The sequence below is a fragment of the Perognathus longimembris genome, chromosome 11, assembly GCF_023159225.1.
Source record: "Perognathus longimembris pacificus isolate PPM17 chromosome 11, ASM2315922v1, whole genome shotgun sequence".
NCBI classification, from domain to species: domain Eukaryota; kingdom Metazoa; phylum Chordata; class Mammalia; order Rodentia; family Heteromyidae; genus Perognathus; species Perognathus longimembris.
In genome coordinates, this window is record NC_063171.1 from 65,215,999 (window position 1) to 65,288,087 (window position 72,089).

The following is a 72,089-nucleotide window of genomic DNA, read 5'->3' on the forward strand; positions in this document are numbered from 1 at the left end:
CAGCTTTCCCAGGGCAGGATCGACAGCTGAACGCTTTATACATTTAAGGCATATGACCAAAGTGTCTGGGGTGTGTGTGTGTGTGTGTGTGTGTGTGTGTGTGTGTGTGTGCACGAACATGTGTGTGTTGAAAACATTTAAGATCTATTCTTTTATGGTTTTTATTTTGACTGCAGGTTTTTTGGGGTGCCAGTACAGAGGCTTGAAGTCAAGCCCTTGCACTCTTGCTGGGCTTTCTCTCCTTTCGTGACTGGTACTCTACCACCTGAGCCACACCTCTCTACCTCTGAACTTTTTCTGATTAACTGGAGTTAAGGATCTCACAGACTTTTCTCCTTGGGCTGGCTTTGAACTGGAACCCTCAGATCTCAGCCTCTGGAGTAGCTAGGATTGCAGACATGAACCACCAGCGCCAGGCAAGATCTGCACTTTTAGCAGATTTCAAGTATACAATGTAGTATGAATGACTCCAGTAATATACATTATGAAATATGCATTACAGTAATATACATAATATCCAGTAATATACATTACTCCAGTAAGAATACATTATGCCTTCTGAGCTTATTCATCCATCATAATTAAAACTTCATATGCTTTGACCAACGTCTCCTGATTCCTCACCTAGCTTCTGGCAATTATAACCATTCTCCTGTCTTCTATGAGTTCAGTTTTCTCAGATTCCACGTGTGTATGAGATGATTCAGTATTTGTTTTTCTGTGTCTGACTTAATTTGCTTAGTCTGCAAGGCTCACCCAAGTGTTCATAAATGATATTTCCTACTTTATGGAGACTAAATAATATCCCATCATATGCATTACATAACATACCTATGTTATAAATGCTCTATTTCCCTCATCCATTCAACCATAAAAGACACTTAGGTTAGGTTTCCTCTGGGCTACTGTGAATAACGCGAGTGCAGGCAGGTATACTGTGCAAGCTGAGCTCTGGCCGTGCCGCCATCTTCTCAAGAGGCCAGTCTCGCTGCCTTTAGATTTGTACACTCAGTGGGATTCCTGGGCCACGTGGCCCTTCTGTTCTTAGGGTCAGAGGAGCTCCCATTGTGTTTTCTGTGCCACCCATGCCAGCATGCATTTCGCCCAGCCGTGATGGGGGCTGCCTTTCTGTTACCACTTTCCCTGCAGTCGCACCGGGCATCAGTCCACCTAATCGCACAGGAACTAGCAAGAGGGGGCAAAATAATGCTTAGGTTATGTAGTTTCAATGTTACCTTTTTAAAATGTAGCTTGCTTAGTTATACATGTCTTATGGACTTCTAATACGGCCTATGCTCACCGCCTAGCTCACAGAATTCTTGGCAATTTAGCAGTCACCTCCTACCGGCTGCCACGGGCCATTATTTTCACTTCTGAGTTTGCAATTTCAAAAAAAAAAAAAAAAAGACAATTGTGAGTTCTTCTTGGTTTTCTTTTATGAAAAGCAGATTTAAAAAAGAAATCTCCCTCCCCCGTCTCTCCCGCCAGGCCCACGAGCACACACAGAACACAGCGAGCGGAGCAGACACCCCCGGGGGCAGAGCACTACCCCCAGAGCCCCAGCAAACGGCCGCCCAGGAGAAAGCGCACAATGCAGCCGTGGGCTCGCCAGGCCCATGACCCTCGCTATTCAGGAGGCTGAACTCTGAGGATGGCAGTCTGAAGCCAACCCAGGCAGGAAAGAAACTCCTATCTCCAATAAGCAAGCAAAAGACTGGAGGGGAAGACAAGGTTCAAGTGGCAGAGTTCCAGTCTTGAGTGAAAAAGCCAAGGGAGAGCACAGGCCCCGAGGTCCAGCCCCAGGACAGCCTTTAACACACACACACACACACACACACACACACACACACACACACACGGTTGAACAATGTTTATATGAGTTGAATAAAAGGCATCATTTATTGTTATTGTTATTATTATTACTGTTATTATCACAGTTATCTAACAGGATCTCATGATATATCCCAGGCTGGTCTCAAACTCAAGATCCTCCTTCCTCAACCTCAACCTCCTGACTGCTGGGATTACAGCCATGTGCCACCATGATAGCACAAAGACCACTGCATTCCCATTTTGCTCAGAGTGCTATGTACCAACCTGCAAATTGGTATGTGAACTTCTTGTAAGGGTAGATAAGAAGGTCTTGAAACTTTTGTGCACTCAGTGCATAACATAATGCACTAGACCTCATAAATACTCAATAAATATTTATTAAAATAAAAGATTGAATGAATGCTTGAGTGGATGGATATTGCTATAAAAGTTCCTATTCAGCAACTATTGAAATTTGCACAATCTATTAACAACAGAATGAAGCACATTTCCTCAGAAACTGTTAATGAATATTTTACCCTGAACCAAAGAAGATTTTAAACAACTTCAGAAGTAAATAATTTTAATGATTTCTAAGAATTCTACATGCTTCAAATATTTATACATTGAATTTCCTAGGTGAAACCAAAATCAACCAACCTCATCTAATATAAAGAAGACTTTATATAGTCCTAAACATACCTACCATATACTAACTTCAACAAAATCTTAGTAATAGAAAAACCCTTTACTTACTTAAGAACTATTTTTGTGTCATCTCATTACTTGAGACGATCTATAGTCATTAAATACTAGTCAGAGAAAAGAAAAAAATAAAGATGTAAACTGACAAAGTTCCAGGCTCTATTGTGTTGTCTAAAAATAATGCTCAATGAACTTTGTTAGCCTATAGTCACAGTTTCAGAATCTAAATTGTGTTCATAAGTGTGTGTGTATATGTGTGTGTTCACACAAGTTTCCTTTTTGTCATAAAGTAATTTGGTTTGTGAAGTAGAGACTCAGCATTTTAGATAGACTCATTTTTTTCTTTTAAAAATCATGGGACTGAAATATTAAAAATAGATAACAACATCAATTATCTGGATTTTCGTAAGTCACTTGATGTTGTATCTTTCAAAATATCACTAAGTTATTCTGTCTAGTCAACTGTCTAATCTTTATGGAACCACAAATGGAAATTTCCATGTCAAGCCTAAAAACTGAAGACCACAATGTCAAGCTAGAGAACTCAGAGCATTTGATTAAAAATCTCTGTTATCACTATGCCATTCTTCAATGCAGGTTCATTGATCTTTACAGCTATTTTCCCTGTGTATTTATTCTAGTAAATGAAAGGAACCCACTTAAAGTTGGTGCATTTCCAGCTTATGAAAACAGTACTGTATTTTCCAGATTAGGGTGGTTGTTTGCAAACATCTCTTTGTAAAATGTTACTTTAAAAACTGTTCTTAGAATATGCATGCCCAAATGATCACAAACCATACAAGAATTATCACAAAGTGAATAAATCTTACAGAAATTACTTATTTGTTGTGACATACAACCAGCCAGGTCAAAAAGTTGACTGGACCAAAGGTTTTCTTTATTCCCTTGGTTAATTCATATTGTATATTCCTGGATTTATAAATTTCTAACAAATAAACTATAAAACATGCACACACATGCACACGCGGACACACACACACACACACACACACACACACACACACACACACACACAGAGTAGAAAGCTGTGGCAATTAACCAGGCAACCGTAATCCTTAAATGGTTGAGATGCAAAATCAGTGTAAATCTGACTGTAAGGCTTTGCCTTAAAATGTAGTCACCAAGACCCCAAAATAAAGTCTACAGGTTTCTCATATCCTAAAGTACTGATTTCAAATTGCATCAAAATTTTCTAGAACTATCTCTTTAATTCCTACAATTCAAGTGAACTTTCTTTTAGTTACATGTGTCACTTGGAATAAACGTCCTGAACTTTCAGTTTCTACATATGCTGTTTTAAATAAAAATTGTGCCCTTCCCTGAAGGTGCTCTCTGCTTAAAGTAATAAGAATCATTCTTAAATCTACTTCTATAAGAATTCTTTTGAAGTATATTCATAGTACAATTGATGGCTGGAATAGCAAGTGGAAGATTATGGTAGATAAAAATGCTCATATACTTTATTCTTCATAAATTCTAACTACAAAGAGTGTCTGGGAGGAACTGCTACCATTAACAGACTTGGAAGAAATTCTTAATTCAGGATTTATATATCAGAGTCTCAACATTCCATTTATAATCCCTGGCAGCAAGTGATTTTTTATGGACCTATGTCCAGTGTTTGGGTTCCTATGGTCAAAACAAACATACACGTGCACATTCAGGGAAACCAAAACACCATAAAAGTATTTCCTAGTTTCTATATTCAATAACAGCTCAATGGCCATCTTTAGAAACACGTGGCTTGAAAAGGTGTCCTATGCAATATGACTCTTGGTGTATTATCTAACACCCCTCTGTAACTGCCACAATATCTATTCACTTTCTAAGAAATAACACGTATTTCCTAGAAGACAGCACAAGAATAAGATAGAAAAAGTCACATGTATGCAGGTGGCAAAACATGAGAATTTTCAAAACTTTGATGCAAAGTCTCCAGTGGATATGCTGAAATGACAGACCAAGGGTTTTCAAGAACTACTCGAGACAAGTACCAGCACTCAGCGACAGGCTCTGGTGAAATCACACGGCGCCGTTCAAACCTGAGTCCTTCTATTCGTATGATGAGAAAGGCTTCACGGTGCCACCAGTTACAGTGCCCTTGTTCACCTGTGGTGGAGAACAAGTATAATGCAGTCTTTGCAATGCCCTGCATTATAATATGGACAGGATTAGACATGACAGAAAATTGATCATGTTGCAGATAGTTTAGGCCAGTCACAGAGTAATCAATCAGACTGCTGTACAATTGATGACACCGAGGTCAGAAGTCTATGAAACCCAGTTCTTTTTCTCCACGCTATGGTTCACCTAGGTAATTCAGTCATTATGACAGCCGAAAATTGGTGACTGATGAGGTGACTTTTCAGTTCAGTTGGCACAGAGCCTACATCAGCCCCACTGCTTCCCATTTGCTATAACACTCTTCTACCTGAAACAAATCTACTTTCAAATAATAATTTTATAACCTTACTAGTGACTCGGTGCAAATACTATTTGAAGAGTAATCAATCCAGGTTAATTTCAGGTCTGCTTTAAACCATGTCTTCATGAGCTCAGCCCTCAAAAACAACTTAGTAATAAAAGAGTCAGACAGAAGAACTCTATCCGTGCAATTGATCTTCCCATCAATGGGCCATGGTCGAAAGGGAACTATACTTACATTGGTCTGTGAGAAGCAAAAGCTAGGTTGATGATCAAATGGACAAAGTCTTCCAAAATCTTTTTAATTAGAATTGAGAGCTATCGGAACTGAATTCGAATTCAACTCAAATAGAATGCGAATGGAGAATAGGAAGATTCCCTTGTGAAGGATTTTAAAAGATCTTTATGTTAGCAGGAGGAAATGCAATGGAGTTTATTCTCTGAAGACACAGCGTTGGAGCATGCAGATCCAGCTCAGGCAGGCTGGGAAGCCTGGCCAGGGTGCTCGCCAAAGGCTTTCCTACTCAACTACCAGGGTCAAGGTGGCTCGCGCAAAGTCGCATGAAGTCATGGAGTAAACCAAGCGCAGAGACACAGCAGCGCATGTCTTCTCTCATATGAAGAAGCTAGATCTAAAACAGACAGGGACATGATAAATCATACAGGTCTTCAGGCATTCACACACACAGTGAGGCTGAAGGAAAACAGGCGCAATGGTTACGTGCATCTGAGCATAGGAAATAATACTCATCAAAATGAACCCCAGGAAATAGAAAGAGGCTTCTTTTTTTCATCGCTGTGTTCGTTTTCTCTTATGTTTGTCTTGTTTGTCCATGGGTCTGTCTTGGGAAGGCCAAGGCGGGCACAGAAACGGAGGGACAAAGGGTGGACAAATACAGCAGTGGTCCTCACTGGACACGACGTTGAAAATGAACGGTACAACTGGTGGGTGGGGATGGGAAGGGGAAACTGGGAGAGGGCGAGAGAAGAGATGACACTGTGCAAAAAGAAATGTGCTCTTTACCTGCCTTATAAAACCGTTACCCCTTTCTACACTTTACAATAACAATAAGAAAAAATTTAAGTAGGTCATTCAATTGTGCTGGTGATGGACTTTAAGCTAGGAAGAGATGTGTTCAGAACTGAAGTTTTAAAATACTATTCTAGACACTGCACTGGAGATTGATTGAACGGAGGCATATTTGCATGAGAGGACCTATAGGGATGTATTTACAATCCAAAGACCTATGCGCGGCTCTGGAGCGACATTGTTTGGACTAAGGCAATGACTGACCTGGCTAGAAAGGTTCCGAGAAGGACTGCCGAAAAAAAGTTGAAGAGTTGTAACCACCAAGTGAATTCAGACAAAATAAAGACGACCTCCATTCTGGAGTGAAGTCTACATCCCTGCCTCCCCGTGACATGCGTGTTCGGTGGAGACTTAAACGATGTAAGTGGCAGGCTCACAGCAAGCCAGTGCCCGGGCGGCAGCTGAGATGTGGGGTGGTGAAGGGAGCCCAGAGGTGGAACCAACCGTGACAGGAGCTGTCAGACGCCATGGTCGCACAAGGCAGAGAAGTGGCTCCTGTCCACTCAGGACACCCAGAAGGAGAACAGTCAGTCAGAAGGCTGGAGAGCACAGCGAAGGCCAGGGGACTTCCAAACGGGGCTGGAAGAGGCGGCGAGGGATTTGTCTGGCTGGATGAGCCTTTCCACAACAGGGCTGTGAGGAAGTGGCCATGTGGCAGACAAACCTCTCTGTTCGTGGAGAAGGGTGGCCCAGCAATGTAACCCACCGGTGAGGGGTGGAAGAGAAACTTGCAAGCTGGGAAGTACAAAGTCAGTGGCACCTAGATGTAGATTGTTACTGAGATGGGAAAATGACCATCAGGTATGTCGGTTGTGAGGTTCTTCGGAATTCAGTAGCAGTAAACCGACTCATAATAGAGAGACATTCTTGTTACCAGATAAACTGGGGAATACCCGAAAGATAGATCAACACCCTAACCCTCAGTCCTGCAGAATGGGGCCCCACTTGGATATTGTGCTGCTTGCTCAAAGGAGGCCATAGTGGATGGCGTTGGGCCCTTACTCCAATCAGTGTCCTTGTAAGAAGATGGCCAAGTGACGACCCAAAGACACCACTGCTGTACACTACCACGAGAGAGAGGGGCTAGGAGCCACCGCTGCTGTCCAAGGCCCACTGCACGGATGACCGCCTCCTAATCCAAGACGAGGCCAAGACGAATTCCACCTGCCACCTCAGAGGCTGACGGGCCTGCTTAGCCTTCCTCGCTCCACGACGGTGAGGGGATCGATTTCTACTGCCTTCTACGCTTCCTGCTTTGTGGTCATAGCAGCCATAGGGCCCGAAGCCTGCCCGGTGGGGCTGAGGGTTCGGCCCCGCCCCACCAGCCACCCACAGCAGCTGGTGCTCCTGGCCCTGGAGGACATTAGGTGAATCTCAGCCCAAGGCCCCATTTCAGGACAGTTAAATTAAGGATCTTTTGTTGTTGTTGTTTCTATTTTTACCAACATGATGCTAATAAACAGATGAAACAAATTCAATGTATTTTTTTTTAAATACGTTCTTTGGAATTGGTGTCTTGCTTAAACATTGTTGCACATTCAAGGTTAACTGGATAATTAAAGTCATTTCCCTGAAGATTTAGGTCAGAAAAATAATTAACCTGAATCATCTAGGTGATGAATTAAAAAAAAAAAGTGGGGAGGAACATGGTATTTTCTCCTGACCTGTTTATTAAAAGGCTTTGGTTTTCATGTGACTTCTGATACATATATAGACTCCATTTAGGAACATGCAAGAATCAATGGTATATATAAAAATATACATTTGCAAATTCTATTTGCAATATTCTATTTTTCCTTTGAATATATCCATTAAGCCTTCAGATTTTCACATATTACTTTTTTCATCATCCCTTATATGTTCTAGCCTTGAGGAGTACGCTAATAATTTTTAGTTAGAAAACGATACCTCAATGTTCCTGAAATAACCTATATGTTTTATGCTTTCATTTTTATATATTTCAAGACACTAGCACCTGAAGCAAAATGCAAGGGGAGAGAACATGCCAACAAAATCTAACTTGCACAATAAATCTGTTCTGTCAGATCCTTGACACACATGTTTATGTTGACCTCTTTCTATCTGGAGAGAGAAGGGGAAACAAAAAAAAACCTGGTGTTGATCTAAGGTTATAGCAGAATAAAAATAGAGATACAAAATAGCTACCCAGAATTCCTCCCCACCCCCAGCAGTCAGAATTCTAGGTTGCTATTCTTGTTTCCGTTATGCTTATAAAAGTAAACTCCACTGAATTCCCCTTTATAGTTTCTCAAGAGTGAGAACAATCTTCATTACAAAGTTGGTGAAAGATAGGAACACTAATACTATAAATGTTGTGATGCGTGATTATGAGAATGTCTTCAAAATGTGAAATATTTCAGATGGATCAATAAGACCCTTAACTTCCTGGGCACTTCTGTTTCTCACAACAGATAAACAGGCCTGCGCCACACCTGCCCGCTCACCCATCCAGTCTTGGAGAGATCATTTGGAAGACCGTCGTATCTGATGAACATACCTTCCCCAGGTCATCTTACAACCACCAGGACAGGGGCCCGCCCCCTGCTGTGTTTCAGGGTGCATGGATGAAGCAAAGCACAGCACTGGAACACTTGGCTTTGTAATGAACTAGTTGGAGTCTGTGACCTCTCCCTCCTGAGGTGTTTGTTTTTCTTTAATGTAGTATATATAACCATGTGGATTTCACAAAACAATCTGTGAAAAATCTATAAATACCTAGGACACAATGGGTGGTTTTATAAGACAAAGGCCAGGAGAGAAGGAATAAGGAGAGAAGTCTTGAAGTGAAAATCGCTTTGTGTGGGCTGGGAATATGGCCTAGTGGCAAGAGTGCTTGCCTCCTACACATGAAGCTCTGGGTTCGATTCCCCAGCACCACATATATGGAAAACGACCAGAAGGGGCGCTGTGGCTCAGGTGGCAGAGTGCTAGCCTTGAGCGGGAAGAAGCCAGGGACAGTGCTCAGGCCCTGAGTCCAAGGCCCAGGGCTGGCCAAAAGGAAAAAAAAGAAAAAGAAAATGGCTTTGTGTGTCTGACATTTTAAATATTCTTTCCAAAAGGACTACTTTTTAGCCATGCTGCAGGGAGGGGAGGAAAAGCAATGGCAAGGCATAAAATATGAAAAAAAAAAAAAAAGATAATAGAGATAGGTAGATTAAAATTTTGGGTTTCATCATAAAAATCAGTGCTGCTGCCTGAGGACTGAGTATGTTTCTGAACTATGTTCAGAATTTGGGGTGCTAGCCATGTAAGAATGGCACCTTCAGGGTTGGAATCCTGTCCTGCATGGTGACAGGATTTCCAGATTTCAGCGAGGAGTTCACCTAGAATAGCAAGGAGTGTCCTTGTGGAAAAGGCACTGGACTGCGGGGTGATCCAGAGACTGGGGGAGACCAAGCAAAATGCCAAGCACCCATTCGCTTTGAAAGGCGTACATGCATGCATGCATGATAGATACATAGACCCAGCTAGATACATACATACATACGTACACACATATATTCATGCATACATAAGATACATAGACCCAGATAGATACATGCATGCATACATACATACATACATGTATTCATACATACATGATAAGATACATAGACCCAGATAGATAGATAGATAGATAGATAGATAGATAGAGAGAGAGAGAGAGAGAGAGAGAGAGAGATAGACAGACAGACACAGATTGACAGACAGGTAGACAGATGATAGATGGATGACAGATAGATAGAGACAATGGGAGAAGATTGCTTCCTTGAGCAAGTTGGGAGATCAAGAAACTCTAACGGGAAGTGGTAACATTTGAACTGACACTGAAGAGTCTGCAAGGCCTCAGGATGGATGGACAGACAGACAGATAGATAGATAGATAGATAGATAGATAGATAGATAGATAGATAGATAGATAGAACGAGAGATGCTTCTGGGGCTGAGGCCTTCTATAAAAAGGGGGATTGTGGGAACCTCCACTTCACAATGATTGAGGATCAAATAAGATTCTTTGTATAAAACCAGCATTCCAAAATCTGACTTGATAAGGGATAGCATCTCACCGTACCACATAGGGTTGGACCGTGTTCCCTTCACAATCCGTGTTTCGATTTAATGCCCACTCTGGTGGCATTCAGAAGCAGGACCCTCGGGGACAGGACCCAGATACCAGGGCCCCCCTCACAAATGCACCCATGCCTGGAAGTGGCCGGCAGGAGCCAGCCGCCCCTGCGACACGGCTGACCTGGCTCGGGCCGTGTGCAGATGCAGCCCGGAAGCCTCACTGGGAAGCGGAGGCCGGGCCCGAGTCGGGCTCGGAGCCGTTCAGTGCCCGGAGCGCCCACTACGCAGACTCCACTGCTGTGAGGAACAAATGGCTATTGTGGAGGAGTTTCAGGTGTGCTGATATAAACCACTTTTCAGAGCTTGAGAAAACAGCACTAAACTGTAATATCCTTGAAATGAATTTATTGTTTTAATAGAATTCCAATCGATGTTTGGTGTGGTTTTTTTTTTTTTTAGAAATGGACAAAAATCTGAAATGAATGTGAAAAAAATAAAAGAACAATATTGTTTTAACTTCTGGGAATAATTATCTTAAATATAAGCTAAGTAAACCACGCTTGGTAAATCTAAAATGTCAGGCAGTGTGAGAAGGAAAAGGTATTTATCAGTCATTTTCTGTTACATCAATAAGATTCCTACCAGGTATGCCTTCTTTAGCATGGAGTCACATTTGTGGCTCGTAGCTGGACAAAACAAAACCTACTTACTAATGCCTTGTCAGAAACACAGGGCCTTGGTTACAGAATAGCAAAAGTTACCGACTCGCTCTCAGAATTCAGGCCACCAGCACCCAGACAACAGGGCTGCAGATAAAAGTAGGTGGAGAGGAAATAGATTTGATATATAATATATAGATTTTATTTATACACACACAGGCACACTTCGAAGGTGCAGCTACCACTGAAAGCATCATTGGTAGACAAAATTCCACCCATAGTTTGTGTATCAGGGATCATGTGACCAGCCCTTGGATAAAGCCGACTGGCACTCACTAGGTGATGGAAAGCACTTTCTTTCACCCGTTCCCAGCCTGTGCGTTCCCTAAAGAACACAAACCTTCCCTACCTGCCATGGTCTCCAACCCCCAGAGAACCCAATACCCACATGTGCTGAAGAAAGATGTGAATTGCACCTGGAGCCTTACACCATTGCTAATGACCATGTGCTAGGTTTTTCCCTGAGCCCTAACAACTCTTGATTCTTGCAACCTGTTAAGCAGGTTGGGGTTTTATTTCTGCATAATTCCCAGGAAATACAGTGAAGATAGATTTGCAGGATTGGCTGATGCAGATAAACCATCAAGATTTGTAATTCAAGCCAGGAAATAAACAACTCCCTGAATGAAAGCCTACATCTTCATTACCTAGGCAAATATCAGAGGTCCTGGCCAATTGATACAGGTGGTTAAGTGGAGCTCTGTTTTCGGTCTTTGTTCAGCTATGTGAAAGGAGCATGCCTTGCTCTTGTGTGTACGTGTGTATGTGTGCACATGCACATGGATGTGTACATGAAGGACAATGTTTATATATTATTTTCTTTCCCTAAATTCCACAGTGGTTTGAAAACCTGAGCCATCTCAAATTATACCTATGAAATGATATTTATAATTAAATATTTTGAAAGAGAAGTATATGTTCTCTCTAATCGAAACAGAAGTCTCAAAGAACCAAAAGACACAAGTTCGTTTTGTCATATTTGGTTCCCATTATGTACCCAAAAGATAGGATTTTTTTTTAATGCAGGTCCTTTGTAAAAAGAACAGATTTCAAAACATCCATTTCCCTCTGAAGCAGTACAGAAAACTCGCAATATTTAGCAATGGCCGTGGAACACCTTTACCTCACCAGGCAACTTCAGCAACCCCCGACTTTCCCTTCACTGTGATCCAGAACTGCCTCTCATGATACTTGATTTATTCAGCATATCAAAGCCCTATTATAATTCTTTCTCCTCTGGAGTTCTGAGAGGAGAGTAGCAACATTCCACTTCAAAGAGCCACTGCTACAAAAGCGCAGGGCCACCACAGAACAAAGCTTTTGGGGGTGACTGCCTGAATCCCTTTTGTGACACTATAACAGAATGCCTGGGACGGGGTAATTTATACAGGGCAGGGAGTCATTTCGTATCGCGCTGAAGAAAGAAATGCCATGGTCAAGGATCCTTGCTGGTGAGGGTCTCCCCGTTACATCATCCCATGCACCAACCGGACCACCGCCTGCAACAGCATCCACCTGTTCACAAGGAAAGGCTCCCCGTGCCCCGCTCCCCGCCAATGCACGCCGGCTCTCAACGCACGTGCATTGGGGATGAAGTTTCCAGCAAGGCACTTTGGGGCGCCTTCCCCCCGCCCCCCCCCCCCCCCGCAGCAGTGGGTGGGTCGCCAGGCCTGTGACACCCCTCGCTGTGAAGAGTGGATCTTTCCCCGTAAGCCTATTCTGCTTACTCCTCAAAACAACCTGGTCTTTGCCAGTTCTGTCTTCCAGCTGGGGAAGGGTGGGGGGAGGAGAGCTTGGCCATAGAATGGATAACTGGCCCTGAGAGGACTCCTGCTGTGATCCGGAGCTGGTGTTGTAAATACGGCCTCCCAGGAGGACGGTCCATCAACAGGCCTTCCAAGACAAAATAAAAAGATGATTTTCCTCCATCCTTCCCCAAATGTATACATATTTGGATCCAGGAATGGAGGCATTACTATATTTAGATGGTAGTGGCAGAAGCCTAGCTCCCCTGTCAAAATGATATCCCCCCCCCCCCCACACACACACACGGTTTGTATCGGAGAGTCTTACTAACAGTAAACTTTCCTCAGGTAAGTGTGAGCTTTCACGAAAATGGCTGGTACCCATGAAAGGTCGCCTCTAATTGGCTCAAGTCACAGCAGGTGCACCGATGCTCAAAGTGTCTCATGACAACCCAAGGGTCTTCTCCTGGGCCAGGGATTTCTCTCTCCATCTGCTCTTGTTCAAGACCACAAGTGATTGATTTCCATATTAAGTCCTAGGCTGGCACAACTGCTCATTCCTCTGTCATTTCCTTTCACAAACTGCAAACCGGGCTCCTTCTAAGAGCCCTTTACCACAGCTCACTCAGCTAGTACTTAATGTTTAAAAGACAGTGCTGCCAAGCCCAGTGGCTCATACCTGTAACCCTAACTGGGATCTGAAGATCACAGTTCCAAGCCCGCCTAAGCATATACGTCCAAGAAACATTCATCGCCAACAAGCCAGCAAAAGGCCTGAACTGGAGCTGTGGTTCACGTGGTACAGTGACAGCTTTGAGTGAAAAAGACAAACAAGAGCACAAGGCCCTGAGTTCAAACCCCAGTATCAGTATGTATACATGCACACACAAACACACATACACATTTAAAAAAAAAAAAAAGACTGAGTAAAGAAAAGAGTCTGATACCCTCCAATCTTATGGGGAAATTTTTTTCTTACTAAGGACAACAATATATACTCTCTATAGAATACCTGTACATATTATACATATGTATTATATGTAAACTGATCAAATGGATGCTACGTATTCTCCATGTAGTTTGATTTTATGGTATGAAACTGAAGTAGCCAACTTGTAGGGTGCTTCGTATCAGATACTTTTTCCATGCTCATTGTTCTGCCTCTGTATTTATTGAAGGCCTACTAAGCATCAGATTTTAGACATAATCACAGAGGATGCAGAAAGAAACAAAGCCCCTTTGCCTGTTGAAATTCAGAATCCAGAGGAGCAGACAGAAAACAAACCAATGAACAAGTACGCCAGCAGGGCAATTCCACACCCTGATAAAGCCTCTGAGCGAAAGGAAGTGTAAGAGTGACAGAGGTCAAGACGGGTGGGGAATGGCCCCACTGATAGACAGGTGGGGAACAGCCCCACTGGTAGACGGGTGGGGAATGGCCCCGCTGGTAGGCTGTCTTGGAGATCAGAGAACCGGGGAGCAGAGGGCCCACAGTCGCTCATTTATTCCTTCCTCAGAGCCAGTGAAATGGGCCTTTTCACAGTTAGGAACACAGAGCCTGCAATGCATGAGGTTTTACCCCAGGACATCCAACCCATGCATCATGAAAGACGAGACAAAACCGTGGCTCCTGAGAGCAAAGCCTGTGTTCCTTCTCGTAGTAACTCTCAGCTGTAAACATGGCTGCCATGAGACTCCTAGGACTTACCTAGGGATGTTCTTTCCAGAAGACTAAGAAATAATCATCTTGCCCCTTGCCTGACTATTCCAAACATCAAACCACCTTACACAATAGGTTATAGGGACTTAACTTGAACAACCAAGAATATTAAACAGCCATTTATAGTAAAATATAACTCATGGTTTCTGGATATCATGTTTCTGAAATCTGACTCTTTACTATTTAGCTCTTTATTAATTACTATAAAATGGCAACCGTGGAATAAGGAACAATGTGTGTCTTAAACACTTACTAATGTGATTGTCATCCATCACATGTGTGGGAAACATTTCCAGGGAGCTATTTAAATGCATAAGAGCAGTATGTATAAACACATGATTTTTCTTTTATAAATGGCTCCATTTATGTGATTTATAGGAAGAAAGCCAAGATAATAAATTTCTCGTACTCTAGGTAGGCCCACTTCCAATATACTGGTAAAATAACTACTTGCTTCTGGGAACCCTCAAATTAACATGTTCAAGTATTTTAACATCTAGAACACAGATTTTTCAAAATTTGCAAACTACTATTGATCCTCCACCTACCGCCCCCTACATACATAAAACATACATAAGTATTAACACCTTCTTGCACTCGAAAGCATTTTGCTACCTCCAAGAAAAAGACAACAGTAAGAGAAGACAGGGCTAGCCTGATTCCCGTGCTGCCGGAACCACGAAAACTATAGAAATTATCCTAGGCAAAGTGCGCAACCCATAATCTAACAGTGACTGGCTTGGGATTTCTTTGTGCCTGGGAGAGAGAAGGAAGAGGAAGCGCAGAGACCATATTGAGGACAAAGAGCCCTTGACACCTTGACACCCAGAAAGGCCCTTGGGTCCCCAGAAAACCACTCACCTCCCCCCCCCCCCAGCTCCCTGAGTGGAGACTTGGGCAGAATACCCTGCTGGAGTCGTATTATTTTCCAAGTACTCACAATTCATTCTCTTCTCCATCCTCTTGATCATAAGGACTTTAACATTTCATATTTTGAAAACTGCCGTTTTCGTGACTTTGAGGGAATAAAAGGAACAGGATTGAGTGTGTAGACAGAATTGAAAGCATTTCTATAATGCTAGACTTGCTTTTTCTCAACCCAACATCACCCTCAGGAGAGCCATTGAGATAAATGTGAACACCCACGCCCAGATTTCTTGAGATAAGAACCAGCCCCAGATCCAGGCTACAGAGGCTAACTTTCTAACATGTAGATAGTGGGTATTGAGGCCAAAGTGTTCAAGGTTTGAGGGGAAATCTCCTTGACATTTGCGCAGTGTAGACTGGTGTTGAGAGAGATCAGTATTCATATCTTGATCGCAACATTGTCTCTAAATACATGGAGGGGGGGAGAATAAATGTTTACTTTGAAGTTTAAATTTCCTCACTTGTAAAGCTTGAATAATACATTCTCTTGCCAGGCTACTTAGATGATGAAATGAAATGATAACATATATTCAGTCTTTTTTTCTTTAACATCAGAAACATCCAGCTTGATAATTCTCAGCATAATGTGTGTCTTGGAGAGAGAAGAGTTAACACACCTGGTTTGAGATGGATTCATTATGCTTACTACAGAAGCCCCAGAGGAGAGAAAAGAAAACAGATGACTGATCTAATCGCTTTGCGGAGAGGACAATTGGACCTTGGAGCAAATACAGGAATGCTATCTGCTACAAGGAAATCTTATCTACTCAGGGCCGGGAACAGAAGGCCCATGGTCAGGACTGCTTAGAAACAAGCCTGGCACCAGAGAATCTGCCAGCAGTGGCTCCCTGGAAGAAAGTACGCGCTCTAGGGCCCTGAATTCTTTTCCTTCTCACAGGATCCACAATACGGCCTACCCCACTGCCTACCCTGGAGCCTTCGAGAACTGCGGCATCCGAGGGCACAGCCATCATCAGGAAGGACAGAAAAGTAGAAGGGATTTTAGTTAAGTGGGATGTAGTCTATGTTTATCACTAGATCACTAAGTACTATATGTGTCTCCCAGTCTAGTTCATTATTTTGTATATTTATACATATTTCTAAATTAGCACTTATGAAGTTCTCAAAAATGTCTTTATAGAAAAGGGGCCAGAAACTAATTTCTCCTTTGTTATTTTTGTTTTGTTGGTCATGGGGCTTGAACTCTAGGCCCGGGCACTGTCCCTGAGTTCTTCAGCTCAAGGCCACTGCTCTACCACCTCTACCACTTGAGCCACAGCACCACTTCTGGTTTTCTGGTGGTGAATTGGAGATGAGTCTCACGGACTTTCTAGCCTGGGCTGGCTTTGAACTGTGATCCTCAGATCTCATCCTCCTGAGTAGCTAGGATGACAGCTGTGAGCCACCAATGCCCGGCTACATTTTTAAAATATTTTTTATTATTATAACTTATCTAATTTCTGAACAGGACGATTTTTGCAGATGTCATCGGACTAGAAAGATCCATGGATTTCTGTTCATGACTTCTGATACTTCCTAATAGCCTCAAGTCCTAAAATTTGTGAAACAATGAAAAAAAAAACCAAAAAACTCTTCCCTTAGTCTTCATCTTCCAGATGAAACAAAAAGACAAAAACTTCTGCCCTTCTTTCTAATTTCCTGAAGTTGTGTTGGTGTCATGATGACAGATGACTACAATTATTTTAACATGTCACTGAGCACCAGCAAATTACAATCAAAAACTTCATGTAAGCTACAGAATGAAATTATTGAAATCACAAAAAGCAATGGGCTCCTTTCTAAAAATTTTCTTATATATTATTGAATCCTCCAAAGAAGCCAGGAATAGGTATTCTTAATTTCATTTTTGCATATGAGCAAGGGAACGCTCAGTGAGATCACTAGATAATTCCAAATTCCAAATAAAAGAATGTAAGGAAGACGGTGCACAATAAAACAATAGAGCTGAATAACAGAAGAGCTAAACAGAGGTTTGGGGGATCGTGTATCCACACAAAACTGTGAAAAGTTAGAGATTTCACCCTGCTCAAAAGCTCATGTTGGGGGCTGGGGATATAGCCTAGTGGCAAGAGTGCCTGCCTCGGATACACGAGGCCCTAGGTTCGATTCCCCAGCACCACATATACAGAAAACGGCCAGAAGCGGCGCTGTGGCTCAAGTGGCAGAGTGCTAGCCTTGAGCGGGAAGAAGCCAGGGACAGTGCTCAGGCCCTGAGTCCAAGGCCCAGGACTGGCCAAAAAAAAAAAAAAAAAAGCTCATGTTGGCCTGGTATAGTTTCATGGATGCTGGTAGAAAATGATACGCCTACCCCAGATACTGTATAGACGTGTATTGGAACTAGGGGAGGGAAAGGGAATACCAAAGTCAAGAGACAAAGGATAAAAAGACAAACCATTGCAATAGCGATACTTACAAAACCAATTGGTGTAAACCAACCGTACAACTCCCGGGGAGGGGACCTGGGGAGGGGGAAGACGGGGGAAAAGTGAGGGAGGAGGTAACAAGTTGGATAAGTAATGTACTTGCCTTACATATGAAACTGTAACCCCTCTGTACTTCACTTTGACGATAAAGAAGAAAAGAAAATGACAATGGTAGGCCTGGCCACAGGCTGAGGTCAGTGTACAACAGCGGCTGCAGTAGCCGGGTGTCAGCATTAGCACAAACTCCCCCAGCTCTGATTGCCAGAGACTCGGGAAAGAGGGGCAGTCTCTCTCTCTCTCTCTCTCTTACACACACACACACACACACACACACGCACGCACACACACACACACACACACACGGTTGTATTACAGGGAAATATTGAGGTCATCCCAACTCGTCTCTGATGGGCAATAAAAGTGTCTGCCCTTCGCTCCCAAGGAAGCCGCTCCACCACACTGGCCAGCGGGCACGCCTGCCCTCACTGCAGCGTGAGATGCCATCTTCCAACGCCATTCACGATGAAAACACCCAGCAGACACCCAGAGCCCACACGGGCCCAGCCTCCCCGCACACAAGCCACTTGCGAGAATTCCCTCCCAGCTTCCTAACCTTCTATTCGCTGGCGGTCAGCCAAGTCCACCGATGAGCCAGTAACGGGAGAAGCAGACATGGGCCTGGCCTGCAAGGCCTTCGGCCGCTTCTCCATTGCCAGGAAACGAGGAGAAAACTGGAGACCTTAGTGAGAATATTTATGCAAACGGACTGAACAATACAGATGATGCTAGCTGTGAAATATCCACTTCCAGAAGGCCATAAAATTCACATTTACTCATGTTCCTTATTGCATACTTCTTTAATACCATAAATTAGAACCGTTTTATTTTAACTTTATGTTTTGGTCCTGGGGTTTGAACTCGGGGCCTGAGCACTGTCCCTGAGCAATTTTGCTCAAGGCTAGCGTTCTATGACTTTGAGCCACAGCTCTGCATCCAGTTTTCTCATGGTTAATTACAGCTTAATACTCAAATCTCAGTCTCATGAGTAGCTAGGATTATAGGTGTGAGCCACCAGTGACTAGCTAAAATAAAAATTTTAATGATAGAATTTTCCACCTAAACAACTGTGGCTTCTCTCTACTAGTTTGACATGTGTGTGTTTGTGCACGTGTGTGCGTGTGTGTGTGTCTGTGTGTGCGTGTGCCAGTAGCAGGGCTTGAGTATGGGCCTCTTGCTCTCTCGTAGCATGATTGTTCCGCGCTCTTGCCCAGGCTGGTGCTCTACTACTTCAGCCACACCTCCAGCCCGCACTTTAGTGGTAAATTGGAGATGAAGTATGCAGACTTTTCTGCCTGGACAGGCTTCGAACCTTAGTCTTTCTGATCTAAGCCACTAGAATAGCTCGGATTACAGACACGAGTCACTCGATCCTAGTTAGTCCGACCATTTCTAAAGCACCACACAGATACACCAAATGTTTTGGCATAATCAATTCTTCTTCTTTCTGGTAGTACCGGGGTTTGAACTCAGGGCCTTGCACGTATTAGGCAGATGCTCTACTACTGCACCCTCTCTCGGTCCTTTACCTGTGCGTAGTTTATCTTCAAGGCAGTGGTTACCTGGTAACCAGGCCAGCCCGAGCTGCACCTGTGCTTCTCTTTGTCACTGGGATGATAGGCGTGCGCCATTGCACCCAACCACTGGTCGAGAGGAGTCGCATCAACTCTTTTATACCTCGGCTGACCTTGAACCACTATGCCCGATCACAAGCCAAATAGCTAGGATTCCAGGCCTCGGCGCAGCTTGCGGACGGGGATCTGGTTGACTACAATTCTAAATGAGCTGTTGATACAAAACAATCCAGTCGCAGATAGGAGACCTATTTATTATCCGTGAAAGCTGTCATCACTTTAGTTCTCAGTGTCAAGCGACAAAATGAGTGGGTGACGCCTACCAGCTGATGCCACGTGAAATGGCTACGGCTTTTAAATGTAATTTATTCTCCTAGTTAAACTGTTTTACAGAAGTAACTAACTCGGGAAACGACATGATTTTAAAGTTCTACTCGGTTCCATCGATAGTCTATGAATGTGAACAAAACCTTACATCCAACTTGCCTTCTTGCCTCAGGGAGCGGAGTTTCACAGGCAGGGCCAGGGAAGGCTCGACCTCGGGGCTGTCCGCGCTCCGGCCCTCCCCTCTCTTCTTGCAGGTGCTATGGTGCTCACACTTCCATCCGGTGCTCATTTCCCAGAACTCCGGACTTTGGTATCTGAAGGTCTCGTGAAGGGCACCTTCACTCAGGAGGGTCAACAGCCCCTCTCCTCTTCCCACGGAATTGCTGGGTGCGATGAGAAATGTCCACGGGGAAGAAAAGACTAGAGCCCACCATCAGGGTCCACTGATTCCAATAAAAACTCTCAGCTGCGGGGTCTCACCGCCTCAGGCATAAAGCAACCAGGAAGCTGAGCAGGCAGAGGAACAATGGCAAGGGCACCCATGGGTGCCTGCCCGGTGGGGGTTCCAGCCATGTGGTTTGCCAGGAGACGAAAGTCACAACACACGAAGCTTTGGGGTGACCTGCTTGTGCATGAGCAGGTGTCCTGCCAAGATCAGGGGGCGCTGGGAATTCTTGTCAGCGGCCCGTGTGGTCTACATAGCTGCTTTATCTGCAAGTTCTATGCGTAGCACGTCGGATTATTAGTAAAATAATAACAAACAGTATGTTCGCATGAAGCTGGCGCCAGACTGACTGAAGGACTGTCAACACGTCACCTCATGTACGCCTACACCATCCTCAGTAGGGGGAACGAATCCCACTCCCGCTGCTCTCCTCTCGCAGTAAAGAAAACGAAGACCCAGGATGGCTAGCAACTGTCATAAAGTCATACAACTTACATGTTATGGACTAAGTTTGAACTGCAACCCATCTGATTGTAAAGGCCAGGATTTAATAATCCCCGGGTATGTGTTCTACCTAAAGGGTATTTAGACCTAAGAACAAACTATGTGTGAGTTGTTTGTGAAGATGATTTCTGGGCACAGGATTACAAGAGTTTGGGACACTACCACCCGATAGAATTAAGAATGGATTCCAGCCACCAACACTTCACCCCCTTCTCACGTCAGAATTTATCCCATCAGGAAGCCTACAAAGTCAGATTGCACAACATCAAAATTCCCTCAAGACTGGGAAGCTCTCAAACACAAAGAGGAATTATGGCTTCACCTAGGGGGTCTATAACAACAAAAATAGATGAGACAACTCGTGTGCTTTATTAGCATGGTCATTTACACGCTGCATGTAAATGTATTTCATTCATGCCTTTCCAGATAGAAAAAGGAAGCTATGGGGGTTTTGTTGTTTTTGCTGCTGTCGAAGAGTGACAGATGGAATCCGTGTGTGCCCACAAACTCAAGCAAATCTTGCTTCCAATATGTAAATATCAAGTATTTTTCTGTACCAACTTTTTAATACACCAAGGACATATTGCTGTTCCCAAGACTGTACATAGGAACATCCTGCACCTGGCACGCTGGAATAATGTCAACTGTGTTTACTTCAATAATTACCTTCACACAAACACATGTAGAGATTGTATCTGAATGTCAGCTCCCGCAAGTCCATTCCCGCATCTGGCTAAGGCCCTGCGGAAGGAGATGACAGATCAAATCCCGAGAAACACTAATCCAGCCCTTGGAACATTAAGGAGTGCCAGAACTTCTAAGATTTCCCTGGAGGCATTACTCTTCTTCTTTCCAAATAACACTCATAATAAATAATGTTTAAAAATCTGTTAAACCACTAAAAGGTAAGCTGGCCGATCAAAAGGCTATCCTATTGGACGTCCCCAAAGCCAGGAGAAAGTTGTTACTGAGATAGAACTAAAATAGTTATAACTTTTTAAGCACACCAAAGATGAAGACACATGTGTTATGGAATACCCAATTTCTTCTCTCTAGAAGCATGGTTCTCAACTTTGACTATAGCCTGTCAACCTCATCATCGTTACCATATTAAGATGGCTGGGACCTCTCAGAGATTTCATTGTTTCTCAATGTGTCTTGTGTGGTGTCTCTGTGGATTTAAGGGTCATTCACTACTATTCTTGGGAGTCAGAAGTAATTTATCTGGTTAAAAAAATAATAATGGCAGTGATGATGACTAGTGAGGATTAATTAGCTTGAAGTTCTTACTTGAGTTCTTCTTATAAGTGGTGAGTTGATCTCCTTACAAATATCAGCATATATAGTCCAACCACATAAGCCATAGGAGTTGTATCACTTTATGACTCCCTGGGCATGGCGCACGTGCTAGTCAGTGCAAGCAAGTGAGCATTCCCTTCGCATGCATGCCACTAACTGGCTCTAGGCCCTGCACGGGGCTCCCTAATGGCTAGCGCTCTGAGTGTTAGTTCATATTGACCAGTGTCTATCTTGATCATCGTAGTGAACTGGCTTTGTGTTTGTTAGCTAGGATAGATCCAAAAACCAGACACTGCAGGCCTAAGAAGGGTTAGTGGACAGGGGACCCCGGCTGATAACAAGACTCCAGCAAACCCTAACCTTGCCACCCGGACCAGGCCTCCTTCCCCTTCCAGGAGACAGAGATGGGTCCGGGCATGTGCAGGGATTACAGGCGTGAGCCCCCAAGCTCCGCCTCAGAACCTTACTCTAGAGGACTCATTCAGTCCGGCGAGGCTTGGCTGGGTCATTATAAATTTCTCCACATTTTTACCTGATAACTTAAAATATATACTCTATTGTGGGTAATGTTTGTTACTAGAACGTAGGAGGCCCACTTGTCTTATTGTCATTCTATACTAAGGGCTTTGAAAGTAATCCACGGCATAGTTTTCATGATTCCTTTTTGCTTTGCTTACCACGTTGGTTTACTTCTAATAGCAAAACAAAACAAAGTAGTCAGAAAGTAAAAACGGTATTTCTAGAATATGTCCACAGAACAGGAATCTATATGTAATGCATGTCTGCAGTTTCCAATGAGGCAATGAAAATAAAGGAGGGAGTTTTAATGCACAAAAGCATCTGAACATGAAAAAAAAAGGAAAATCCTACTTTTCCAAGTGCTGCTGTCACTGTTAAATGTGGTCCACCTACTCTGCTTCCTGTAACAAGGGTGTAATTTTATTCTACCAATCCCTTAAATATCTTTTTATTTTCAAAATTCCTAATATTAAAAACATCCCTTGGAATGTAATTGCAGATACTGATCTTTCGAAGTACTGAGGCTTAGTGTAATGAAAATGTGTGTCGTGTATAGAGCTCCAGATAAATATACTGATGATAACAGGAAGAGAAATTATTCAGAGCTTCATCATGCTCCTCAAGATTATTGTAAGGAAACTCAGATTATTCAATCAAGTGTCATGCTCTGTTTGGGCCCCAGGGGGCACAAGTGAGCATCTCTAGAGAATTTTAATCCTGGGCTACCTCTTGAGATCTACCTTCAAGACGCTAAACCACAAATTCTTCCACGATTAAATCGAAACCCAATTAGGCTTTTCATTTGAGTAGAAGAAACAATATCTTCTTTCAATTTAATGCTTGCTTTGTGCACACATACCACTTTGGCACTGCTTGCTAGTCTATGCAAGACGTGTCCGATTTCAAGAGCCTCTTGTCCTAGCTAAAGCCTGGCTCTTGTCTCCAGCTTTCTCTCTCTAATGGTAACTGTTTGTTCTCACATCTCATTCTTCTCAAGATTTCACATCAAAGATGATATTCTTATTCTCCATCTCTCTCTACCTCTGGAAAATACATACAATATATTCTCCTTCCTCTCATTAGTTTAATCATGATCCTCTCAAACTTTCCTTTGAATCATAAAGAACGGCTCCTTACAGTCTCCTTTATTATAATTATCTTAAAAACATCAGTATGCATGCTAGGAACCAATCCAGCAGATCCACTAGAAAAATATGCATTTAGTTCCTCCTGCCAAGTTAGAATGGAGGGTAGTTCACTGAAGCAGCCCTGTGAATAAACCTTGTTCTCTATCATCCAGGGAAATACAAAGCCCAAGCTAAAACACAAGAATATGGTCCCTTAAAATCCTTAGCCATTGACCCTGCAATGAGTTATTCTCATTAATTTTAATTAGGTAGTGAATGAATAGTCTAAAACCCTCTCGTGTGCTCCAGCTAAACAGAACAGAAATACTCACGCTCTTGGAGCTTACCCTGTAATAGAACTTGGTCCTGTATGTGTGTTAAGAAGATCGCTCTGAGAATACTGACGGCAGAAGAAAACTAGAGGAGAAACCTTTGCAGTAAACCCAGTAAGTTGAGGGAGAAGCGAGGAATGAGTGGGAACAAGAGGTCAAATTCTGAACACACTTTGAAGTTCAAGTCACAAGATCATGGGACTACCAGTTCAGGAAGCCTGAGAGACAGACAGATGTCTGGGGTGATCCAGGCTTTTGCATGGGAGCACATGAAAGACACCTGCTGTCCCCGAGATTGCTGGAAGCCGGGCAGCCCGGGCCTGGGAGACGGGGACTGAGCATGGCGCAACGTCCTTCGAACTGGAGATGCAGAACTGTGAACGGAATACTAGAAAGCTGTCCCGGATTCCTCAATGATAGCATATCTGAGTCTCACTTTTAGCTGACATTACCATATAATGCCACATAGGCTGATTCATCCTATGCTTCATATAATTTGTAATATATTTCTTGCCCATAGCCATCATTTAACAATACAAATATTGAACATTACACATATCTAAATACAATTAGTCTAATTGCTTTACTCAACCGTTTTTGAAACAGCAAATCAACACATTTTCTACCAGAAACAGTAAAAAAAAAAATTTTAATCTCTTAAATTTATCTCAGTTAAACTTCCCTACAGATCTCTTATCAAGGACAAAAACTGGGGGGATATCAGAATACAAGTGGCTGTGATTTCATGGAGTTGGTCGGTTCAGACATTTACATAAAATACACATCTGGGTCAATTTTTAAGAGCCAGAAGATTCGATCTGGCCAGGCACCTGCATAAGATCAACTATTTTCTGTTAGCTATCCTGTTAGCATAATCAATGCAGACTCTCAAGGCAAGGAACTCTAGCCCAAATGTACCTGGATTTGAAGAATATGTATTGCCTTTTGAATTTCAAGTGCCTTTATCATTTGTTATGGTGTATCACAATGCATTATCCCCATGGCTGGTTTAATTATACTAAAATAAAATATAGAACAAAAGCTCTAATGCTGGTGAAAATTACTTTAGACTGTTCTCTTATTTAAAAAAAAAGTAGGACAGAAAGAGAAAAAATCTTAAATCACTCTCAAATGCAGAATAGGATTGATTCTCAATAAAAAAAGAAAGAAAGGGGACATGGAAATATTTTCCTTTGATATAGTACACTCATTATACAGTAATTCAATGAAATAGAAACTAGTATTATTATCTGACAGGAAAAATAATGTAACTATATTTTGACAACCTCAAAACACTACCTGATTCCTTGAAGAAGTAGAGCTATTCAACAAAATATCAGACCTGCTCTCCAAAGGCCACTGATGTTCTGAGGAAACATTTTAAAAGTAAAGATTGATAAACAACAGAAATAGACGTTGCAAATGGCAGATTCGGATCTAGAGGTCTTGTACTTTTCCCTGGCTACAGTTCGGAACAGAATGTGAAATGAAAACATTACTATATTAGAAAATTTTTTTTGTATTTGCCAGTGGTTCAAAGTAATGAGAAGGCTAAACCTGGCCATCTGACAGATCTTGCTTTTATGAGAGTCTTCTGGTTTGGTAAATTGGAATTTGTGGCAGTCTATCTTCAATGCAATAATACCAGGTTCTATGAGAAAATAATAAAAAGTGCTATTTCTCCTGTTCTGTGAGCAATTTACTTTTGAGGGCTGAATAACTCGCTTTCCATGAATTATGCAGTTCCTATTGTCTTATTGGAATAATGGAAAAAGGCAATCCCCACACAGGATTTACCGATTCCACAAACTAAAGGCAAACTATTATTTCCTTGGAGATTTAGAAAAGGACACGGCAGATTTTAGCCATATTGATTTCACGCAGCCTAAAATGCATGCCATTTAATTATTGTGAAAAAAACCAACAAAAAAAAACAAAAGTTGTTGCAGGAGATATAATGTCTCAAAGCACAGATTCAGGTGTGCAACACTCTATCACTTTGCTAACTTAATTTTCCTTCAGCCTTCCATTTCCCTCGAGGACAGGAGAACTCTGTCTGGTCCGTTCTGCCCTGGCATGGCCTCGAGTGGAGAGGTTTCTCCCTTCTGTTCTCCCTGGCGTGGGGTGAGGGGAACAGGATCTCCGTGGCCGTGTATCTGCCCAGGTCCGCCATCGCCGAGGCCAGCACCGTGGGGTTTGCCTGCCCCATGCCTGGGACCTCCGCAGCCCCCACTGCTCCTCCTTCCTCCACCATGCGTCTCTGCTCCCCACGGGGAAAGCATTCCAGGGCTCCCTGCTGCACACAGGCCCTGGCCCCGGGCAGCGCTCAGGCCCATCTGTCCAGTCAGCCCCACTCCATCCGCTCCACCTGCTGGGATCCAGGTCTCCTCCTGCCAGACGGTTTCCTAGGCAACCGTGGCAGACCGATGATGCGGCCGCTCTTCTGTTCTCCATCTCATGACTCAAAGACATCAATCAGCTTCTCCCGAGGATTTGGAGAAGAACGAGGAGTGAGTCATGCGAGTACTCTACTGTGCTGCTCAGTGGCCAAACTCTCCTCCCTTTATCATTAATTCAGAGGCCTGCCTCTCATCTCACTCAGCCAATCTTTTCTTCTTCCCATGTCTTCCCTTTGGTTCTAAGCAACAGAAGTGACTGGATGATAGTACAGTTCCTCCAACAGTACAACGAAGATCTGAAAAATCTCTAGGCTTCTGTTGGGCAAATGATGTAAGAAGGCAGGCTTTAAGAAAAGGAAAATATTGAGCCCCTCCACGCATCACGCTGTAAGGCCCGTGTTCTCCCTGCCCATGGGTGTGACGGATGGGAACTTTGGAAGCACATAAAATTATTTCCAGTCCTCCCAAGTCACTCACTGAGCAAACAGAGTATTATACTGCCACTGGGTGTCAAGAAATCTGCTTGGCAAGGGGGATGATGATAAAATTGGGACTTTTCTTTGTGGCTCTTAGAGTAGACAAAAAAAAGGTCACAAAATCAGAGGCCTGGGAGGAAGGGGGAGAATAACGGAAGGCATGGTTCTGATCGGGATCTGCAGCCAGCAGACACGGAGACGGTACACTGAAACCCTTTGTACAATTATTAGGAAATAAGACATTAAAGAAAAAAAACCCGTAGGTAATGCTGTGAAATAAAAGTAGACAGTGCTAAGCCGGGCACCATGGCTCACGCCTGTCATCCCAGCTACTCAGGAGACGGAGATCTGGGGATCATGGTTCAAAGCCAGCCCAGGCAGGAAAGTCCGTGGGACTCTCATTCCCAATGAACTACCAAAAAGCTAAAGCAGAGCTGCGGCTCAAGTGGAAGAGCACTAGCGTTGAGCAGAAAAGCTCAGGGAGGGTGCCCAGGCCTGAGTTCAAGCCCCAGGACTGGCACGCGCACACACACACACACACACACACACACACACACACACACAGAGTTGATGGTCCAATCACTGGCCAGGTGGGGAAGGGAATGTTACAAGGAGAGACCCTGGGGAGGAGGAGAAGGTGTGGAGTGCTGGTGGGGAGCGGGGGGGGGGGGGGTAGTGGGGAAGATCTTGAGCCCCAGAACAAGACTAAGAGCGGTGCAGCGCAGACTACAGGGACTCCACGGCCAGAGGCGCTGAGTGCCAAGAGGGCCGGGGACACCAGGCCTTGCGGAAGGGGAAGCCTCTGAACTGCTTCACTCACACCTTCATTCTGAATTTCTAAAAGAATCTCTGGCTACAAGACGGAGAAGAGAAGGGAAACTACGCTCCTTAAAACTGCTTCTTCGGGGCCGGGGATATGGCCTAGTGGCAAGAGTGCTTGCCTCAGATACACGAGGCCCTGGGTTCAATTCCCCAGCACCACATATATAGAAAACGGTCAGAAGTGGCTCAAGTGGCAGAGTGCCAGCCTTGAGCAAAAAGAAGCCAGGGACAGTGCTCAGGCCCTGAGTCCAAGGCCCAGGACTTGGCAAAAAAAAACAAAACAAAAACAAACAAACTGCTTCTTCATCTCCAAATTAAGGAAGATAGGAAGTATCTGTTACGACAGGTCAGTAAAGCCGCATGTGTTGAGGACTCGGCCTAGTGCCTAACCTGGGGTAAATGCCCAATAAACACTGTTTCCATTGCCATGATCCATGCAGAATTTTGTTAAGTGAAAAGTCAAGATTGCCACAGCTCAGTAAGAAGAAAGATAAATTTCATAGCCAAATATACATATTTATAATAATATTCTTTATGTGTTGGCCCTGAGTCTCATGATCACCTCTGAAGCTCCATTCTCTTGTGCAGAAATAAGAACGATTCCACACGTATTAGAGGATTGTTGTCAAGAAGTACATTAATGTCATATGCAAAAGTGCCTGGTAAAGGATTGACGGTGGTTAGTAATTCGCTTTCTTCAGCTCTCTCTTGCTAAACGAAATAACTCTTCGGGAGCTGTGTGCTATATTTATGAGGTTGTGTCATGTGTAATTCTCATTATATTGCTGTTTAATTACATTTATTGAGCGATAATTGGTCTGAGAAGCATTAACTCTACTTTCCAAAGCTCCTAACTTAGGTCTGGCTAGACAACAAAGGAAAGAGAGAAATAGAGTCTCGCCTTTCTTAAGCAGAATGAGATGAGGGAAGATTTAGAAACAGCTGAGCGCTTTGCCCTGGTAGCAGATAACTTGGTCTCAAAGGGAGAGGCAGATGGCCAAACGCAGTGCGGCCTTTCACGAGCATTCCTTTGCCTAATGGTTTTCAAGAAACGCGTGTTTGGGGGCAACGTGCCGATTCTCTGGGAGCATTAAGCAGTCTCGTTCCCCCATCTTGATGGGCACCGAGCGTCTCTTCCAGCAAAGAGGGTGAATACTCAAAATCCTCACCAGCAAACGGACTTGGCTGGAAGAAGCAGAACCAGGGGGAGAGCATGGTCACCCATGGCCGTGGGCTCGGGCCCGTCCTCCGTGGGAGACACGAGAGTCGCAGATGCACTGGAGCTGTTCCACGGCTTTGCTAAACGCTGACCTGCCGGGCGCCAGCCGTACCGCCGGGCAAACGGGATGGGTAGGCCTGTGGCCAGCACGGAGCCTAATTTAGAAGGACAAAGCCACTCACCTCACCACGCAGCCCTTCGCCCCTGAGGATGGGGAGCTGCTGAAATTCTAGGAATGGAGTCAGGGCCAGTTTTCACAGTTGTAAAACTGGGAGGAGAAATGGGAGCCATCATTCAGCCCAACCTCGCCTTTCCATCATGGAACCCACGGAAGTGTTAGCCAGAGAACTGCTTCCAACTTGAGAGAAATTCAGCACTTCATCAGAGAGGAGAGCCTTCCACAAAGCCAGTCACCCAGGCCGAGGAAGATGGTTCACAATGCAGTGCTCCTTCGACTCTGAGCCATACTGGCGGATCTTTACAAAGAAACCTCAGCACTAACCACTACATTAATTCCTCCTCAGATCTAGGACTGTCCGCGTCCATCTGTCCTTCCCTGCCCAGCAGTCCCAAGCTCTGCCCATGTGCGCTGGTCCTATTAAGATACAACTATTTAGCTGGGCACTGGTGGCTCACACCTGTCATCCTACCTACTCAGGAGGCTGAGATCTGAGGATCATGGTTCAAAGCCATGCAGGGCAGGAAAGTCCATGAGGCTCTTACCTCCAATTAATCACCAGAAAAAATGAAAGTAGCATTGTGGTTCAAGTGTACATAGAGTGCCTTGAGCTGAAGAGCTCAGGGACAGCGCCCAGGCCCAGAGTCAGGTCACACAACTGACAAAAAAAAAAAAAAAATATATATATATATATATATATATATATATATATATATATATAACTATTTCATGTGCTGCCTACTCAACCTCTGTTTTCAATGCCCCAATCTAGCAAAAATGTTGGCCATGCTATGGAGTTGACAGCAAAATAGCTCCAATCTTTTTCTCCTCCCAGGCCTTCTCATGCTCCTCCAAATAATGTCCACTTATTTTAAGAAGGATGGGCATGGTGTCTCAGGCCTGTAATCCCAGCTACTCGAGAGGGAGCGATGGGGCAGGGGGTGGGGACAGGAACCTCAGTTCACAAGGTCAGCATACACAAAAAAGAAGTCTGTGAGACGCCCATCTCAACCAAGGCCGGGTGCCCGGTCGCACACCCTTGTCACCCCTAGATAAATGAGAAAGCCCCAGTGGGAGGGTGACGGTCCAGACGTGCCCAGGCATAAAGCGAACCCCTACCCTGAAAATGCAGAAGGGGGTGGAGCTATGTCTCCAGTGGCAGAGCACCTACCTAGCAAGTGTCAGGCTCTGAGTTCAATCCCTAGTACTTTTCTCCCCCCCCCCCGCCCCCATTGTACATAATAACATATTTACTTCCTTGCAATTTAACGATGATACTATTTTAAGACACATTAGCGTTAAAAGCAGACGCACACAAGCTGCTGGTTAATTGCCTACTGGAAGGTCAGGAGGAAATCCTAAGCCAGCCTTAAGTGACACTCCACAACCAAGCCAACTGTGAGTCAGCTCTAAAAGATAAAGCGCGTTGCCGGTATCTCCCACTCAACCACAGCTCTGCTCCACTTCTTTTATGATCTGGCTCTAATGCAATTATACATACGCCAAATGAAGACATTTTAGTGTCTGCTTTGATGGTATAAGAAAAAGAAAAAATTCCCGACTCTCAGTGGCTCTTCATAACAAGCATCACTTGCTTGTCTCTCGCACACAATGGAAGCTATTTAGCAGAGGTGGCGGCCGCTCCAACCCACCACACTGGGCTCCACTTGGCTCCCGGTTCCAGGACCCAGGTTGCAGGCCAGCTCTGTTTGGGACATGCTGTTCTCATGGCACAGAGAAAGGAGCCAGAGCCAAAACCTCAATAGCTCTTTAAGCTGCTGCCAGAAGGTGGGATAATTTGCATCTCGCTGGCCGAAGCAAGCAGAGCCTCACTCACTTTCTGTGGAGAGAGGCGGCTCCCGCTGTGGGCTCCAAGTCCAGATTACATGGGATGAGGGAAAGAAAGTGCGGAATAGGTGGAAGGAAATCTAGCCCACCAGAGAAGGTACGCTCGCCTTGGTTTCCTGATTACTTAGCTTAATTCCAGGTCACAAATTAATTGTTTGTCCTCTGAATCATTTCCCTTTTTCTGGATGGCACAGGTGGCTTGTTTTCCCAGCCTCAGACTTCCATTGAAGCAAGAGACTGAGTTTAGTGAATGAAATGTGTAAGCCACGGCCTGCAATGCCTCTCGCGTGCAATTCTCGGTTTTCCTTCTCCTGTATGCTGCTGGGAGTTCAGGACCACAGACAGGAGGCTCCAGGCGCCCGATGGCTGCTTAGACCAGGCTGTGTGTGCAAAGGCCACAGCAATCTGTATGAATGAAGTCACTGAAGTTTTCATGTTTTGTCCAGGGTTAATTTGGTGCCCCATTTAGAACTCTTTGACTTGCATATCTATCTTAAGGACCTAATATTTGGGCTTTTAAAAGGTATCCTAAATTATATTGTTGGGGTTTTTTCACCCTCTCTGCGTTCATTGTATCCAACAGAGTACTCAAAGAAGGTATTTCCAGATTGAGAGAGCATATTGGCCACACAGCTAGACAACAACAAAGATCTAACACATGTATGTGATACCATGATTCCATCCAGAAAAACATGAATCTTCTCCCCTAGGATTCAATGGAAACACATTAATCATCTCCAGGCCTGTAATCCCAGTTACTCAAGAGGCAGAGATTAGAAGGACTGTGGTTTGAGGCCAATGTAGGTGAAAGTTAACAAATCATCATCTCTACAAACGAGATGGGCTAGCAGTGCACGCCTGTAACATTAGCTATGTGGAGGCAAAGGTAAGAAGATTATTGTCTGACGTCTGCTCAGGCAATAAAAAAAAAAATGTAAGGTCCTATCTGAAAAAATAAAATGCTCATGTCTATGCCAGCTACTCAGGAGACTAAGATCTGAGGATCACAGTTCAAAGCCCACCCAGACAGGTAAGTCCCCCATGAGACTCTTGTCTCCAATTAACCACTCAAAAACCAGAGTGGTGCTGTGGCTCAAGTAGTAGACTCAGGGAGAGCACCCGGGCTCTGAGTTCAAACCCTCAATCACCAAGAAGAAAAAAAAAAAGCAAAATGAGCTGGGGACATGGATCAAGTATTAAAATACTTGCCTGGTAAGTGAAGGCCCTGAACACAAGCTTTTTAACCACGAAAAAGACACTCAACCCTTCTCACAACTACTCTGTGATCCTGAAAGAAGCTAGATTCCAGGGCCAGGGTTTATAGCAACAATGACTTCTCATTTCATAAGAAAGCAGCAGCAGTCCCAGACACTTATTGCTTAAGCAAGAGATGAAGAGCAGAAAGGTTGGGTTATTACTCCACCTCCACAAAACCTTCACAGGTGTGAGGGAGACAGAGAGAGCGAAAGAGAGCGCCTCTTTGCTCTTCACTCCTATAGTTCTCTTCTGGGGAATTTCTACTTTGCCTCTAGGCTCCTAAGCATGTCACGATGAGAAGGTATATAATCCATTCCTTTTAATGTAATGCTTTTCTCCACCAAGCGTTTTCCTGGGAGACTAATACATTTCTTAGTGGGAATGGAGGCTCGGCTTGAGGCTGCTCGGCTTTCCGGGTTGGGAAACCACACCATGGAAGGGCGTCATGGAACAGAGCTCAGGGAATCCTGGAGACGGGCCCTGCCCAGAGGAAACGGGGCACTGACCCCAGTGAGAAGGGAGAGGGAGGGCGCCCTTCTCTTTCCGAATCTCTAAGGAACTGTATTGGAAAAGGATCTTTTTGGGTGGGGAAAGGTGGGAGAAAAACGAGGGAGGAGGTAGCAAGTTTAAGAAAATGTACTCACTGCCTTATGTACGAAACTGTAACCCCTCTGTACATCACTCTGACAATAAATAGATGCAAAAAAAAAAAGGATCTTTGCACCCAAAGAATGGAGGGCGATCCCTCCTCGGCCAATCTCTCCTCTGCCACTGATCGCTTTATCCACAAACTTCCTCCGGAGTTAGAATTACAGTCCGTGGAGAGCCCGCGTTTTCTCCCTGCCACTTACACACAGTCTCTCGTGGATGTATTTCTCTGCCCCTCAGCAGCTTGGCCTCTCGCGTGAGCATTACGTCTTCCTTCACCCCCACCCAATGTCTTGACCGGCTCTCTCTATGGAGCAGACCAGAGAGAAACACAAAAAACACCACAGAAAGCTCCAACCAAGGATTCAAATATGTGGAAGAATCAGTGAACTGGGAGATCATTTGAAATTAACCAATCAGTGTGACAATTTGTTTAGAACGGGAAGAATGCAGACAGCACAAAGACCCTCAGGATACCATCAAGGACAAAAATAAATGAAACTACAAGACTTTTATTGGGTTGTTTTTTTTTATTTCTTTCGACTTTCCTAACTTTGGGGCAATGTTTTAGAAGATTCGTGGTAATGTTTTGCAATACTGCTATTAAATTGGTTCTGAAGTATTTTACTTCTTTGACAAAATTATAAAAGAGTTACCTTAATTTTATTTTCTAATTGTTTGATTCTAGAAACACAACTGATGATATTTATTGTCCTAACATCCACCAACCTTATTTTTATTAATGACTATCAATTGTACTAAATGATTTCACTAGGATACTTCCCACATATATATCATAAACCAGATACGCAAAGCCCAACAGACCCAGACAAGTGCAGCCCGAAGAGTAGCTCCAAGTGCCTCACAACATAATGGTGTGTAAATCATATTTCCTCTAAGAGTTAAAGACAAATACCCACTGCTAGAATAATTTGTTGTTAAATACACAATATAATAAAACATAAAATATGACTTAATGGCATCAAATTTGAGAAAGGAAGTAAATGTGGACAGGTTTTATGCATAAAGTTACATTACCTTCCAGCAGAACAAATAATAAGACATTTTATGTCAGCTCCATAATAACTTGGAAGCAAACAAAATTTAAGTAGATACCTAAAAAAAGAAAGTGGAAAAGATAAAAGCATATCACTGCAGGAAATTATCCAAAGGAGACAAAAGGAAAAGGGGCCTACAAAACAATCAGAAATGGAAGTGGTCAAAATGTCAATATTAACTTCTTGCCTCTCGGTAGTTACTTTGAATGTCATTTTGACGATTGCATTGTACTGGTTGTATTGCATTTTGAATGTAACTGGCAGGAGTTCTCTGGTCAGGCCACAGAGTGATTGGATGAATTCCTACCCAAGATGCACTTGACATTTAAGAGACTGAGAGGGGAGAAATGAAAGAAAGATGATATTCCATTCAAATGGCGAGCAGAAGACAGCTGCGTAGCTTTGCTTACATGAAAGAAAGGACATCTTCTCTGTCCAGATCTGTCACTGGAGATGAAGGAAGCTACTGTGTAATAATTAACACAAATAGGGAAATAATACTTTCACCAGCCTCCACACGGATTTCCACATGTGGGAGAATAAAATCAGGCCTGTCCTCATACCACACACCAACATGAACCAGAAACTACAGTTATAAAATTCCAAAAATATTGGTTTTGACCATGACTATTTGAATCTGACACTGGAAGCACAAGTAACCAAAGCAAACAATAAATGAACGGGACTGTCTCTAACAACAGCTTCCTCATTGCAAACACAGTACATCTGCAAGATGAAAAGGCCTCCTACAGACTGGGAGGAAATGTTTAGGAATCCCACGTTTGACAAGGAGAAACCTCCCAAAATTACAGTCAAGAAAATTCAGATACCACTCAGGCGCAAGTAAATTAATAATCTAATTTTCTAAATGGGCAGACAGCTTCGCTAAATGTCCCCAAATTCACTTGTTGAAACTTGAATGCCAATGTGAAATGACCATTAGAGGTGGGGTCACTAGGAGATGAGCGAGTCACTGGGTAGAAAGCCTTAGTGAATGGGACTAAGGCCTTGGCCAGGCGTGGTGGCCCATGCCTATAATCCCAGCCACATGGGGAACCTAGGTAAGAGAATCACAGTCTGAGTCTGGCTACGGGAAGGCATATAGGATCCTATCTGAAAAATGACAATAGCAAAAAGGGACAGAGGCATGGCCCAACTGGTAGAGCACCATCTAGTAACCAGGAAGTCCTGACTTCCAACCCTGATGCCACTAAAAAGATAGTAAGGTAGGCATCATACAGTATTTGACTTCATTCTCTTCTGCTCCTCTGCCTGGGGACATAGTGCTCATCGTCTTGCCTTTGACCCTCATCTCTACAGTAGCACCCAGAAAGAAGGGCTCAGCAGACACCAAACACCAGCACCTGATGCAGAGCTTCCTGGCCCCAGCATCGCTAGACATGGGTCTGTTGGCTTCACAACTTACTTAGCCTGGTGTTTTGGTGCAACAGCACCAGTAGACAAGACCTGAGTAGACATTTTCACAGGGAAGATAGCGGAAATGACAAGCTACACGGAAGCGTTCAACATCACAAACACCAGTGATAACTGCAACTCGACACACTCATCCTCAGGACGACGCTCAGCCGACAGATGGGAGACGGTAGGCGTCGAGGTGGATAAATGGAACCCTCGGGCGCTGCGAATGGAAATGAACACCGCCACCACCGGTGAGGAGAACAGGATGGAGGCTTCCCAACAGGTTACAGACAACTCCCATCTGACCCAGCCAGCCCACTCAATATATGGACAGGGGAAACCAGCCGCCTGAAGAACTATCGGCGCTCTCTTATTCATGGCAGCATCGTTCACAATGTTTGAGCGAAGGAAGCAATGTGGCACCCGTCAACGAGTTAGCACGTTAAACAAATTCATATACATATATAAGTTATATATGTTATATATATTATATAGATATACAAGGAACTATTATTACCCAGCCCTTCAAAAGAAGGAATCACTGCCCTTGGCCTCTGCATGGATAAATCTGGAGACTCCAATCTCCCAGAATGCCAAGCACAGAAAGATCAGCACCATACTGTCTCAGAGAGAGCTCAAGGGGAAAACCCCCAGTGTGCTGATGGGCGCCCACGCTGGGGCTGGGGCAGAGTCTGGGGGAGGGGAGATGCTGACCGGAAGACCACAAACCTTCAGCTATTTGAGGAACAAGGTCTCAGGATCTATTGGACAGCATGGGACATCTACTTAATCACACTGAGGAGGAGCCGGCGCCGGTGGCTCGCGCCTGCAAGTATAGCAACTCAGGAGGCGGAGATCTGAGAATCACAGTTTGAAGCCAGCCCAGGAAGGAAAGTCTGTGAGGCTCTCATCTCCAATTAAGCACCAAGAAAGCCAGGAGGGGAGCTGTGGTTCAAGTGGTAGAGAGTCAGCTTTGAGCACAAAGGTCAGGAACAGAGCACAGGCCCTGAATTCAAGCCCCAGGAATGGCACAAAGAATAATAATAAATAATGACACCGAACCAGGTTTTTTGAGTTGTTTGGATTTTTTTTTTAAGACACTGAGGTTTGAACTCAGGACTTTCTACTTGCTAGACAAATGCTGTACAACTTGAGCCACATCTCCAGATCTTGTTGCTTAGCAATTTTTCAGATAGGATCTTGGCTCTGGGCCCAGACCAGCCTCAGATTTTTGTCCTTTCCTCTATGCTTCCTTCGTAGCTTCGATTGCAGGTAGGAGCTATCAGGCGCTGTTTGTTCATTGAGAAAGGGCCTCACTTTTTTGACCCAACTAGCTTTGAACCACTTCCTATCTCCACTTCCCAAGTAGCTGGGATTCCAGGCACAAAGCTACAAAAGCAAATTATAAGTGCCTTCAACCTTTCTCCTACCCTGTCCTCTCCCCCACACCAACTGGTAGCCAGATATGACAAAGGACATGCTGGTCCACTTTATTGTGGTGATCATAACATGCCATACCCATGTATCAAATGATCTTATTCATTGTCCACCTCGAATACACACAATAATAAGAAAACCCGAGGAGAAAAAAGAGAGATTATGGGTCTTGTGGCCAGACAATTGGAAGGAAGGAGAGAAAGGATGGAAAGAAAGGAAAACATCAAGTTTTCCTCACCATAGACAACAAAAGAATGGAATGTGGTATTCTCACTTATCACACAAATATTAACAGAACATTTTAGAATGCATCTGGCCAATGAGATGTCATATTTCTTAGAATGCTTAAAATGTTAATGGCATGCCATTTCAACCTCAGAATGACAAATAGCAAAACCTCCTGGAAATGATTACTAAGCTAGCATGCATCCTGGGAATTTGAAGAGCTGACCTTTAAAGTCTAGAAATCAAGAAGCAATTGGGTATAATCTAACATTTGCCCACTTTTCTATTAATGTGCAACATCTTTCTAAAACTGTCAACACTCGTGTTTCTGTGGAGTGGGGCTTCTCGTGCTTTTAATAAGTCTTCTCTTTCTGCTGAAAGAGAAAGAAAACAATGAAGTCAGACTCCTATTTAAATACTTGGTCGGTAATTTTGCCTTGTTTCCTATTGTTTTGCACATCCAAGATAATCAATAAAAAGAATACAATAAAAAAATCTTAGAAGAGAGCAAGAAATATAACCTTTCCTGAGAACATCTGGGCCGCGTCTGATTGGCTTCCTGGAATCGAGGTCCTCGGTGGCAATTCTGGTTGTGCCCTGGTCCTTATTGGAGGTTTTATGTCTGTTCTGGTAATGAGCTTCCCAGCCTCAGTCCTGGGCCTCTTGCCCTGGGCCATGTCATCATCTTTTTCTTCTTTCTTTCTTTCTTTCTTTATTTTTGTTCTCTCAGTCTATGATTTGCTACAGCTTGTTCTTTTAAGCCTCTCTGTAGTTATCTGACACTGGAAGCCCCTTCTCGAGGTATTTTTCTCTCCACAATTTCACTTTCTTTCTAGCCCCAGAAAATGTCACCTGAATGTGTGGGCAGTTCTCCAATCTGGCAAGTACAATCAGATACACTGAACAGATTATTTTTTAACTCTCCTCTTAAAAAAGAAAATTATGAAATGTTCTTTATCTTCATGTTCTCCAAATCAATTGAAAGCCCTTTGTACAACTGCTAAAAAAAAATACAGAGACCACTTCATTTCTAAAAATAATGGAGTTCCTCCCCATTTGTCCTCAGTGATAGGGGACAGGGTCATTTCTTTTCTGATAATCTGCTTCAGTGATAATTATCACAACAGCTGAGTGGTTGAAATTTTTATAAGGTTGTATGTCAAAACAACAACAACACAAAACAACATCAAAATAGGCTTGAACAGAAATTAATCCATCTTGTGATCTAGAAGTCACATAAGCTTCCTGAGTTCTTCCAGTAATTTCTATGGACAATACACCATGTGTTATTTTCTCTGGTAGTTTCTGCTTTCTGAGATTTGAACAAGTGGAAATGAACTGTTTGAAACCAAGAACTGACCAAATAGCTGTCTTGCTGTACAAGTGGGGACCCACACAATCTATATACCAAAATTTACATTTGAACAAGCACTTTATACTATAAACACTTTATGTACCGAATAGCACAGATTTGGAATAAAGTGTATTAAGTAAGTACAACTGTATTCTGTGTATCTATGAAACGGTTTATTGCAAGAGAAGCTATGTATCCAAACTGGTTTCGATTCTTCATTCAATGTTATTCCCCGTAAGTGGGATATAATATAATATGATATAATGACTATGACAACTCATAAGACTGGTTGGTACAGTTAATTAACACTGGCTAAAAGCTTTGAAATTCGTAAAGATGTTTCATATTTCCCAGATTTATTATATTCTATAGAGTGGTCTTGTTTGTCTGCTTGCACTGCAAAACAAAAGAACAGCAGTGCACATAAAAGACATTAAAAATGTGCCTTCACATTTTAGAGTATTTGTTCCAATACAGATTTCGAAGGCATACTTAAAACAAAAACAATTTCTGAGTTACAGAGCAACTTCCTTGAATTAAAGCTCAGAGGCTAGCACAAAAGTCAATGGTTTTTCCCATGAAGATTCTTTTAAACTACAGGCGTAAAGAAGATTCCTCTCACTGGCTTCATTTAATGGTTAATTTAATCTTAAATACACTCATCAGTACAGTGCTTTTATTAAAATAGAATCACTTCCACGGAACCTGACTCGCACCTTCCAAAGACATGAATCTTTTTTAATGTAATACCAGAAAATCTATAAATTTCCTGATAACTTAAGTTAATCATATATATATATGTATGTAACATATAGCTAAAGATATGTCTGTACACATATATTCATGAATGCCTTGATTAAAAATCAAGATATAAATAACATGAGAATTTATAACAATGATACTAATATGAATACAGAGGAAAAATAATTGTATGTAATATAAATAGTTCTCCCTTGGTCCAAGACAACTGCAATATAATGTCTCATTTTCTAAATCTAGAAAAAAATGGAGACATTATTGCAAATATAATTGCAACACCTGACATCTATAGAGAAGCATATTCATGCAATATCTGTTCTCCTAGTGCCTTCTTGGTCTAAGGTAAGTTTTGGAGGTATACATTGTCAGATTGCTTTATTCAAGCTAGATAAATTAGAGCAAAATGAATCTTCACAATGACAGTGTCCATTGAGAAAGAAATTTAGTCAAAAGAAAACCCATTTATGTTTCATAGGTTTCACCAGTGATCCCATGAATCAGAAATGATCCTTTTAGTTCGGTCCTTTTCGTTGTTATGTCTCTAGGAAACATGGATCTGAAAACTATTCTAATGAAGCTTATAAATGTAATGTTAGCTTGTTGCCAGAGACATTATTTAATATATGATACTCTGTTTTAAAGGTCCAATTGCATTTTATAAATGCCACTAGCAACAGCTGCCCCAATCCTAGGCCTGGCCCAGCTCAATGTCGGCTTTCCACATGCCACCCTTGGGTGCTCATTCCAGTCCATCTGAGGAATGGCTTTGGTTTGGGTTTGGTTATTGTGCCAGTATAAGGACTTGAACTCAGGGCAGCTGCTGTCTTTTAATTTTTTCACTCAGGGATGGTGCTGTACCACTTGAGCTACACCTTCACTTCTGGCTTTGGGGTGGTTGATTACAGATAAAAGTCTCACAGACCAGACCAGCTTTGAACCTCAATCCTCAGATCTCAGCTTCCGGCGCAGCTAGGATTACAGGTGTCAGTGTCGCGCTCCTGGCTTGAGGGCCGGTCATTAGGAAGGGCAGTGGCATTGAGCAGAGATGTAAGCACCTGGGCCCCAAGCCTCGCTCTAGCTCCTGGTTCCAGCCACAGGACTGCCCTGGGCTGGTGGTGTTCAGTGCCCTGATTTCTGTGAACAGAAGAACAAAGCAGGGACACGGAGCCCCTTTCTTCCTGAGCACCTAATGGCCAACTCCAATGCTTTTCTGACCTAGATTCTATTTCCTCCTCCTAACAAGCTCTTCCCAGATCTCTGTCTTTTTAAGATGCAACGGCTAGAATGTTGCTAGCTGTTACCCATATAAGTCTTCAAGAAGCATTACCAGCAGCCTTCTGTGGCCATTAGAGGAAAGAGGATTCTCTAATCCAGTCTCTTTGACTAAAGACTATAAAGACATTTTCTTGGGATGGTAATTTCCCCAGGGCTAGATGGAAGGGACACACACACACACACACACACACACACACACACACACACACACACACACACACGAAAACTTCCTTTGCTGTAGGAATTCTCGGAGCTTCTAATGCGCTCACGTGCAGTGCGGTTTCGTAAGAAGTGGGGAGAAGATAAGTAGCATTTTAAAGTTTGGTTGTAGAAATAAAGCTCTCATTTCCCAGGGAGTCTCCTAGGAATCGTGAGAGGTGCTTAGGGAATTGCTGGGTTTTTTTTTTGTTTTGTTTTTAGCAATTATTCTAAAACCAAATACACTGTATGTGTGCACCCTGCTGCTACACTTGTCTTCTCCACTCGGCTGGAAGACATAATCACAGAAGCAGAGTTAGCTCTCCCTTAGCTCTAGATAGTGACCGAGTTAAGATAAGTTAATATCCTCTCCTTGCTCCTCCTCCCATTCCCTGGCACTCTGTCTGACCCAGGTCATTGGGCCCCCACACAACCACCTAGCTCCAGGAGTGATCGCTGCCATGCTGTCTTGCACCCAGGTGCCATGAACATTTCTTTCCAAGTCTACCCTTCGGCAAGAAGCAAACTCTGAAGGCAGCTCTGAGCTGGAGCCTGACCTGCTGTCCACCGCCCAGTCTCGGGGCAAGGGCTCTGCCCCTGTGGCATACGCCCGCTACTGACGCACATCTGCACCATAGCCTGGTCCTGTGAGCCTCCCCAAGCCAGTGTGTCCGGCTCCTCCGCTCCCGCAGTGCGTGTGCTTGATTCAGATGCTCACTGCAGAGGCCTGGCCTCGGGCCCGGCCCCCAGCTGGGGGACTGCTCCCTAGCTGTCCTACATCCTTTGGAACTCGAAGCCACTTTCCTAGCCCTAAAATGAGAGGTTCGACAGAGAAAACCGGCAATCCAAAACAGAAAAAGAAGACACGATTTCTCATTTTACTTATTCTAGTCAATTGAATGAGTTCACCTAAAAACTTTACACGAAGGGGACAAAAACCCAGTCACAAAACCTAGGGGAAAGAGGAAGTATGCTGTATCGACGATGACCATGGAATGTTGATTAAAAACTCTCCCAACAGGCTGGGGATATGGCCTAGTGGCAAGAGAGCCTGCCTCGTATACATGAGGCCCTGGGTTCGATTCCCCAGCACCACATATACAGAAAACGGCCAGAAGTGGCGCTGTGGCTCAAGTGGCAGAGTGCTAGCCTTGAGCAAAAGGAAGCCAGGGACAGTGCTCAGGCCCTGAGTCCAAGGCCCAGGACTGGCCAAAAAAAAAAAAAAAACTCTCCCAACAATGGAAACCATGTGCAAATTCTTACTGGAAATGAAGCCTACTAGTCTGGGACTTCCACACATGGTCATTCTGGGAATGTAGCATGAAAGCTCTCGGGAGGTCTCTCGCAAATTCCCTCACGACGATGGGGTCTCCACACCCCCGGCCTTGGCCAGCCTCCCCATGCCCCCTCCTCACACCCCCCCCTCTGCCCTCCCCCCCCCACCCTCCCACAGCCCCTCGCTGAAGGTGGACCGGCTTCTATGAGCCCGCTCATAACATAGCAGCCAGGCGCTCAGCTGCAGGTGCTGAAAGCTGCAGATTACCCATTAGCCTCGCTCAAGCTCCGAGGGTCCAGAATTTCGTGTAAGGTATATTTAGTCACCTCGTATGGCCCTGTGACCCTGCCAGGTAAACGAGTAGCTGATCGCATGGCTATCCACCAAAGCACACATCTTGATCTGCCCATCATAAGCTTCCTGCTTCTATCTCCTGGCCTACATCTCTTATTTCTGGGTTCTTTCCCTTAAGAAGTTAGAATGGTGTCTCACCACCCAGCCACCAGATCCCAAAGGAGATGACAAGCACAGATTCTACCCGAGCTGGAAGAAAAGGAAACTATTTACTTCTAAATAATAGGATATCATTGGCAAAACTCTCTTGTATTTAGGTCTAGGATTTTTTTTTTTCTTTTTGGTCTCTCGTGGGGCTTGAACTTGGCCTGAGTGCTGTCCCTGAGCTCTTGTGGCTCACTCTACCACGGTGAGCCACAGCTCCACTTCTGGTTTTCTGGTGGCTGATTGGAGATAAGAGCCTCACAGGCTTTCTTGACTAGGCTGGCTTCGAAATGTGACCCTCAGATCTCAGCCTCCTGAACGATCAGGAATGCAGGCATGAGCCACCGGCACCCAGCTTTTAAAAAAAATTAATATTAAAATAATCTGGGTGGAGAGCATTTCCACAGAGAAAATAACATCTGGCCACTGGCTAATAAATAATTCTAATTTTCCTGGGCAGAGTACAGTTACTATCATTCATGTTCAGAGCCATAGAGATGTATGTGAGACAGTGTAGAATTCAGTGGGGGGGGAATCCTGTAAAAGGGGACAGATATTGTTAAATACACCAGTGCGCCTAATTATGGCTGACTCAGCAGGCTTCACACCTACTCTTCCTGATTTCCTTCTTCAACATAATTGGGAGGATGTCATATTTTTAAACCTCTTATGTTACCGGTTTCATTCCTGATTTGAATAAATGCAGGCAAATACACATTGTATGCCCAGTGTGTCCCTTATTAAGGGAACTCTTAAACGACAGATATCAAAGCACATTTTAATAACAATGACCTAAAAATCAATTATGGAAATAAATGAAACTTCAATGCGCCTTTTCCATGCGTATTATTGTTGAGAAGCATGAAGAACCAGAAATGGAGAAGTAGTTTCCATTCCATGAAAGATGTGGGACTGAAATATTAATACCTGATCCTAAATTATTTGTGAACCTTTTTCCTTCTTATTTCTTCTAACACGAATAAGAGTGATATCTTACTGTGCCTTTTTGTTTTAAAAATTCAAACCTCCAGTTGCTAAAGCAGTTGAGGCAGGAGATTTCTGAGACTAAGGAGACCCTTTTATAAGTTTTCTACAGAAAGTAAAAGAAATCCAGAAAGAGTATTTGTAGAAAAGAATAAAATGGTATCTATGTAACTGAAACTCCAAAATATATCCAGCTCCTAATTTAGTTTTAGCTGATAACACCTCACCTAATCACTGGCTTCTCAAAGCACTGTGCTTGCACATGCGCGCACACACGCACACACACGCACACACACGCACACACACACACACACCCTCTGTCCCATCTTTCAGCTGCTGTATGAAGACTCCAAAACCCTGCAGTCCTACAGGGAGTTAGCATGGAAGGAACCTGGAATCCTGAGTGACCAGTGAAGCAGAATCCCCATCCCTATCTTGACATATACATTGCTGTGCATTGAATGAAATTATATACACATATGTAGAAAGGTATTATATAGGTATGTAGCCACTATTGTTATATATGTATATAATATTATATGTATTAAGTGGTATCAACTATATACATATATTCATGTATAAATGTATTAAATATGTATTTCTGCATATAATATTATCATATGTATATATTTATATAAATACACTTATATATACATATGATAATATCATATGGTATTAAATGGTATTAAATATATATACATATTATATATACATACAGACAAAATAAGGTATTGTATACCCATATATGTATATGTGTGTATATATACATATATGTATATGTGTGTATAATACATATGCATGTATATATAAATGTTTATGTAGGTGTACATATGTATATTACATCTATAATATATCTATATATGTATATCTATATTTATATATGTATATTTACATATATATAATACCTTGTTTGGGGAAGGCTATTATTATTTTATATACGCATATTTATATAATACTTTATTTTGTGAAAGTTACTATTATTTTCCCAACACAAAATGTTTTCCACATTTTAAATTGTGACATGTTAAAATTAAATTGCCCTCCAGGGAGACTGAACCTATCTACACATTTAGCAAGAATACCCTGGAGAGCTTCTTTAACAACTCCTTATAGGACTTGGATAATTTGGATCATGTTTGGGGTGAAATGCTTTATCATTGTGTGTGTCTAAGAGCTATACTGACTTATCATTTTTATTTTTCACTTCTGGCATGTACCTGTTTTCTACAGTGTTATTAGGTTTTTTTATTCGTTTTTCTCCATGTGCCTTAATAAAATAACTAAATACTATGTTGCGTGCAAAGCAAACATTTTTCCTAGTTTATCCTTTCATATTTTGCTGTATGCTACTCTTTCCAATAGAAATGGTTATCATGTTTACTACGTTGATCAATCTTCTAAATCTTATGCACAAACACTCACATTTATAAATAATCAAAATAACCTGTATTTTCACCCGGATCTTAAGTTCCAGTTATCAGATGCTACATAGCAAATTCCCCCAAAGCACAGTGATTTCATTACCATCATTCATTCTTGTCACTCATGATCCAGAAATCGGCCCGATGTGGGGGTGGGAGTGGGGGGGTTCTCACTTAGATCTCTTCAAACCATGGAAATTCATTCCAGGAACTTGAGTTACCCCCCCCCCCCCCAAGTTTCTACCCTTGCCTCTGCCGGTGGATTCTATGCTTTGGGCTGAGATTGTCCCACATAGTTCAGGTCAGTACCTGGGCTCCCCAAGGCAAATGCCGAGAGAGAGAGAGAGAGAGAGAGAGAGAGAGGAGAGAGGAGAGAGAGAGAGAGAGAGAGAGAGAGAGAGAGAGAGAGAGAGAGAGAGAGAGACATTGTTGGCAAGCTTGAAAGCTGACATATGTTAGGAGGAGGCTTTATTCATGGAATAAACCCATTGTGGCATGAATACCATGAAGTCCCTCCATTTCAGCATCAGGCTGGGGTTACAATTTGGAGTTTGATGGAGAGCTACCGTTGGGTAGTCACTGCGACCCAGATGCAGATCGTCTCTGTTCCTGTTCCGCGCGCCCTCGGGCCTGGGCGCTCCTTCTCTCATCGCTGCCTTCACACCACCACCTCTGTGTCACCGCTGTGCCTGAGGATCTAGATTTCCGCATACATGGAGTCCCAGCAGCACGCCTGGGTTAGTGAAGGTGGCTTAGTGCGTGGAGATTTGCCCGTGTTGTGGTGTGTTCTGTAGTATTTAATATATGACTATACTAAAGCATTTAAAGTATAACTACAGCACGGCTAAGTTGTCCACGTACCTGCTTCGCTTCAAGCAATCCTACTGTCTAGTCAATAACTCTGCTAGAAAGCAGACGTTGTAACTTGTAAGACATTTCAATCGTGAGCCCATGATCACACCTTTGTTTGTTTTTCTTGTGAGCTTAGAGAATTTACCCAGTTGGTTTGCAGAGGGCCACACTTCTGGACAGCAAACAAGACCCTGAGCTCAAGCCTTAGCACGGCACAACAAAAGCCAAGCCGAGAGGGGAGCTGGTGCCGCCACTAATGCACGACTCGTGGCAGGACTTGCCTAAAATACTCACAGACAAAAAACAAAGACCAAGAAATCAATAATAATGCCGTCCTCTGAATAAGCTCCCGTCTGACAGATCGCTGTCCTTTCCTCTATAAGGATGCCCAACCTCCCCCCATGAGCAAGCTGCCTGCTGGTCCTCCCAGCCTCTGACATCCCTGCCCCCCCCGTCCTCCAGCCCCCCCCCCCGCCCCCCTGGTCCTCCCAGCCCCTGACATCCCTGCCCCCCCCCGTCCTCCAGCCCACCCCCACCCCCGTCCTCCCAACCCCTGACATCCCTGCCCCCCCCGCCCCCCCAGACCCCCCCACCCCCCTGGTCCTCCCAGCCCCTGACATCCCTGCCCCCCCCCCCGTCCTCCAGCCCACCCCCACCCCCGTCCTCCCAGCCCCTGACATCCCTGACCCCCCCGCCCCCCAGCCCCCCCCCCCGCCCCCCGGTCCTCCCAGCCCCTGACATCCCTGCCCCCCCTCCTCCAGCCCACCCCCACCCCCATCCTCCCAGCCCCTGACATCCCTGCCCCCCCCGCCCCCCAGCCCCCCCGCCCCCCTGGTCCTCCCAGCCCCTGACATCCCTGCGCCCCCCGTCCTCCAGCCCACCCCCACCCCCGTCCTCCCAGCCCCTGATATCCTGGCTCCCCACTGGTTGACACCCTCACTCTGTGTCTTCTAAAGAGGCCTTTACTTTTATCACAAATATACACCAAAAATAAATTTTTAGCTTTTGATTTTATGTCTTCTTCACCCCAGCGAGGTCACAGTCTCTGGGGAAAGGCCTGGCTCTTCTTTCAGGCAGAGCTATCAGAAATTCTGGGTTTCTTTTTCTTGATGATATACTACATGATCCTTAGCTGAGACCCACCCCCCCCCCCACCACCGTTTGGGGGTGCGGTGGGAATTCACGTGCAGCCCTAACTGGAAGAAGGAGGTTACTAGGGTATGCTTCCAGAGGTCTCTCTTGTCCCTGGCCTGCTCTCTCTGCCCTCCCCTCCCCTCCCCTTCCCTTCCTCTCTCTCTCTCCTCTCTCCCTTCTCTTTCTTTCCTGGCCACCATAAAGTAAACATCTCCGCTCCCCCAAGCCTTCGCCTCCATGCTCTATGTCACCTCCCACCCACAGCAGAGGGGCAAAGACTCACGGGCTGACACCTCAGAAACAAATCAGCCCAAACCCGCCTTCCCAGCTTCTCATGCTTCTCCCAGGAGCTTGTCAGGAGGGAGGGAGGGAGGGAGGGAGGGAGGGAGGGAGGGAGGGAGGGAGGGAGGGAGGGAGGGAGGGAGGGAGGGAGGGAGGGAGGGAGGGAGGAAGGAAAGAAGGAATGGAGGAAGGAAAGAAGGGAGGGAGGGAAGAAGGGAGGAAGGGAGGGAGGGAGGGAGGGACAGAGGGAGGGAGGGAGGGAGGGAGGGAGGGAGGGAGGGAGGGAGGGAGGGAGGGAGGGAGGGAGGGAGGGAGGGAGGGAAGGAAGGACCCTAATATGGGTATATAATTTCACATAAAGGCCCTGGACAAAAACACATTATTATTAATGAGCTCACCAATCACTACAAAGAAGAAAGGAAATACACTCTGAATCCTCACCCTGATCTCCCCTACCAACTTTCTGCCGTTCAGCAATCGATGAGAAGATTCTGGAGTGCTGGAGCAGCTGCCCACTGCCTGCCCTGATGCCAAGCGCCCTGCAGTCCATCTCCACACCAGATTCCAGGCCCCCTCTCCAGAATCCTCAGAGAAAATTCTAGAGCTTTGGTAGTGACCTATAAAGACAGGCATGGCTGATCAGGGTGCCTGGGATCGTTCCTGGAATCTCACTGGCTTTTTCTGTTACTTATATTTTATTGTTGACAAACTTAGTAATATTTGATTTTATTAACTTTGGCAGTTAATCTGTTAAAAAAAACAAATACAGATTAATATATGATGAAAGAAGGCCTTTAACTTAGCAATCTAGTAACAGCATGTTCCTGGAGTAGTGGTTATAAAAAATAATTATTTTAGTAATATTTTTATAGTAGAAATGTTAAAGGAATTATTCAAAATAGATTTGTAAATTTAATGATAAAACACATAAACTTCTAAGTACAGTATTCACATGTATTAGTTCCTCATTATTATTACTATTTGTTTCTTGTCCAGTCCTTATTATACCTATTTCGCTCTATGAAGGACAAAGATGTACTTATGTAAATGTAAGCTAAAGAGATAGAATACCATTTTCCAAATCCACTTGACAGCCAGGAAAGGAAAAAAAAGCTAAAAAGAGATCATTCACTTACAAAACCTTTTGCATAACTAATCACCTGGAAGTCTTCATGTGAGCAGTCTTTGTTACCTGGAGGGGTCATTTGTACAAATGTGACACCAAGATGAAATCTTTCGGTATCACCTGCTGCTCCCAATGCTCAGAAAATCAGAACCAATGTTAGGCATTCTAGACAGCTGTGGTTAGTTAACTTGTTTGAAAAATTAATGACTACCGTTTAGGAGATGGGTATCACATGTGTCAGATCTCAGTGCAATGCTTGATACAGTACTTCCTCCAACCTTAATTTAAAAATCCATCCAAGCCTGCTTTGATAGGCTGGTTCCTACAAGGACTGAGAGCTGCCAGAGGAGCACAAACAACAGGGCAGGAGTGATGAACTACCACCTGTCACACCGTGGGAGAAGTGTCTGCCAGGCCCAGAGATCAGTGTTCAGCCCGTTCTCCGCGTTTTATTAATGACCAGCAAAAGAATATAAACAGCCTTTTCATTACACTTGCATAGCCTGCAGAGAATAATACAAGCCAATGAGCAGCATGCAAAAAAAAAAAAAATATGGAGCGACCGAATTAAGATAGCTTTGGAGATGCAACTATGGAATAATACAAGTTAATCTCTCTCTCCCATTATGTTATTCAATGAGATGAACATAAAAATAGGGAAAAGATATTTAAGTGGACCTCATTAAAAAGATAATTCCTATTTCAAGACAGAAGTAACTGTGCCATGAACAAGAAAACATCTGAAAGCAAGAGGTCTCGTGGTAGAAGCTCTGTCACTGACGGTGGGGGAGGTAGGAAGTCGGGAACAAAAACCTCATGATCCCCTCATCAGAGACCAAATAATTTGCTATAATTATATAACAGACAAGGAAAAATTTCATCATTGTACTTTTAAATTACAGCAAAGTGCTCACTTTGTTGAATGCTCATAGAAGAAATATACTGTAGCAAAACTCCTTGTCATTTGTTCATTTTTGTATGCTCCGGAGAAATCTCAGGATTTGTCCATGCTGTTTCTTCACAGTCAAACTCCAAATCGCTGGGCAAAAAACCATCTGCATTGCTAGATTCAAATTAAAATCCCTCCTATAAATCCACTCTTCTCATTCTCTGACAACCATTGTTGTATTTTATTGCTAAATACATTAAACAATTGCAAATAGGTTTTCTCCATACTATGGAAATTGCTGTATCTATTGCTCAGATATTGCCACTACACATACGAAGATTTACTTAATATTTAGAACCTACTTAACAGCCAGCTATTTGTCTTTGAATGACCTTCCTAAATATGGGCTATTTCCATGTGTTTCACACACTGAAAAGGAGCACCAACTCCCACCAAGGCCAGCGCGAAAACAAATCCCAGCCATTGGACTGGAAAGCAGAGTTAGCCTGAGATTACACTTCAGTTTTCAAACATGGCACCGGAGCTCCGATACTTCAAACAAGAGCAACCAAGAAGCACCGCCCTAACGGCATAACCCAAGTGACAGCTCCAGTTCCTGTTCTGACATCATATCTATCCTCCTGATGGGACACAAAAACAAAAGAATTTTTAAAGCAGAGAGAGAGAGAGAGAGAGAGAGAGAGATCTTTCCCTCGCCTCTGATTCCTATAGTCCCTTTCCTAGCTACAACACCCCCATCTTGTTCACTAATTTTGTTCCTACCCACAGAAGACAAGCCTGGGAGGCTCGAAGACACTGCACTGTGGAAACTTCCCACTGTGGTTTTCCAGGACATTCACTGTGGGAACCAGCTCAGTTGCTTAAGACAAAGACGATGACACTGATGGACTCCCGTAGACAATGGACCTAGGATTTTTTTTTTTTTACTGTATACTCATGCTAGTCTACCCTCAGTCTCCGGCCAAAATGACCCTTGAAGTGCTTCTGGCAGTTTAGCTTCCGGTTCAGCAAAACAAACCTCACTTGAGACTCTGCATTCACCTGTCTGTCACTGTGCCAGCTCCTGGCGCTGAATCACCCAAGAAAGCGCTCCAGTGTCCAGTGCGGCCCACTCTGCCCTCCGTGCGGCCGGGACGAGGACTTCCTCCAGGCGCTTCACGTCATGGCTGAACCTAGCAAGGTGTTCATTTTCACCTACACTCACTTGAGCTCTTGAAATAGGACAGCTAAAATAAGATGCATAATTAACTGCCTTTTTTCCTAGCTAGAAAGCAAAGTAAGCAGGAACTCACAATGTGAATTAAAGAGTGTGAGCTTTGAAGACAGATTGTCTGGTTTCAACACCTAACTGCTACAAGTTCCAGAGGCCTTGTCAGGAAAACAAAGATAAAATGCCTACCTCATGGATTCTGCCACAAGGAAGCATAGCACCCAGCACACGGCTCAATAAATTGTCCCAGGCATCCTTAAGAACAGCCTGTATACTTGTCCAATTACTAATTTTACATTACAACAATCATCCTATCAGTTCATGAGTTCATGGACCCAAGTTAAACCTGGGATGGAACAACCAAAGATATTAACAGAGATTAGAAGTCTCTGACATATGTGTTTTTATAGTCTGTATCTAGCTTAAGGTAAAAAGGAGAGGAAAAGAGAGAGAAAGAGCAAAGGAAGGGTGACACTGTCAAAAAACACTTCTGCTCATCACCGACTTATGAAATGATAAACCCTCTGTACAACATCTCAATAATAACAATACAACTATATTTTAAAGTTTTTAAAAGAAGGAATATAATCCCTCTACCACATATATAAATATTCCACCTCAACTCTAAGTGATTATTGAACTAATCTGATAATTTCTTTTTAAAAAAATCTTAGGACCCATCACAAATACAATTAAAAGTAAATAGGAACCATTCAGCCAATTTTCATTGGTAAAACATCTCCAATTAGAGCACTAGGTTTAGATAAATATATTAACACCTCCCACAAAAATCAGGTTCTGGAAACCTAGGACTCTGCCTAACATTATTGAGGAAAAGAGACCAGATGATAATATATCTCAAGTATGTATGACACTTCCACCTGCTAAGGAACATCATATCAGGAATTTGACATTTGAGAGACATTAGGAGACACTCAGAAAAGAGTCTAGATTATTACCAATTTCTTGCAGTTTGTAGGTAATCACACCTGTAATTCTAGCTATTCAGGAGGCTGAGATGCGAGGACTGTAATTTGAAGCCAGAAACTGGATCCAATAGTCAAAGATACATGGAGACTGAAAAGATGGAAAACAGCATTCCAAGAAAATGCAAAAACCTAAACCAAGCAGGGGTAGCTACTCTTATATCTGACATAACGGAGTTTAGAATAAAAACAGTAAAAAGAGACAAAAAGAAACCCTGAACTTACTAAGTATTACATTAAGTTCAACATAACATGGACTAGACGCCACAAACCCTCATCTGGCATCAGATTGAATGGGGAAAAGCAGAAGAATTTCCTCTAATATTAGGGAGAAGACAAGGGCTCCAATCTCATATCTGATTTGGTATAGTGCTAGACACTGCAGAACAACCAACTGAGCAAGATATTTAAAAAGTCACACAAGTAGGAAAAGTTATTCCTGTTTGAATACTAAATTATTTTATGCATAGAAAAACTGAAATTTTCAAGACATAGAAAAGTAGCAAGATTTTGAAAAATCAATGTGCAAAAATCAGTAGCTTTTCTAGACATCAATCACAAATTTGCTAAGAAAGAAATCATAAAATCAATAAATAAAATATCTGAGAATAAAACTAACCAAGAATGTGAAAGATCGCTAGAGTGAAAAATTATAAAATACTGGGGAAAGAAACTAAAGACACAGCAAATCAGAAAGATCTCCCATGCCATTGCTTGGAAGAATTAATCTTGTTTTCCACTCCCTCTCCAAAACGATGGACATCTTTACTACAATCCCCCTCAAAAATCTCAAGATATTCTCCACAGAACTAGGAAAATACAATCCCAAACTTCACGTGGAAACACAACAAACAAATAGCAGGGCAGGGGAGAGGGGGGAGTGGGATGGTAGGAAACTAGAAGATCACAGTATCTCATCTAAAGCTGGACCAGAGACCCATAGCAATAACAGTAGCATGAAACTGGCATATGACCAAAACAGATGGGAACAGAATAGAGAACTTAGAAACAAACCAACACCATCTGCCATCAAATGATTCTTAGCAAAGGCGGAAAAACCATACAGGACAAAGGACAGTCTTGTCAATCAATGGTGCCGGCAAAACTGATTATCTGCATGTAGATTGAAACATGAATTCTATCTCTTACCCTGTACAAAAATCGACTCACATCAGATATCACAGACCTCAAGACCTGAAACTCAGAACGTGCTAGAGGAAGACACTGGAGAAAAACTAGAGGACATTGGTGCCTGCCAGGGTTAAGAACAGACAATGATTTTTGCACGGGACCTCAACATCACAGGAAACAGAAGCAAATATTGGAAAATCGGATGCCACTCCTACAGATAACTCCCACTGGGACTTCCAACGCTAAGTCACGGTACTCTTTCCACACAAAAGACGGCACACAAATTTAATGAGAGAGCCCAACTTGGCTTTGTTCATCTTTTATTCAAGGCTCTCTGTCATGAGTTCAGAGAAAATGCCAGCCAACACTCATGAGAAGACATGGTCCCTCCCCCAAGAAGTGGGTCTTGTTACCTGGAGGCCATGGATATGCCTGTGTGTTCCCTTAGATCTAGAAAGTTCCTCAGAACCTTAAGCAAAGAAACTCCTTAGAGCACCCCTCCTCTGGGGAGGGAGCGGCGGCGTGGTGGAAACAGCCAGTGCGTGTTCTTTCGGCTGAGGCACACACGGACACCCGTCTCTCCATCTGAACTAAATTTAAATCACTCTACGCCCACATCATATCAAATCTTGACATTATAAATGTGTTGTTTTTCTTTGCATTTAAGATAAATTATAAAGCATGTGATTGTATTTAAAGGCTAGGCCAACTTATAAACAGATGGGAAGCTAGCTGTCATCAACTATTTTATAGGACCTAGAGAAAGCAGCTTTGGAAAGCCTAACAGATCTCACATAGGTTTCTCCTACAGTCACTTGTAGTGAGTAAGAACTTGGGGTTTGAATAATAAATAAACCTATGGCTATTTTTTTTAAATAAGCTGCAACTTACTTTAAAAAAAAAACTTGATCCTACTGAGGTTTGAACTCAATATCTCACTTTTGCCAGCAGACTCCCTACCACCATGGCATGCGTGCAGCCCGTTTTTGTGAATTTTTTTATTGTTATTTTTCTGGTTTTGAGACAGAGTCCTGCTTCCTGGACCGTGATCCTCCTATTTCAGGCTCTCTGTCCTGGCTGGCGTAACAGGTGTGCACCATTGCACTGGGCTTCCTCCCAATGAAAGAGAGTCTCAGGGATTTCTATCTGAGCTCTTCTGGAACTATGAGCCTTCTAATCTCAGCCTCCCATGTAGTCAAGGATAGGCTTGTCATTGTCACCAGCTTCACAACTTCCTTTCCTTGTTGGCTGAAGACCAGGCTTGGGTAAAGCTGTAGACTGATGATGTCATTCAAGCAAGGAGGAAGGTGGGAACTTTGGCCTCACTGACAGATGGAGAAGCTAAGAAAGTGAACACGTGCACATTCAGTGATGAGGGCCAAGAACGGTGTCGGGCCCAAAGGCACATTGGTGGGGATTGAATTAGCGACCAGTCATCTCCTTTACAGAACACTAGAACATTATCAGAAATACCAGCCTATGATAATTGTGTGTAATCTCTCTGTATCCCTGCAATTTGGAATGATTTTGATATCCTAGGATGCTTTCCTTCCTCTGAACAATGTTTCAGTGTCCATGCAACTTCTCCTAGGGGGCAAAAAGCACATTCCATTTCACTCTCCTATCAGAATTCAAAGAACCTCATCACTATTTTTCCTAGAGGAAATACACTTGTTACAGCTGTCTACATCTTAAAAATGGAGCTGTTTAATTTAGAGCCAAAGAATGATCCCAGTGTGTTCACAGTGCATTTGTTAAATTTATAACTATAATGTCTTTGGATATGTAATATAGTTGCCATGCATTCTATTGATCCATTGAAGAATATTTTGCTTCTTGTAACAGGCACACGGGGACATTCATAAAGGAAGTGAAATGTGCCTTATCCTCCGGGTTCTATCATTAAATATAACGGCCAGTCCCCAGCCTGCACTGCTCACGTCTGTGAATGAATTAGGTTGTCCTTTTCTCTTAATTCTTGGGTGCAGTCGCTGCCACACTGGCGTGTAGATGCCCGCAAAGCACTGGAGGACTTTCCCAGCAGTAGGTGGAAATGGTCAGTTTTAAGGAAACCAACTTCCAAGCCTGCCAAACTACAGCTTCCCACGTACCAGCTGAGAAGCGTCCTCGTCCAGAGCCAGCAATCCCTCCCCACCCCACCCCCGCCCCACCCAGAATCACCCTTCTCCTGGTTCACAGCAGAAACAAACAGGCTCATCTTGGGTGTGAAAACTTCTGAGTCATCACACAAGAGGAAATACTGACCTGTTGGTGTTGAATGTTAAGAAAATGGACAGCCTCACTGATGGATGATATTCTACAGGTCAACTGCATCCAAATATTTGGACTCTCCTTCCTTGCTTTCTTTCTTTCCTTCTTTCTTTCTTCCTTTTGTTCTTTATTTTCTGCTGGTGTGAGGGCTTGAAATAAGGGCTGTGTTGCTGTCCCCAAGCTTTTTTGCTGAAGGCTAGCACTCTACCACTTGAGCCATAGCTCCACTTCCCACTTTTTGGAGATAAGAGTCTCACAACTTTCCTGTCCAGCCTGTCTTTAATATATAATCCTCAGATCTCAGCCTTTTGAGTAGCTAGGATTACAGGGGTGAGCCACTGGCCCCTAGAAATGTTTGGCTTTTATCAAAACAGAAGGAGGAGACATCAGAACAATCCATGGGAAGTCATTAAATGTTTATTTCCCTGATAAATGGCCAAGTGATTGTTAGCATATGACTTGAAAAGATTTGCAATGGTCACGGGGTTATTCTAATATCTTTTACTTCTACAGTGCTAAGGAGCCCTTAAAACCACGAAAATAGAAAGCAGGATTGAAGTTGGTTCTGGGCCTTCTCTCCGGTAGCAAAAAATAATGTTTAGTAACAGATTTGTAAGCTAATTGGAAAAATTATATCCATCTATTTGCTTAAACATGCATTTAAATGTTTTATCTTTAATATTTAATAGTTTCTCCAAATTTATATTTATTTTTCTTTTGATAAACTGTACTAAGCACAATTGGATTCATAAGTTAAACCCATTTGACTTTTTTTTTTAGCAGTTAAGTCAAAGGAACTTTTTAATTAAATTTGGGATGATAAATTTAACACTTTACAACAGAAAACATTAGGACAAATACAATGATTGTGTATGAGGTCTGTACAGAAAACTGAAAACAGATGTGTCTAAATTTGACTCCCTTCTTTGGTACTGTTTTGTTTCCAGCCTCGTTTGGGTTTGGGTATTTGTTTTCTGAGACAGAGTCTTGCTGTGTAGCTCAGGCCAAACTCCAACTTGCTGTGTGGCCTCAGCCACCCAAGAGCCAGAATTACAGGCATGGGGACCATGCTCAGCCGTCCACCTGTGTTTAAATAGGTCACGGAAGAATTAAGTCATTCACACATTGAGACAATATTGGATATGTAAACATGTGACAGCGTCTCATTTCAGAATGCAAATATCCGTCATGTTCTCAAAACAACATCCTTTGCAACCATTTCCGTGTATGATGGGGAAGCTGAAAATGTCAACTCACAAAGGACCAAGGGGCGTCCATTCCCACTCACATGCCCTTAGGGAGTCTCACCAGAGAACCTGGAAACTCAGCCCCGAGTCTGAACGTCAACAGTGTTTGGACATGAGGCCACGGTGAGTCATCAGGACAGATGAGGACATGGTGGGGGGGGACCCCAGGGGGGCATGAAGGACAGGAGAGACACAAATGGGCACGCTCGCTATGTCTTGCCACGCCAGGCCCTCCACCACGAAGGGTGGAGTCAGGGCCCTCGGTGCCTTCAGCCAAGGCCAACACCAGGCTCAGCCTTGCTCTGTCTCCAGAAGGAGAACCAAATAAACTCTTCATGAGTTACCCGGACTCGGTGCTGTGCTGTAGCCACACCAGCCACAGAAACAAAGGCGCTAGCACGCCAACCTCCTGGGACCAGTGTCTAGCAAGGAGTCTCGGCGGAGAGCACGCCACACATCTCGAGCTGATTTTTGTTTAGGAACAGCCATAACTTGCTCCGAAATGGAAAATCAAGGAGTGCACCATTTAACAACTATCCCAAATCCTTCTCTAATTCTTACGCGTAACACATGGTCATTCACAATTTTAAAAGCGAGCAAGAGCAAACGAGACAGAAAACATACATGTGACTTTCATTTAGTCAAGATTTTAAAACATGTTCTAAGGGCCAGACAGTAGGAATGTAGAGACTGGATGGGTGGACCGTGGGTGCAGCCCTGCTTATTTATGAGGGAGGTCACTTGCACAGGTCCCTGGGACCCCTTGTTAAAAGTCTAGATCCCACAAGCCTTTGCTGCAGGAAGTAACTGAATCCTAATACTTGGTTTGTCATTGTAGCTAGGAAAGCAGCATATTCTTCAGACCACGCACCAGTGGCTCACGCCTGTAATCCTAGCTACTCAGGCGGCTGCCATCTGAGGATCACAGTTCAAAGCCAGCCCTGCCAGGAAAGCCCATGAGACTCTAACTGTGGCTCAAGAGGTGGAGCACTAGCCTTGAGCTAAAAAGCTCAGAGACAGCACTCGGGCCCTGAGTTCAAGCTCCAACACCAGTGCACACACACATGTGCGCGCGCACACACACACACATACGTTTATTGGGAGTTTTCTAGTTCAATTTTTGAAAATTTTCTGCTACATTTTCCTAAAGTGTAAAATAATTCATTTTTGACTTGCTAGAAAGTAGAACACCTCCCTGCTTCTGTTCCCACAAGTCCACAAAATACAAAAATACATAAATTCCTTACCTTACTACCTCAAAGCAATATAACTGAATAGAGGACATTTGTAAAGACCATAGTTGTTACAATTTTTGAGTAACTAACTGGACTGGGAACTCACATTTAAATATAATTCTCAATTGTGATGGAATTATTCTGAGAGAAATTATATCAACATAGCAGAAGCTTTTCTGAGTTAAATAACCTGATCAATTCTGTATAATCTTAATTTTTTCATTTGGTGTCTAGATTTGTCTTCCCTTTCAAGTTTAATCTATTCCTGTGCAGTAACACAGAAATCCCACTGGGCATCCACATAATAGAATGCAAACAAGGTTACAGTAAAGCCACCAGCACAACCATGTTCATTGCAACACTATTCACCATAGCCAAGATTTGGAATCAGCCCAGATGCCCCTTAACGAACTAATAAATCAAGAAAATGTAGTATACACACAAAATGGAATTTTATTCATCCATTAGAAAGGCTGCTATTGCACCATCCATAAGGAAATGAAAAGGCTTGGGAAACATTATATTAAGTGAAGTAAGCCAGACCCAGTGTGACAAAGGTTGCCTGGTTTCTCTCATCTGTGGGAGCTAGATTTATGTATAGATTTCTAAATCTATAAGTAAGCATACTCAGTGGTTTTCAAGTGATTACAAATTAACTGAAGTACAACCCACTCTATGGAGAGCTCAAATAGTATCATCTTTAGAAAGTCTAGGTCAAAGCACAACAAAATCAATGCCAGGAAATGGGGGTGGGGCCAAGGGAAGAAAGGGTAGAAGAACGAAAAGAAGAAAAGGGGAGAATGCACTAAAGAATTCATTGCATCTACCAGAAACTTAAGAAAAGTAAGGGGAGGGGTGAGAATGGTGAAGGGGAGACACTGATGAAGACGCATTGTATTCATAAACTGCTTTGTTATATGGCGCCTCCTTTGTACAGCCACTTCAAGATAGTTTAAGAAATTAAATTTAAAAAGGAAAACTAAAATGTCAAACAAGTGTGAGAGCAAGTTCACAGGTACTGTTGCTCAGTATCATAGCCTTGGCTCATAACTCTCACTCCTGACCTCTAAAGAATATTTGGTAGATATGAGTGCATTATTACACATGGAACAAGGAGATAATTACATTTAATTCACAGAAAGCCAAATGGAATGAAATTTTGATTAATGCGAACGCCTTTGTAGCAAGGAATAAAAATGTCTCCCAAGTACCAACTATTTTGGAAATTAACATTCAACTCATATAAGAAATTACCAGGTAGGAGCTGAGGGGCACGGTTCAGTAGAGCACCTGCCTAGCAAGCACAAGGTCCTGAGTTCAAACCCCAGTACCATAAAGAAGGGAGAGAGGGAGGGAGGAATTACTAGGCAGTAACTGAACTGTTGCTGTGTACATGAATATAAACTAGCCTGTACTTTATGAGTATAAACCAGTATTTCCCAACTGAATGATAAAATGGCTTTAAACTAAAAGAGAGTCCAGAAATCTTCGTGTCTCTTACCTCACAAAAAGAAGAGGACTTTAGTTATTAATCCAAGTTGTAAAGCTAGATACAGAACACCAGTCCCTCTAAATCACCACCCACTGCAGACCTGGGAATTGAACACAGAACATTTCTGCATAAATGAAGACACTGAATATTTATCATGTAGGTTACTTCAGTGTTTTAGGCAAGAATGTGTTGTTAAAGTACAGAAACTGATTTTGAATGCATTGAGAAGATTGCTAGAGGAAGAGCAAATTATTTCATATTAACGGGCGATAAAATTAGAAATTGCTTCATTGAAGTCTCAATTCTCATAACAAGTCAAAGAAAAGAGGAGGGGGAACCTATTTCTCCACTGACCCTATTTAAATAAGCCACCTTTCCCCCCTTTCCTTCAAATGCTGTTTACCTTCCAACGGTGATTTTCATACGTACATGATTTTTGGAGGAAGGAACAAATTGCTAATTATCTTCCCTAATGAAATGTGCAGTCATTTCAGTTAGATTTTAAATGGGCCACGACTCGCGCACTCCTAAGGCCCATTGAATAAATGCCTATTAGGTACAGTTTAATGGCTTAATGTGTGATTCATGTTTTTTCTCTCTCTGTGGTTGATTCCTGTTACACATTCAAGGCAATTGGGAAATGTGGTCTCTCCTTCCGGCATGTGTGTGTGTGTGTGTGTGTGTGTGTGTAAAACTCCCTGTGTCCACAAAGGCAGCTCTGTCCCCTATGGTGATAGCTCCCCAGGGTTTGGTTAAGTTTACCGTTAGTAAAATCAACTCCTGTTTAGCACTCGTAAGCAACTAAAAAGAAAATCACACTTATCACCAGGTGTGCAAGAAAACAATTCCTGCGACATCTGAAAAACCAAGTGGCATTCTTTCATACTTTGCAGCCTAAACGTCAATTGGGCAAAGCATGTTGCTAAGTTGATGGAGACAGGCTTCCACTGAGAATCAAGTAACAGCAACCTGGAAGATACTCCATCATCTATCCTTCCAGAACAAGCGACACGACCTATATATCTCGTCTTTGGAATGCGTGTTCCCATTCTGCTTCTCATTTACATATTATGCGAGGCTGCCAGTGATCATAACAAATTTTATAGCACGTGACTTTCATCTTGACATGAGTCAATCATGTGAAAGACTAAAGTTAGCAGACATGTCTGCTCAATGAAAAGCACTTCCCTTGTCCCCCAAAGCTGGGTGGCACTGTGACCCCCCCTCCAGATGAATTGTAGCTGCTGCTTCTGAGACTCGGAAATAGCAAGCTGAGCCACGGTAACTTGCCACTATCTGGCAGGTGTAGATTTTACATGCAGCTCTATTTACATACATAATTTCCCCCCTTTTCTTCTCTGACACTTTCTCTACAAAAGCAAAGACACTAAGTGGAATTCACACGTGAGAGTCTCCCTTCCACTTTCAAAGAGGAGGGACTCAAAGTCGGTGCAGCATTAATCAGAATGCAAGTTTGCTAATGTTTTTCTCTTCCTTCAGCAGTTTTCTATATTCCTAAAAAGTACCTTGTGGAGTGAAATAGTACTTTAAATGAGCATGCCTGTGTATGTGTTAAAGACAGATGGAGAAGGAGAGAGAAGAGGGGTAATTCAAGGGGGGTGGAAAGTATGTTGACATTTAAATGTTCTTTCCCTTCAAATGTGCATCCTACATCCCTTTCATTTTGGCTAAAGTGAAGAAGACAAGAGCTAGTCCTAGTTCTTAACTAGAACTTTCTATGGGATGAAATTGAGGGGATGAGAGTCAGCCTCTCCCACATGAGATAGACAGAAGTGATGTTCAGGGAGAGAGCACAAAAACTCACAACACAAGGTCGATTTAACTGCTGATTCTTGCTACTCACCCTTAAGTGCCAAATGGTATTTATTAAATTCAGTCATTTCTCATCTTATATAGATACCGCACATGCATTCACCACAACCACTATTATTTATAGTGTAGCTGCTGTGTGTGTGCACATACACCTGTAGAATTATAAATGTGACAGACAGAAACTATAAAGAAAAATAATGGCAGATATAAGTGATAGGATGACAGATAGATAGATCGATAGATAGATCAATTGATCAATAGATAGATAGACAGACAAGATAGACAGTCAAGTCACAGAGAGAAAGACAGAGAGAGAGATTTAAGGGAAAGGACAAATGTACCTGAGTAAGAGAAAAAGCTAGAGAGGAACAGGTCTGTGCTAAAGTCAGCAGATAAAAGCCATCATCCAAATGTAATAGTGACATAAGGGTTTATTTTTTGTTGTTGTTTATTTTTTGTGCTGGTCCTGGGGCCCAAACTCAGAGCCTAGGCACCGTCCCTGAGGTTTCGTGCTCAAGGCTAGCTCTCTAGCACCAGTTGGGCTCCACTTTCAGCTTCTTATTGGTTAATTGGAGATAAGATTCTCATGGACTTTCCTGCTTAGGCTGGCTTTACACTGTGATCCTCCTATCTCAGCCTCCAGAAAAAGTAGGCATGAGCCACCAGGACCCAGCCAAGATAAGTTTTTAATCCCATATTTCAGAATATGTGTTAAGGAGTTTATAGAGAGCTAAAGAAAATATGAAAATGCCCTGGGAGTATAGTGAGTCAGGCATTTTTTGTTTGCTTCTGGGTTGGTTTGGTCTGCTTGTATGTGTTTTTGTTTTGCTTGTTGTTTGGTTTGTCTGTGTATTCTTATGAAAACTTTGTAGTTGAGATGTGGGCCATGGTTTGTTCTTTCAATTCATGTTGTAGTCAAAACCATGCTAAAGCGACCACACTGGCCATTGCATAAACTGCTTTTGTGGAATTCTAGAAGCTAAATGAACGTCCTGTAAGGATGGACTGCTCAGAATTACTCTACGTCATCCTACTTCTCAGCCACCTGCAGCCCAGTCTCTTCCCACAAACTGGCTCTCTTGGGTTGGGAAAGAAAGAACCCTACATTTCTAAATACTAGTGGCCAAAAAAAAAAAAAAAATAGCCAGGTACCAGTGGCTGTAATCTAGCTACTCAGGAGGCTGAGATCTAAGGATCATGGTTCAAAGCCAGCCCAGGCAAGAAAGTCTGTGAGACTCTTATTTCTAATTAACCAGCAGAAATGGTGCTGTGGCTCAAGTGGTAGATCGCTATCCTTGAGCAGAAAAAGCTCAGAGACAGCACCTAGCCCCGGAGTTAAAGCCCCAGGACTAGTGCACACACACACACACACACACACACACACACACACACACACAAAATTAAGTTCAACAAGATGCAATTGTCAGATGGCATTACAAGACATCATTTTCCTATTGATGGAAAGAGTATATCAGATGCTATACATCTTCCTCTAATGAAACTAGGAATGTAATACAGACAGCAGCAGAAAAAAAAAAAAGAAAATACCTCACCATCAAGTCACTTTTGGCAAGTGACTTAACCTCAAGTTGCTCACAATACCTCCAGACCTGCTTTCTTATCTCTAAACTTGGGCTACCAACAATAATGCTGAAAGATGAGGTACAGAGACGTGCAAGGTACCATCTTGCGGAAGTGTGTCTTGTATCATTCTGCAGTCCAGAAATGGATGAAATGATGGGGAAATGACCCCATGTGGGAGGAACCCAAGAACAAGGCTGTGGGCCGCCATCTTTGCTCCCTACAGACATCAAAGGTGTCATCTCTTCATTCCTCGCCTCCACTCACCTGGAAATCACTCACCCCCCCCCCCCCGTGTGTTCTTGCTCCTGATGCCCCTGACTGTTCTCCAACAGCAGCTGTCAGGAGTCAGGGCCTGCCAGCCAGGGGTGCCATGTGGCCAGCAGCTCCCTGGGGTGCTGGGGATAAGAGCTAACCTCTCTCAGGCTCTCCGCCAGCAGCGTCCACCTCTCCCTACCAGGCTCAATGCCAAAGCACAAGGCAACAGTCCTCAGTCCCAACCTTCACCCGCGGCCCTTTGCCAAGGGCTCTCCTCTCTCCTTGCCACACAGGAAAGCATACTTCCAGAGAGATCATTGCACAGGAAGGCTTTCTGACTCTACATGAGGTTCCCTCCTCAGTCCTCACGTTAAATGCGACTCATGTCACCCTTTTCTTTGTCTCACATAAACTCCAACAAACGACACTTAGATTATTTACTTCATTTTGTCCTTGCTAGCAGTATGGATAATCTTATATTGGCATGCATGTGCCTTCCTTCCTTCCTTCCTTCCTTTTATCTTCTTTCTCTTATTGGGGTCTTACATGTAGCCCAGACTGGTCTTGAACTTGCTGTGTAACCCCAGTTGGCCTCCAGCTCTGAGTCCTCGTGACTCGGCCTCCTCTGAAGCCTGGGACTATAAGCATACAGCAGCTGATCTGGCTTTATGAGTCTTTCTTATTTAGCTCTGGTATCATTTCAAGCCCACAGTGAATGATCTGGAAATCTTGGTTAAGTCGATGTCTTTAGGCTCAACTGTGCAATTCAATATGCAACTATCATGCATCAGTGGAACAGAAATTAAGAATTTTGACACTCTTTTCCAGTCCTTCTGGGGAAAGAAAACATTGCAAACAGCCTCTGATTTGTGCCCTTTCCCTAGGAAGGAAAGGTCTTATTTCAAACGTCTCTCTCCTCCCAACACTCCAATCCCACTTCCAATTCCTCCTCACAGAGGTAGCAAGCAAGGATCTTTAGGACTGAAGCAAATATCTTCAGGTAAAGGAGCTGCAACTTCTCGAATCTTGGTCATGAGAAAGGGACGTGGGAAGAGCCGTCTATGGGAGCCACACACGCAGGACCCACATCAACAGCTTCCCCCCCCCCGTGGGAGACTGCGCGTGTCCCCACCACCCACCGCCAACACAAAGGATCTTCCCATGAGCCTCTGGCCACAGCAACCTCCAGCCAATGACAGGCGTCAGTGCCCAGGACCGCACAGGCTAACATTCACCTCTGGAGAAGATCCCTGTAACTAGAAACATGATTAGTTGAGCTTCGCTGCTCTGTCGGGTTCGGCTCCCGTGGGCTACCTGGTCCTCTTCTTCGCTTCCTCAGAGCCATCCCGCCTCTCAGCGGGAAAGCAAGCAAGTCAAAGGTCATCGCATCACCTTGTGCTCCCCTGGAAGGGAAAGGGAGACCCTGTGCACACAGTGTCTTCGCACATGGCGGGGAGGGAGGTTCCCTAACGGAAACCAGTGGCTTTCAGAAAGCACAGGAATTGTGCATTTAGAAGTAGTAAAGCACAACTAGCACCCTGTGCACCAGCCCAAGCCCAAGCTGGGCCCGTCCTTTGCCAGGGGTGGGGTGGGGGACACGTTTACAGGTGTGAGGCTGTGGAAGAGACACTCCCCCGAGTTCTGCGACAGAGCCCGGGCCCCCACAGCTCAGGCAGAAGCCTCTTGGCTCACCCACCACCAACACCATTCAACAAGCCATGCTCGTGGGGCCTCTGACGAGACAGTGGCCGGAAGTGAAGCGCTGCTGAGACTCAATTTGATAAATATAATTTGAAAGGAAGCTGCAAATCAGAAGGCTTGCCTCCCCTGTCCAACATCCTCCCCAAACCCAACTCTTCTAGAATGTGCCGCTCTGAGAGGGGCCACGTGGCCATTCCCCAGGAGGCCAACCCACAAAGAAGAGCCTCAGAGAGGAAGGCTGAGGGAGGAGAACCTGGAGTATGTGGGCCAGTTTTCACATTTGCTTCAGGAAGAAAATAAAATATAACTCCATCTCTATCAGCTAGATTATCTATTAGTTGGGAGGTGATTCGTTAATACCAGCAACTTGAAAGCTCTACTTCTGAACCGTAATGTTCATTAGATATGTTTCCCACTGCTCTATATTATTAATTTATGCTTTATTTCTTGGGTTAGTGTGCTTATTATGTTTTGCTTTATGGGTTTTTAAAGAGCTGATTGCATCATTTTTCAGTTAATTGGGTCACTTTGTAATACCACAACATAAAAGGCATTTTCGAAAACAATAAAAGGGAAACATCTCCTGTGTGTGAGAACCATCAAGTAAATGATTTAATGCGTTGGGTTGATGGAAAGAACACGGCACTGGCTATTTTTCACCCTTGGGTAGAATGCTAAATATAGAAAGAAATGTAACATATTAGTCCGTTAATGTGCTCTTTTGACACAAAATTCAATTTCAGCTATTCCAGTAAGAGATCAGAGCATTGTGGCTAAAATTTATGGGGAACACATTTGGGGATTTCTGCCCAAACCATAGCCTTTACACCAGAGACTGCCCCCACCTACGGCTGTCCAAAAGCGTGAGTCTGAATATCTGAACTGATATCCGGGGACCCCTCCTGTGTGACCAGATCCAATTCAACTAGCCGAGAGCACCTGACTCAGGGACAGATGCCCAAGCCAGACTCAGCCAACTCCTGACTTCCCCATCATTTAAACACATTTGAAACGCAGAGAGCAAGGTGAAACTGATGGTAGATACACACGTCGGTGGAGACTAGATTCGTAGTTCAGGTCCTGTTGGAGCTAAATTGTAAGTAGAGAATGTCAGCCTCAAAGAGGTGAAACACAAGGGTTGAGATTAAGAGAAAAGCAGAGGTCAGGACACAAAGGGCAAGCACAGAAGAACGCACAGTCCCAGTCCCAGTCCCCTGCTTTCCCCCCACTCCTCAACCCTCCATCCCTCACCCCTCAGCCCTGCAGCCCATGGTTTTGCAGCACCTCGTTATGTCTCATCTGCTTCAAGTGTCCTTTTTTGTTCCCAATAAACCTCCTTATCACGGGAGTCAGATTAAGTGAATTTCTTTCTTTGTTGCAAATGAACAGTCTCTGGGTAAAGCACAACATGAAGACACAATTTCCTGCGTATTAGGGAAATGATCTCATGGCAGAATGAAGCTATTTTTTTGAAAATCAATGGTAAGTCAAGAAAAAACCCACATTAATAGAGTGAACATTTTTAGAATCAGTCCTGTTTTGCCTGTTTTATCATTTATAAATTGAACATGGATTTGATATTAGAACTGAACTTTGGTCTGTAGATGAGACAATGCAAAAAGGGAGCCAGCAGTGCAGTCACAACTAGTTGTGTGTTTCGGGAGACAGCTCTGATTTGTAGCTGGTCTCTGTATTTCCACACACACACTCCCATTGTGTCTAGTTCGAATTTGCTGGGGTAGCATCAGTACACGTGCCTCTGGGGACAGACATGCTTGCTCCTAGAACTCCCAGCTCCATCCTACCCCAGTACAGAGGCAAATAACGAAGATGCAAGTCAAAAGAAGGAAAAGCATTATTGGTTGATTCAATCTACTTCTCAAAAGAAGTTGAATAATTAGCCTACGGTTCCATTACATGACAGACATAAGAGTATCCCTGTGATCTGCTGTGTTTAATCATCACTGGCTTCTGTAATGAATTACCACCAAAAGGATATTTATACAAAAGACATCTACTTCTCCCAGCTGTGGAAACAAGAAAGCCCAAGCTCAAACCACCAGCAGATCCACAGCCTGCTTACAGTCGTCTTCACCCTGTGACCCAATGACCTACCAAAGGCATCCTCTCCTAATTCCATTACGCTAGAGGAAGGGCTTTCTTTGTACATATATTTTTATTGTCATTATCGCTAAGGTGTTGTACAAAGGAGTTTTAATTCAACATATCAACTATGCATATAATACATCTAGGGGTGAGGCATTCAACATCTGAATTTTAGGAAAGCAGAATTATTTAATCCATAACACTTATTTATCATCGAGCCTTTAACTTCCCAAAGACTTTCTTTGGCAAGCTCCACCTCCCTGAACAGCAAACTCAGAAAAAGCAATGTAAATATACTAAGTGTGTTGTAATCAGAGGATTTTGATGACTGATAATATCCTGTATCAAAGTCCAAACTCACAGAAGCCTGTGTGCTTCGGTGGAATCACAATCCTACAACTAAATATGGGGAAGCTTATCAGTTGCTAGTTAATTAATTTTAATTAAGCACAGCTTCTATCTATGTCCCTACCACTCCGCACACCATCTATATTTCAGTCATTGCCTTGCAGCCTATGTGTGCATCACAAAGAATTATTAGTAGTACAGAATGTATCAAGCTCGCATTCCCGCTCTACTGTTCCAGAAATTATTCTCACACTTCTGTCTAAATATCTGATGTCTTTTCTGTAAGGGAAGTTATTTGCTTTTTCACCATAAATGAATAGGGTTATGATGGGTTGTAATACATAAAGTGCTGATTTTCTTACTTCCGTGAAGTGAAAGTACTGAGTTGGACATTTCTGCACAAACACTGTTTTCACCTCCCAAACCCCCAATTCCTCCTACAGCCCTCCCCCTCCCTCCCTAAAGCCACAGGGTCTTGATTTCTGATTACTTAGGGTGCTCAGGGCATCATCCCTGCCCACATGGAGCCTCGTCTATTCTACAGAAACACAACTAGCTTCCCAACAACAAATAGCACAAAGCCTTGTGTTTCCTGGTAGGAAGTTCCTATAGTGTGTTACTCCATTTCACAGATAGAAAGCACTGAGGGTCAGCTGAAATAACTGGTCACTAATAACAAGGTCACTAAGACCTTGAACTTGAGCTCTCTCAGCACCCTAGAATCTTGAAATACTCTGCCATGTTGGACCGCCTCACTTACTGCTTTCTAATCCTGTTCGCTATGATCCTTAGACAAAACACCGATTAGTCGGAAGTGTCCCCGGGTGTGATGAAAGGCATGCCTTCATCTCAGACTGCTTAGCGCTCACCAATGGCCCATACCTCTGTAATCCTAGTCACTAGGGAGACTCAGATCTAAGGGTCACAATCAAAGCCTGACCAAGCAGAAAAGTCCATGAGACTCTTATCTCCAATTACCCAGCAAAAAGCCAGAAGTGGAGAGCTATGGCTCAAGTAGTAAAGCACTAGTCCTGAGCAAAAAGTTCAGAGACAGTGCCCAGGCCCTGAATTCAAACCCTAGGACTGTCAGGAGAGAGAGAGAGAGAGAGAGAGAGAGAGAGAGAGAGAGAGACTCTTTATTCTACTATTCACATTCATATTGACCTTGAATAACTCAGTCTAGTCTGGCCATCAACTAATCAAAATTAAAACAAGAATAGTAACGTTTTTTCTTAGTAAGTTCAAAAGAACGGGTGAGTAATATAGAAATGCATTAGGTCTTTTCAGCCTAAAACAGTTGCTAGGGATAAGACATACGTCTAACTTAAAGGGGTCAGAGCTTTGATTTACCTCATTGGCAGAACAACTATAAACAGTAGCCAATGATTATCACAGACACGTTCACCTGAACAAATGGAACCGACCTTTCTTACCCTTTCACCTCGTTGGCTGTGGAGCACTAATATTTGCTGTATCCCCGATCTGAGCAAAAAGAGCAGCCAGGAGTGTGAAGTTTGTTCTGTAAAAAAAAAAAAAAAGCGGATGTGAAATGTTTTCATTTTTATAAATGATTTGCCTGTACCGTTCTCTATTATATATTAAATGGCTCCTCTGATTTGAAGAACCTTCCAAGACGAACCTAGGAGCCCGCGGTAGTAGTGCCCAATATAAACAGCCATTCGACAGGACGGAAGTCATTCCATCTGCCCTTTCATCTGTACGCTTCCTCTCCTCCCCCTTTCCATTTGCAGACCCGTCAGCCTCGGCGCTACCATGCTCCTTCCAAGGCAATCAGGAACATTACAAACCAAGAGGAAATGAAAGTGCATAGCACTAGCTGATGAGCTTCTTATCAACATATTTCAATCTATTTAATTTTCCCCCATGGAATTCAGAAATATCCCCCGCCCCCCCCCCAAAAAATGTCCTAGGGTGAAGCTGCTCCCCTGAGTCCCTGAGCTCAGGAAGCAGGAGAAATCCCTTTCTCTATCAATTCTTCCAGATCCCAAGGCAAAGCCAGCCCTAATTCAACCTAATAAAAATGTTGCCAGTATGTAAGAAGCTAGAAGGCCAGAAAACCCAGCCAAGCAAGTCTGGTTTTTAAAGCTGCAGAAAATGTGAAGAACTCGGTGTCCTAATAAAACTCCTGCCATCAGGACTGATGTGTTTATGCCCTTGAACGTGCATTTTGTGATGACACAGAGTTTCTGTACTTGAGTAACTGGATCTGTACTTCCACCTAGCTTCGTCAAGGATTTTTTTTTCCTTTAATCCTCAACATTGCTTGGATCAATAACAGCTCAATATCATTCATGATTCGTGCAGAAATGCTCCTTCACTTTTATGGACCCCAGGCTGATGATATAAGCGAGGAGGTTGGAGTTAACCCTACTAACTCATAACATGGATTAAAGCAAGCTAGCATGCTTCGGTTCTGATTGTCTGACTGCACGGAGGATCTCGTGTGCACCTCCCTCCCGGCCTTTCAGGAATTGCCCAAACTTTCTCCACCTCTCAAGTTCCCGCAGGTCCTCTCATCCTGACCTTGAGGTTTCACCTTCAACATCTTTGTGTTTTGAAGGACATAATCCTCCATTCACTTTCCATCGGTCCACGTGAAGATCTTTTCCACGCCTTCCGAAAACTTTCCCTTCCTTTTTGTAGTTAAACCTGGGGCAATCCCAGCCCTCCTCAGAATCTTGCCTGTATCGATGAGTTCTCTCACTTGATCAACAAACGTTGGCCTCAGTTGCCTTTCCTTTTCTACTGCCCTCCTTCCATGAAAGTCTTTCCCTGACCTTGAGCTCATTTAAAGACACTCGGTCATGTCTCCTCGGAGCTTTTCCTGTGTTCATTTTAAAGTCAGCTGCAACCCCACCACCAACCAGTGAAGACTGGCGTCATTCAAGGTACCCAAACATATGTAATCACTACAGGTCGTATCCCGTAAATTCACATGTCAATCACCAATATGCATTACAAATGCCTTTGAATGCCAATAGAAGTACCATTAAAGTTGTTGTGCTTTAATTGGTTGCACGAATATTTCTCAACAGATTTCTCATGTTGATAATTCAAGCTAAGTATCCCATTTTTTTTTCCATTGTAGACAATGTAATGAATGTAGTTTTGCCTTTGTCTTTGCATACCGGTGTTTGTGTAGACTCCCAGTAGATCCTAGAGGAACCAACCACCTTCCCAGCTCCCGGCTGGCGTTCAGTGAGTCCCCATGCTCTAATGACACGGTTCCCACAGTGGAACTGTGACATCTCACTGGGCCAGTCCGGTGTTCAGCCTTGATTTCCAAAGGTCATTTGCTAACATCCTTTCTCCGAGTCCTCTCCTTTGACTACTCCTGGGTCCGCCGTGCTGGCTGTCCTCATGGCCCCTCTGTCCTTCTAACTCCATCAGCCCCACCCCCGGGGGACAGTTAAACCATCCAGCGTTCCAGGACTTTCTAGAAGCAATGGCCACTCCTCACTGGTTCTGCCTGAGCCACACGTTTCCCAGGGACCAGCCGGGGCGCCGCTAGGCCGGGCTGCCCCCCTTCCCTCCGCCCCTCCTGCTGCTCTGTGGCCGGGGGAGCCGCCGCCCCGCAAGCCCACTCGGGACGCACGGGCTCGGGTGGGTGTCCGGGGATGCGGCCCGGGTCCTCGCTCGGGGCTGCCGCCTTCTGTGCCGCTGCTCCCGAGGGAAAGCGCGGCTGGCACCCAACCACAGATGGTGAGTTCCGACCTCAGCGCCCACACCCGGGAAGGGAGGAGAGGGACCCCGGAGCCGGGTCACCCCGGGCTTGCCGTGCACGGGGCCGTGGGGCTTTGCCTCCCTGTGGCCCGCAGCAGCAGGAGAGGGGTCGGAGGAGGAGCGCGGGGCCACGGCCCAGCCCCACGCGGGGCACCCGAGCGCGCGGCCACCATGCGCCCCCACGCGGGGCACGCGGGGCACCTGAGCACGTGGCCACCATGCGCCCCCACGCGGGGCACCCGCAGCTGTGCAGGCCGGTGGGGGGAGGGGGGTCCTGCCAAACACCATCGGCAGCTCTGGCACCGTGGCAGCGCGCGGGCCAGAGCTGGGGGTGTGCAGAAGGTACTGGAAAGACCGGGGTGACCGGGGCAAACACAGACATGGCAACAGGGGCCGAGAGCGGGGGGCGGGGGGGGGGGGGGTGATCTACAAACCCCGTGCAACAGGACCGTGTGCACCAGGGCGCGGGTCACAAAACCCCGTGCAACAGGACCGTGTGCACCAGGGCGCGGGTCACAAAACCCCGTGCAACAGGACCGTGTGCACCAGGGCGCGGTTCCTGTTCTTCGCGGCTTTGCAGCCCCAGCTGGGCGCACAGGGCATCACCCGGGATGGGAAGACGGGAGGGCGAGGTTCAAGAACACTGCAGACGTCCCGGGACTGGGAGCTGCTTCCGAAGCCGGTGCCCATGTCGACAGGAATGGCCACAGGCAGCTGGAGCTGGGCGCCCGCGCTCGGCACCGCGCCCGCCCTGGCTTCCAGTATCCAGAGCCCTAATAGGACTGAAGGGTTTGGATGAGCCGACACACGCCGCCCTGCCGGCCCCAGCGACCTGATGCAAGAATACTCCACAGGCTCCAGATCCTTTAATAAATATTCAGGAGGCCGAGCCCATTGGCAATACACCCCCCCCCCACCCCCCAGATGTGGAGCTAATTAGCTGCTGCTACCTAAGCTTAGCATTTAGCTCTCTTAAAGCAAAAAGGATTCTTTTAAAGGTGTTTGTTCTGAATGTAAAAGATATCCTGGAAAGAACTATGGATTAAGACCTCAAGATTGTCCTCTCAAAGGATTCTCTTCTTTTTATCCAAAGACAAAGGAGATAAATAAGGGGGATGGGGGAACCAAACTATTTGGGGGTGTGTAGGAAAGAGTCCTTTAGGATTTGAGTGCTGCTCACTACTTTCCAGGGCTGTCAGCAGTTTAAGCTACTAATCCCCTTCCCCCCAGGTTTGTTTTTTACCCCAAGAGCCTGAAAAGTTAGAGAAATAAGTGAATAACTTAGAGAAAAGATTACTTTGCCGAGAGTAAGATTTTAATCCTCTGACTCATCTTTCTTTCCCGTTATATATTATTTCAATATAACCTTCAGTGTCTTTGGGCCCTAGAGAGAGGTTGGTGGTTTCCCTTGTGGTTTTCTCTTAAATCCTCCAAATAAAACTTCTCAAGATTGTTGGGAGGAGGACAGGAGAAGAGAAGGAGTTATTCCTGTGTGGTACCAATTTGCGTCACCACCTTCCTCCCTTCAAAACAGCCCATGATCTGGGCCATTGCTAGTTTCTGAGACCTGTCCTCCTCCTCCTATCAGGGCAGCTGGAGATACCCAGAGAAGACAGGATCTGCTGCAGTGCTCAGGAGCTGTCTCTCCTTATTTCAGCATGAAATTTGGAACACAAACACCTTGTTCTTTACTTTAGTCTTCCTATGTGAAGAAAAGTTGGACCCAGAACCCCACAGAGACTACAAGTCTTCAGAAAGTTCAAGCAATGAAGGTGAAGTTTCAGGAAAGTGAAGCTTATGGTCAGTGGAAGGGTTTGTCTACTAAACCCCTTACAAACTTTTTCTTTATATAATAAGATGGATGGATGGATGGTCCAGTGAACGAATAAATCTATTAGTTCCCTCTTCTAGTACTTTATATATCCCATAATATCCAATGAATATTTTAGATAAGAACGTCATTGCCAACACCAGTCAAAACAATTCAATAAAATATTTACATATGAGAACAACCTAGTGATTTTTCTATAGA